This window comes from Ornithodoros turicata, chromosome 2, assembly GCF_037126465.1.
Source record: "Ornithodoros turicata isolate Travis chromosome 2, ASM3712646v1, whole genome shotgun sequence".
Classification (NCBI taxonomy): Eukaryota; Metazoa; Arthropoda; class Arachnida; order Ixodida; family Argasidae; genus Ornithodoros; species Ornithodoros turicata.
Genome location: NC_088202.1, coordinates 67,899,215 through 67,960,652, shown reverse-complemented (window position 1 = coordinate 67,960,652; position 61,438 = coordinate 67,899,215). Strand labels below are relative to the sequence as shown.

The following is a 61,438-nucleotide window of genomic DNA, read 5'->3' as shown; positions in this document are numbered from 1 at the left end:
AGATCAAAACTACCCGCGACGTTCTTCTTTTTATTTACGTCCTCCGCCACACACACTCTTAACTCCGTACCCTTTAGTAAAGGGTAAAAAATCGCAATATTTTACCCTCTATTTCAGAAGCTACCAGGTACCCTCTGAGCGACCCCTTTTATAAAAGTTACAAGGAAACCCACTAATTAGAGGTTACGGCCTTCAATCCAGCACCTGCCCGTAAAGGGTACGCCAACGCGCGGCTTTTTATACAGGATGTTCATTTTTATTCGCAACAGAGTAGCGCTCATTTGGCAGGTGGGTTATGTGAATTTTTGCTAATTAATCGGTCCGTAGTTACAGACACATGCGTCAGGAAATGTCGGAGATGTTTGTAACTACGGATGGGTTAATTTGCGAAAATTAACGTAACCCACCTGTCAAATGAGCGCTGGTGTGATGCGAATAAAAACAAACACCCCGTGCGTGGGATATGGACAGACATTTACAGAACACACCAAGGTACCAAAATGAACCCGCAGAAAAGGAGATCTTGAACATATGTATATTACAAAAACAGAAGTCTGTCGAGAGGTGACACATTGTGCACAAGTGCGATTCTGATGTGAGGAGAAACCATGGTCGCTTTACCATGTATGTGGAAAAAAGAACTATCTTCTAAGTGAGAAGCAATGCATAAAAGTGCGAGGAAGCTAGCGAGTCAAAACAACTGACCTATGTTTGCTAAGCTGAACACACCCAACGAAATGGAGAATTGCAGCAGAAAAAAATTTATTCCACATTCGTGTTGCAGAGGCGAGCGCAAATGGCAATACAGTATTACATAAAACGCACACAACCTTGAGGAATATGAGTGTACAGTAACGCAGGAGACACTACATTACTGCGTTATCAGCGTTGGAGGCGCTCTGGGACGAGTTTGTGAGGTACTGCATTGCGCTGGTGACGGTGTATGTGAACCTGCATGTGGGATCCTGGGAACAAAAGTTTGGGCAATGAGAGTAACAATTACGGAACCATTCTAATCGGTACAAAGCACAAGGTACAAAGCAGCATAAATGCAGGAAGGCGTTCACTCCGCGATTGAGTCTTAGAATATCGTAAGAATACAACGAGTAGGAAGCTGCGAATTATATATCTTGATGCATATATCCGCAGCTCGCAAAATGCACGCCGGTGTATTGACTTGGCGACCAAGTAAGAGCAGAAAAGTAGCAAGCGTAAGTGGCGTTCATATGCAGGACCGCAAAACGCTTGCCATAATCACAACAAACATGCGCTAAGAGCTCTTGCTATCAAAATAACGCACGTACCTAGCACAAAACGTACACTTACCCAGTGTATGAAGTGTGTGAATTAGGGCTGCGGTGGTGACGGTCGTTTTCGGTTATATATTCTTTGCAATCTTCGCACTCACTACACTTTCCCCTGAGAACACCGAAAATATCCTTGTTTGCTAGAGACATCTAGCTTTTCCGTTGTTCCTGACGATACTATGATAAACGCGAGGAAAACCACTGATTAAAACAGATTACACTTGTTAACGGACGGACGACGAGCGTTAAGCGTTTCAAGGCAACCGCTCTCAGTGTGGATAGACATAGACCAGGCTCGGCTACGCAGCGAAATCGGAAATCTTGGTGGTTGCGGCATTGACAATGGTTTTCCACCCTTTAGAAAGAAACATACTATCAGTATTCCAGACTGCGAGCTTATAATCTGTGTTCATACAGCATTGATAACATGTAGTCGACGTATAGATGACGCTGAAACAGATAAAAAATAACAGCGTAGATTCTCAACTGTCGTCTCGAATGGGAGGCTGAAACGCGGCATTATGCTGAAAAATAGAAGGAAAACAAACGATAAGAACATCAACGATAAGAAACTAACAAAGAAATTATCGTTGGAGATTTCGCTTAGAAGTTACAGTGCCGGAGTAGAGGGTACATTTATAAGTTACAACAAGCTGTTTTTGTTTTTTCCGAGATGTAACTTCTATTCGTGTTGTAAAGACATGACCTTGGTCGCTTTTAACCTCTAAATATACGTTACAGTGGTGTAACCTATAAGAAATCTCGAAATCTACGTCTATATAGAAGTTACATGTTTCTAAAAGTTACAATAAAAGGTACGGGTTTAAGAGTGCAGGGTTAGAATGCTGCTCCTATACTCCCACTTCCGATGGTTTGGATGTCTCTGATGTAATAAGGGCTCGCATACGACTTTCCATCTCACGTATTCGTACATCACACACTGACTTCCTCATTTAGCGTTCTACCGCTGATTACAAAACATCCCGGAGAGGGCGCAGAAGGCAGGGTTCCGCCTATACGGTTGCTGGGGGCCTATAGCAGAAGCGGAGGCGAATAGCGGCATTATGGGCCGTCTTAGGAAGTGTACGTCTTCTGAAGATCTTCGGACACGTCGCATTGCACAAGCACTGGCGAGACACGCAAAAGCTGCAGCGGTGAGGACCCCGCAGGAGACCCCGATTCGCGATAGGCGAGCTGAAATATACAGCTCTGTCTGTGTATTGTCATGAGGCAGGAAAACATATAAATATACAGGAACTACTATGAAACTACCTTAACAGCTCTATCGCTGTCGTTGATTTGATGCCACTGTAATTTGCTTCATATCTGCCTTTTTTTTTCTTTAATTAGCGACAAACCTTTTGTAAAAAAAGAAAAAAGTATGAGAGCAGCATGGGTTAAGGCCAAGCGGGAGTTATCTCGGAGAGAGTATGTGTCTGCTAAATGACTAGTTACCTAAAATTCACTAATTCCCTCCTTAATCAGGCACTTCCGGGCAAAAGCGAGAAATCAGAATGGGCCACAAGCCTCGTTCAAAGCCGTTCTATTTTTAAAATCCCGAAACAAGCACGAACGTTGAAATATCCATCGCCGAGTTTTGCTACGCAAATCACCGAAACCACGCGCCTCCGTATCGCATGATCTTCGCCGGCGGAGGCTTACCTTGATCCGGCCAACAGGTCGCCACCTACTCCAATCATCCCCATCGCTCCAAAGCACGTGGCCCTCTGATATGGAATGAGCGCCGTGCGCCCTCCGCTACCGATCGGCGCGGTTTCGGTTTCGGCTTATTTGCATAACCCACTTCGACTATGGATATATCATCGCACGAGCTCGTTTTAGATTTTTTTTATATGCAGGGTGTTTGCTCTAACGTGTCCAGAAATTTTATTTAAAGCGAGCGATAAAAGAGAAACGAGCGCTACTTTTCAGCTACTTGACTAAGAAACAGATGCTACTAGTGAACCAGTACCTGTTCCTTACTCAAGTGGCGGAAAAGTACCACTTGCTTTTCTTTTGTCGCTCGCTTTAAATATAATTTCTGAACACGTTATACCAAACACACTGTATAGAATAGGGCGTTCAACCAGGATTGTCATCCATTCTGCTGTATCTCACTTTTTGCTCGAAAACCCATAAACAAAGAGTTCATTAATAAATTTTAAGTAATTAGTCATCTAGTTGTTGCATACACTCTTCGAGAGGATGTCCGCCTGGTCGTACAACACAACCACAAAAATGGCATCCACAAATGAAAAACCACCTTGTATATACAGGTGCTCCTCGAGGAGTAGGCCCAAATTTTCCTAAATTCATGGTACATTTTCTCGTTGACTTGAGAAGGAGTGTAACGGCGAAGGAAAGACGCATAGATGCCCCATGTGAAATGGAACTCCCCAGGACGCACGCAGATTTTACATTTTTGCCTCTTTCATACTGCGCCACAGGAGCTCGACGCGGGTTCTATCTCATGCGATTTACAGACCCAGAGCTCTACTCTATGCAGGTTTCTAAGTTATACCACCAACCCATTTCTATTTACCGAAATTACTTTTCAAAGCTCATTTAAGAGTGGCTGTCCAAACAATATAACGTCTAGGTATAGGCATTATCGCAGATAAGTATACGCACTGAAATTTTAAAGAGAAAACGCAAAGCGGATTCATGAAAAGTTTTATCCTCTACCTGTGACACATCCTGTACATTTCACCTCATCGTTTGAGGACTTGGTCTCTTTCTCTCTCACTGGTAAAGTTTCGAATACTTCGACAGGCGTATCAAACAAGAATGTGCAACCTGCGCAGGATATCAGATAACATACTGAATACAACGTATCAAGACTTGCGTTTGCATGCAATGAACTATGTCAACGTTCGCTGTCGACGAAATTTTTTTGCGGTAAAGCCGAATAACACAAGGGAGAGGCCTACACCACTATCCAGATGGTGCTCATAATATACAGCTGAGTGGTGATAAAAACATCCTGTCGTAAAGTCGATTGTAAACCTGCTGCCGAGCCCCTTAATTTATGTGCCCCTTAAGCATGAGATACAAAACATTTACCCTGCGCTAATACAGGAAACTTCTAAATTTGGTAAACTCTGGCTACAGCAAAAGTCACCCGACGACCGTTTTTGGAAGGGAATTCTTCAGAGAAGTGCCCATATATTTCAATTGCCTCTAGAGCGGCAATAAACGCATCCGAAGAGAAATATCTTCGCTAGTATAGAGTTCTAACGTCCTGCTATCAAATACTATCCAAGACAGCTGTGCGGTGATTCGGCAGCTAGTACGTCACAGTGCATGTAAACGCTGTCGAATACCGAACGCTGAACATATTTGAATCCAAAGTGATTCCTAATTTCGTTCGTCACTTTCTTATTCGGCGCCTTCCACATTGATAGAAACATTCCTGCCGTGCACAGCGCGAAGTTTAATTTAGACGCAGGTTCATAGTACGTCGTCACAGGCGTATCAAAGGAAGAGCGGGACAAGTGGAACGTCCTGGAAGTGCGAGTCAACTGTGTCGGAACCTGATCCTATTTTAAACATTGGACAGCTTCAACGTCACTTATCACATGGACAGCCTTTGTCTGTTTGACATGCTTACATGGTGAGGAGTGCTAAGAGTGTAACATATCAATGCTATTCTTTCCGCCGGGCTTCGTAAAGAGAGACCGCTGGCAGGTGCTGGAGTCATTTATCCAGAAAGTCTAATTGTAGGCTAAATTAAGTTCTTTGAAAACACATGCTGCAATCATAGCTTTGGCAACACCTCCGTCTGCAGTTGGGTGTTAACTGGCTTCAATAACGACACGCCAGACATGCTAGCACTTGAGCTTGTACTATGGCACCCTGTAAAAATTTATGCAACAAATCCACTTAACCACTAAAGGAGCCCTACGAGAACACTCGCCCTCATGAAGTCAAGCAGTATCACCTGTGTTTTCCGTTCTGTCGATCACTGGTGCGGTGGGCGTAATTCCAAAACACTAACCCTGTATAACGGATCGCGCTGTGTCTAGCTTTAGCGGGCGATAGCTCATCGTCTGGCAACCTGTGTTACCATGGCAACGCTGAGACGCTACTGCATTTCCACCCATTTCAAATATCCAGGGAGCAAACTAAGGCACATATCTTTTCCAGGTTATATCTAGTCAGTGATACCTTTTCAGTCCGTAATTTCATGGCTCGACTTCCCGTTGTGTGGTATGTTGAACTGTGAGCATTGACAGTGTGTCTATTCCTTTCCAAACGAAGGTGTTTCGCAAAATGTTCTTTGGAGGAATGACCATGCAAGGTATCAACTGAAACACCGTATCAAGAGACGCAGTGCTGGCGAGTTCTGAGAATGGCGCACAATGGTCCACAACTTCTGGCTTAGAGCTTCGGAACAGATGTGGTCTCTTTGTTTATTATATTTTCGCTGTTACGTCAGTGCGAAGAACCGGCTTCCGGCTTTGGGTGTTTATAATTTTGAGACCTCTCGAAACACGGTAAAAATGAACCCAAAACCAAATTACGGCAGTGCAAGATTGAATTGACTTATAACATAATAAAATAACAGGATAACTTCTTTTTGGCCTATCTCCTAATACCTCGGAAAATATAAGCACCGAAAACCAGAAGCTCTAGCTGATTGATGTTGCATTTCTTTCTTGTTCCATTTCAATACAAAATAGATTGGGTGCTATTCTATAGGAAACTGAACATGATCGCTCACGGAATTCCAGCTTGCGGTGCTTACAAATATGCGACGCGCAGTGTGAGAGAAGTGAGCGCGTCGTAGACTTAATTATACCTGAGATATACTCAGAAACTAGTTTCTAGAGCAATACTCATACATACGTCTGCCGGACAGACTAGAGATGACAACTTCATATGGTGCACCACCCTCAACTGGAAATTAAAACTGCCACATATGTGCCCTTTGTGTGGCATGAACAACAATTGTTGCTGTGAAACACCTCATCCCATCGTCATTCGTGTAGTAGTTGTTGTTGTGATATTAAATCATTTTCAGAACTCAAGAGATTCCTTGAGATGAGAAGAGAGAGACTCCTTTGCGTTCTGATTCAGTTTTTCTGCACATGCATGGACGTTCCATTTACGCCAGGGGGTTGTCTGAATGATCACGCCTAAAACACAGAGAAAAGTATTCACGATTCCCGAAATGTTGCTATCACCTCACTCCGATGCAAATCATCACACTACAGGCACCACGAGTCTTCACAGCTGCTAGCGTCCAAAACGCACGCCAAATGTTTCTCACAGTTCAATTCAAATCAAATATCGGTGAACATGAAAAGGCACCCTTCGTCGACGGCCCATGCATGGCTTGTATCCTGCCTTAAGTGTTCAAATCATTAAAATTGCCTGACCACTCTATCCCCATACCAAGAAAAAGTATCCTTCTCATCGTGAATCACAGGTCCTGATTTAACACAATCAGTCTGCTTGGAAAGTACCACACATGCAATGTCTACAATTCAACACAGCTTCTAGAAAGTGCGGCCACATAAGTAGAAGTGTACGCTGACCAAAGATCCCTGCATTCTTTCCCCCAACGATATTTGAAACCAAGCAGATGGCCGTGGCATCTCGGCGTCGCCACGGCAACGTAAGTCGCCAGAGCATCACCTATCATCCGCTAGGTCTAGAGAAAGCGCGATCAGCTGTACTGGGTAGTGTTTTGGAATTACGTGTCCGGTGCGCTTCACTCGTCCTGCGCTTAACTCGTCTGCACAATGATTACCGTGCACAGTCAATACCCTGACAAGCACAGAATCGCACACTGTCCGACGTGAACCCAAGGACACAATGGGCAAACATAATTTATTGGTCTTAACTTGACATGAAATGTAGTGTTGTAGATACATTATAATCCTAACAAAAGCTCCAAGAACAGTCTAGGGCCTTGGGGCACCCAAACCGTCTCGCGTCGTTTGTGTAACGCGTCGTTCGCGCTATGGTCATCATCGGTGTGCGTTTTATGGCTCTGTGAGATTCAGGGGGTTCCCTTCCGCTCGATGTATGTCCCCAGATTTTCAACGTTGAAGTATTTATCTTCTATTTTCAGTTTCTGGGAATTGCTTTGAGTATTGTATTTTTGATGCATATGCATAGTGGAGTAGGGGGGGGGGGGGTCATATGTTGTGGTTCGCTGCGACCTCTCACGGGGACCGTACAATGTGGAACAAGGGAAACGATAATAGGGGGCTCATGACGTCACAAGAGTAGTTGATGTAACAACTCAAGTTTAGAGTAAGGGCGGAGCGGGAGAGTACAAGCAGACAACCAGAAGACTGAGACCGGGAGCGAGGACGGAGGCATTGCGAGTCATCGCCACAGGTAGCACGCGACAACTTGATGTCGAGCCTCTACCTACAGGTTCGTCGCCGAAGTCACGAGAACATTTGAAGTAGCAAGCCTAATTACCTGGTTAACCTAGACAGGCTAATCCCTGGCACATTTCACCTGCGCTTACGTAAGGTCAACCGAAGCGATGGCCAAGGGGAAAACGAGCCCTCTCACAGACCAAGATGAGCGGCACCCGACAACAAAGAGCGAGGAGACTGACCGAGGAGCGCGGTAACAGAAATCCTAGGCCGTAGCTTACAAATACGATACAGGGCCGGCCCTTGTACTCCATCGTCGTCGCTTCCGCTGGACTCCTGTCTTAGACAGGAAGCCTATAGTCGTGTTCGACTTAAGAAGGAAAATAAATCAATTCCGTCAGCTCTCAAAATATTACTGCGCCGCAGGTAGGATGGCTGGACACAGTGAGATCACGGTCGTTCCTCCGCCAAATGATGTAATCCATCATACTCACTCTGATTCCGTATTGGCTGTTTAGGCTGTCCACATGACACTACGCTGCATGGTGGCGCTGCAGTATTTCTCCTGGCGCGCTATTGCATCCTCGAACATCGGTGCCGACTATGCTGTCTGTTGTTTTTCCTGGGTTTTCCTGTGTGTGTGTGCGGGGGGGAGGGGGATCGGCTGTTAGAATGTGTTTGTGCTGTTCCCATAAGTCGGCTCAGGGCGCACATTCGCTCTCCCCGCAGAGTGTTAGGCGCCAACCGCATGGAGCGTATTTGCCAGCCGAATTCAAGCGGAGCGGGTGCCGAGCGTGCAACCGAACGACAGAACAACAATAGGCGCACAGCCGAAACGCTCATATCTGGCGGGATATAAATTTCGGCAGTGACGACCGGAGCGGAATCAGGCCAGCCAATCAGCAGTGAGAGGAAAGTGCACGTGACCGCCTTCCCTCCAGCACGGCGAGCACGGCACATAAACAGACAACAGGGCTGCCCGATTCGTGGTGTACGATATTGAACGCTTAGAACATGAAGATGGACGAGTACAAAGACGTAACGAATCATTTATTCTGGATAGAACTCGCGGACGAACTCGTAAGTGTATTTACGCGTTTAAGCAAATGTATTTATACTTATCGAAGAGCGGGGAGGATTGGCGCCGTTTCCGTCGATGGCGTAATCGACAATGAACATTTTAGCGAGTTTTTAAACAATGTATATGTGAGTCAATAAACTTTTTTGACAGTAGGCTTCGTGGGTGTGTCGCCTTTCTTCATGACGTCATGCGCTTACGATGACTGATTACCTGAGTCCCGGTTTGACGTCTTGGGTATTTGTATGTGACCGAAACTGGAATGTGACTGAAGTTGGCTGTTATGTTTTATCGCTGCTGCTTCCAGCACATGATCGCCACTGTCATGTATACTTAGTCTGATTATGTTGCCGTGATTACTTAATATCGCAAAGCAAAGCAAGCGACTGGCAGCATGACCAGAAATAATTAACATGACCAGCTGGGACCAGGCGAAGCCAGAAGCGCCTCGGGGACGCGCGGGTGCACAAAAGAGGACGCACATCTTTACTGCTCGAAGTTTTACGAAAGTAGAAACAGATGACATTGTGTGTTTTCATCAGCATAGCTACAATGCAAGTAGTATGTATGTAGCTACCGCGTCCACAGCAGGCAGCCGATGCATCACCATACCAACCACGCTCGCCGAGAATCCGTCACATGCGGTTGGAAGAGCTCTACTCACGTTCCGCGCGGTTCGGCAGAGAGAACACTGGCCCATTTCGGCTGTAAAATACGCTCCATGCGGTTGGCGCCTTAGTGGTGACGTTACCTACCTATGTGAGGTCGACAACGGCGAGCTCTCCCACTGGCAGCACCACCGGGATACGAAGCTGGCATAGAAGCCTATAGCGGAAAACTCACATGACCTCCACTGATGGACCAATGACTGAGGACTAGCCACCCTTTGTGTGTGTGTGTGTGCTGATGTGTCCATGTCGTAAAATGACGTACACGCGTTTCTCGCGCTCTACTTTCCTCCTTTCTGCCCTGCTTGTCGTCTTTTGTTGTTGTTTGTGTTTCTGCACACCATCGGACTTCGATCGTTATTGTGAAGGGGCTCGTTATTTTATTCCCCACATTCCCAACAGCAATGGGGTAGAGTATCACCTGTGGCTATGAACCTCCCCACTCTCCAAAGGCAAAATAAAGTTGTTGTTGTTGTTGTTTCTTGTTTCTTTCTTTGGTTGTTTTGTGGTTCGCATTTGTTGGAGTGCAGTGGGAGTTGCAGAAAAACGACGTAGCCTTGGCTGGTTTTGTCACTTTAAGTATTCTATTGTGCGGTATACGTTTATGCAAGCGACACGTACACAACATGTTCGCAGTAACGAAAACTACATCACATTAATATTGCCCCGGAATTTGCTTGAAGAAGCTTGACGACGTTGGACTGCCTCGGGCAAGGACTGTAAGGCTGCTACGGGGGGCTGGAGCTCAGAGGCTGCAAGATTAAAATTAGGTTAAGGTATACAGCTATGCATGGCGAAACTTGCATCATGTAAGTGTGCAATGTAAACACATACAAAAGCTGGTATTCGATGCAAGAAAAGGAACGATTATGGACAATTGTGAGGAGCTCGCAGCTATGGGGTGTGATGAGTGACCTAAGTACAAGAAATATATTTTATTTACCTCACAAGGATATTATCCAGGCTTAATACCTAGACAAACTCGGCCTTGGAGCTACAGGACAGCTACTAAGTTAACAACATCGAATAAAACTTATTGAGGTAAATCACCTACAATCACAGACTTACCGTAGTGTCATGTCTTTAGACATTACGACGCGGGCGGTCATTTATTCATAACACGAAAATACTGTTTTACGCATTGAAATGTAATCTGCCACCGTAATTTCAAAGCTACGTGGTCGGTCACAGCGTAGTCGGGGAGGGATTTACAGTGATTGATGTGCTACTTATCTACGAAACACCAAGTGAATGCGGTGTTGTAAGGCAACAAGCAATAGAAAATGACGTACCTCTCGACTGTCGGTGACCGGGTATAGAACCGCGCGTTCGTACTCTCGAATCTTTTCTCGTTTCTACACCAAGAAGCAGACCAGAAATCTTGCGCATGCACCTCCCTGGCGGCTGTGACATTTCGAAGACACTGAAATAGTCCGGCCAGCATTTTAAAACAGGAAACATCTGAATTCATTGGGCAACCGCTATACACGCAATGAGCCACAGAATGTTACAGAAAGGTTAAAAGGCTGGTGAACATTTTTCGGCTTTTCCTCAATGGCTCTTCGTATATTAACCAGCCCACCACTTATCGGCCCATCTTGGCCACCATCATAAGCTTAAGACGACATTTGGCATGACAGACTATTTTTATAATTCCCCCCTTCAGACAGGCATCCGTGATTGGAATTCTTTGCCTGAAGATGTTGTCATGAATAGTAATATTGATATCTTTACTAGGGCATGTGAGAGATTGTACTTAGAGTAGGTAATTGCTGTATGGTTGTGTTTTCTTGTGATTGTCGTGCTTTTGATATGTATCCTTTTCCTATTGTTCCCCCCCCCCCCTTATGTAATGCCATAGCTATGGCACTTAAAGTATATATAAAAAAAAGAAGACGGACGCCGGTTCCAGCCGGCTCTGCCGACGCGTTGTCGCTTGTTTGAGCGCTCGCGCACAAATTTGAAAACGGCCAATCATCGCCCATAATACAAATTCATCGCCGTGGAACCAATCAGTAAGCACTAGCCACCGTATGCCATCGTCACGTTAAATTTGTGGCGTTTTCTGACGTCCGATGACGTGAAACGCATGAAACGCCTCACTTTATCCTACAAAGGAACTCGCGAGTTTCGGGACACTGACGCCACCACCACCATAAGATTTGTTTTCCTTGTTAAGGTGCTCAACCAAGGGTTAGAGCCGGAGAAGCTGGGTTGTACGGCGACGTTGAGGTCATCTATCTCGTTCACGAAGTAGAAGGCAAGTTAATAAATGTGCAGTATGTGTATACAGGGCGCTCTAGCAAGATATTTTACTGAAACATCATGCTACGAAAAATATGCAATCAACGAGCGGGCAGGCTTGGGTAGGTATAGGTACACTTTGTCCTCCGTCAACCCAGGTGACGTGTGCAGTGAAGAGCAGTGACACATTAGTACGGTTTCACCAACGCGAGTTGACACCGGAACCGAGATGGTGTGAACTCACTCTGGTGAACTCACATTGGTGAACCCGGGCTAATGTATCACCGGCTCCCTCTTGCAGTGTGACGTCACCCGCTACTGGGGTTGACGGAGCACAAAATAAACACAAGAAAAAGGACGTACACACGTTGGCACCTGTAGAGGGGAGTAGGAACCAGACAAGCACATTCTCCTCAAATTAACTAACATATTGTAATATACAAACAATCTAAAAGTAGTATTGATTGACAATCAAGTGATAACACTGAAGAACGCTCCAATATATGGAAACGCGTCAATCGACCAAAAAACACATTTAGAGTGCAACACAGGCGCACTCTAACAGCGGTTCCAATGTGAACTGGCGTTGGTGAAACCTGTTATGCTGCATTTTTATAGCGCGAGAACAGTGACGCTGAGCCTGCCGGTACACATGACAACAGCCGTGTAACGCTCCGAGGTTGTATGTCTGTTCTTCAAAGCTGGCTTTGAGCGCAAAGGTGCGATCCACTCCACTGGGCCCCTTGAATACGTGATGATGATACTCGTGGATTTGAAGCTTCCCTTCCCTCTTGTGGTCTTCCTGCTGCTCTGCATCCGTCGTTTTTATATTTCCAATATTTTTATGAGCTAGGCAATGGTGCTGTTCCATTCTGGTAATAGACAGCAAATGCACTCGATATACCACTCCAACATGTGCGTTTTCCTTTTTTTATAGAGCTATTTTCAGAGTGTGTAAAACCTGGAGAAGCTCCGTGTTTTTTTTTTTTTTTACTCTTTAACCGAGATGTGCAAAAAAGTTTAATTCCCTCGCCACCTTGTTCGTGGTGAGAGGGTGTGAGCCAAACGAAGGAATCCGCAAGAGAGGCAGCTCTTCCTATTCTTTTCCCTTGTATATCCGCAGCTATACACACAGGGAAGGCTAACGGGAATGATGACGGTAATGGTAACGGAAACACGGTATATTACCGATATTGGAGATGGTAACTGTCATATATTATCTGTACTATTATGTCACTGTATTACCCACGTCCATACAACCCGCCCCGATTGTTGTGCTGGCAACCGGGGGATTCTCAAGATGGCGGAATAAAGAGTATACCGTGAATCTGACGGTGCGTGCTTCTCATCATATACCAAGCAACGCAACAACTGGCGACGAGTGCGAACTCCTTCGGGCACATTCGAGCGATGCGCGCAACTCTTCGTACAGCACAGATGTCACCAAGCCACTGACTCCTGAGGCGCTACCGAGAACACAAGAGGTGAGCAACGAGCATTCAACATGGCGGTCGTACCCGCTACCTTACCGGCATTTCCTCAGTTTGACCTTTCTTCGGATCACACTACTATTGGGGACCGTTGGCAGCGCTGGATAAATCGATTTGAAAATCTACTCGTTGGTCTCAATATCACAAGTCCAGCCCAAAAGAAAGCACTGCTTCTACATTACATTGGGGATGACGGATATGACGTATACACCTCGCTGGAGCCGCACCCAGGTACAGCCATAACTCAATCCTCCGAAGCAGAAACACGACCTGATGCAGCCTCCACGGCAGATGTTTACGCTACAGCTAAGAAAAAGCTCCACGATCACTTCACGCCTAAGGTAAACAAAGACTACGAGATCTTTCAGTTACGACGGACAACGCAACAAGATGAGAGCATAGATTCCTTCTATACGCGTTTGCGCACAATGGCTCGAAATTGCTCGTTTGCAAACACTGAAGCAGAAATCAAATCTCAAATTGTTCTCGGCACAACGTCCACCAAACTCCGACGCTTCGCACTACAGACGGATGCAACACTTGACCAGCTGCTGACACAAGGCCGCACTTACGAAATTACAACTCGACAAGTGAACGATATTGAGGCATCCATGTCCACAGATGTGCATCGTCTTACACGCAAGAAGTAGCAACGTAGCAACGCATCTACTGACACGGGAACGTCAACGAGCACGCGTCAAGACAAGCAGTGTTTCAACTGTGGTGGTGCTTGGCCTCACAAAGGCGGAAAACAGCCTTGTCCAGCACGAAATGCAACATGCAATGCGTGCCGGAAACGTGGCCATTTTGCAGTCGTGTGCCGCAGTAAAAACAACACAAGCGAAGACCCAAATGTCGTTCATGAAGTTACAAACCAGAGTGCAGACAGCGAGTCCGGTGATGAAGCCTTTGCACTGTTCCCGAAGAATTCTAAAGCCCCGAGGGTGATGCTCACTGTCTTCAACAAGGAGTTAGAATTCATCATAGACACAGGCGCTACGGTGAAGATAATTAGCCTTGACACGTACAATAGCATCCCGCAACGACCCCAACTTGTCAAGCCCGTGCCAAAGGTCTTTGCATATGGATCGAAGAATGAGCTTCCGTTACTAGGAAAGTTCCGGGCACCATTCTCTTACAAGACTTCAGTGGTGAAAGACACCGTCCTTGTCACAGCAACACCTAGTGAGTCATTGCTTTGTTTTCGGTTGGCTGAAGCACTTGGGCTCATATCCATTGCTTACAACGTGGCGACAAGCAAAGAAAACATTCTAAGCAAGTACCCCAAAATTGTTCACTGGCCTTGGAAGGTTAAGGGGATTTGAAGTTCAGCTCCACATCGACCCTACGGTTCCACCAGTCACACAGAAAGCACGTCCTCTTCCATTTCACATTCGTGAAGCAGTAGAAAAGGAGATCGAGAGGCTGATACAGCTAGATGTTATTGAAAAAGCCACGGGTCCAACAACTTGGGTGTCCCCCATAGTCGTGGTTCCAAAGCCACATGCGCCTGACCAAGTGCGTCAGTGCGTCGATATGCGCCGCGCTAACCAAGCTATTATACGAGAACGCCATACATCACCTACACTAGAAGACCTCGTTACCTGCCTAAACGGTGCAATGATGTCCTCTAAACTAGATCTAAACGACGGCTATCATCAGCTGCTACTTAAAGAAGACTGTCGTCATATCACAACGTTCGCAACTCACATGGGACTTTACAGGTACAAGCGTTTGAACTTCGGAATAAACGCAGCCGCAGAACTTTTTCAAAATACGGTTCGTCAAGTACTTGCGGGCATTCCCGGCGTGATAAACATCAGCGACGACATCCTGGTGTACGGCAAGACGGAAAGAGAACACAACGACTCCCTTGACGCTACCCTGAAACGTCTAGCCGACTGTGGAATCACACTGAGTCCCAAAAAATGCTTTTTTTTCCAGCGTGAGCTAACATTCTTCGGACATATCATCTCAGAGAAAGGCATCAAACCAGATCCTGCTAAGGTACAAGGCTTCCTAAATATGCCACCTCCAAGAGATGTGTCTGAGGTGAGAAGCCTTCTTGGAATGATCACTTACTGCGGCAGGTTCATTCCTAACCTAGCACAGCTAACAGCGCCTTTACGCTCCCTGACAAAGACGGAAACACCATGGAACTGGACAACAGAGCATCAAAAAGCACTGGACCAGCTAAAAGATGTGTTCACTCATAGCAGCAACCTGGCCTACTTCGACCAGAACAAAACCACCCATCTCACAGTTGATGCAAGTCCAAAGGGATTAGGAGCCATCCTCGCGCAGGATGGTGGTGACAGAACTCGTGTAGTGGCATATGCCAGCCGTAGCCTTACAGAGGCAGAAGAACATTACTCGCAAATCGAGAAAGAGACTCTTGCTGCGGTCTGGGCCATAGAGCACTTCAATATCTACCTCTGCGGAACCTGTTTTGTGCTACACAATGACCACAAACCGCTTGTGAATATTCTGACAAATCCAAGTTCGCGACCATCTGCGAGGATTGAACGACTGTGTCTACGAATTCAGCAGTACAGCTTCACTGTACAACACCAGAAAGGATCAGAAAATCCTTCAGATTACATGTCCCGACATCCTGTAGGGCAAACCAACCCCAGGTTTCGAACCAGCAAGGTACCTGACGAGTATGTCTTATTCCTGTCAAGAATCGCAGTACCTCGTGCAATAAACACCGAGGAAGTCATTAAGGCAACATTGGCCGATGTCACGTGTCAAGAACTCACACAAGCAATTCAAGCATGCCCCTCTATGAGGCACGATCTGTGGAATAAGCCGCACGTCAAACCCTACAAGCCTCTAGAGAGTGAACTGTCTGTGACGCCACAAGGGCTCATACTGCGAGGCACAAGGTTACTGCTCCCTTCAGGTCTTCAGGAACGTGCAGTTCAGCTTGCCCACAAAGGGCACATGGGCATGGTGAAGACTAAACAACTGCTCCGCGAGTCCGTTTGGTTTCCCAAAATGGATACCCTCGTAGAAAAGGCAGTGCGCAATTGCATTCCATGCCAAGCTGTCACACATGGACCAAAACGTGATCCTCTAAAGCCAACTCCACTGCCTGACGGGGAAAAACCTTGCGATGGACTTTGCAGGCCCATTTCCGAATGGAAAGTCTCTTCTGGTAGTTGTAGATGAATATTCTGTCACAATTCGGCATCCCGAAACAAATAAAAACTGACAACGGACCTGCTTTCAACTCCTCAGAGTTTAAGCTCTTCGTACAGGAACTCGGTTTCCGACATCACAGAGTTACTCCGTTGTGACCTGAAGCGAATGGAGAGGCAGAACGCTTCGTCCAAACACTCATGAAGGCGATCAAAGCGTGCCATGTGGAAGAGCAGAACTGGATGCAGAAAATACATGACTTTCTGCTCTGCTACCGCGCTACTGCGCACACCACTACAAAGCTTTCGCAATATGAGCTTCTCTTTGGAAGGAAAATGTTGACCACCTTGCCGAGTTCGGTACATCGTGAGACCACGGACAAACGCGACGCTACTCTCTCGAACGATACAAGAGCAAAATAAATATCGAAAGCACGAGCAGACGAAAAACGACATACTAGGGAACACACTCTTCAAAAAGGAGATGCCGTTTTGGTCAAGCAAAAGAAGATCAGTAAGTTGACGTCGACATTTGACCCGGTGCCTTATATTGTCGTAGAAGTCATAGGCAGTCAAATTTCAGCAAAAAGAAATAATCATATCATCACACGGAATGCAAGCTTCTTCAAAAAACTTGGAGCGGACACAAGCACACACCTAACGTAGAAAACAGCGGCGAAGACGACGAACTGCTTGATGACACCAGACGCGACGACCCACAAAACCAAACCAGTAACCATCCACTAGATGATGATGGACACCACGACGGTGTTTCCGCACAGGACTCTGGTTCTCCCAACCGGTACCCCATCAGAAGTTCAAGAGGTGTGCCACCAGAGAGGCTCAACTATACCTAGAGCTGCAAGAGGGAGAGCTGTGACTTTTGAACCTTTTGTTATCTCGCGTTATCCATTTGTGTTTTCACCTATATTTTTTTCCAGAAATCGTTTCTACATATAAGGTGGAGGGGGAATGTCATATATCACCTGTACTATTATGTCACTGTATTATCCACGCCCATACAACCTGCCCCGATTGTTGTGCTGGCAACCGGGGGATTCTCAAGATGGCGGAATAAAGAGTATACCGTGAATCTGACGGTGCGTGCTTCTCATCATATACCAAGCAACACAACAGTAACGATAACGGAAACGCATACCACGGTCCTCCATTACCGGAAACAGAAACGGAAACGAAACCGGGTAATGGCTATTCCTGTTGTAGATTGACATTTGAGTGACTTTTCATTTTATTTTTGCATTTTGATGACACCATTTCCTGTAATGCTATAAATACTACACGTGAGCATGGACACAAAGCTCAATATGGGATCTCGAGGGTGCACGAGCACGAGGATGACCACGAGGATGACAGCCTATGATTTTTAGTTATTTATTTTTTTTTACTTATTTTCATTTCACCATGGCTACGGCACTATCATTTACTTGTGAGAGCATCCGCTTATGAATGCGACATTGGATGAAGGCTACTCCCACCTTGAGTTGCAGTACTCAGTGAGTGAAGATTGAAGACATGTTCCTACACTTTGTTAAAAAAAAAGTACTTGCAAGATGTGCGCATCACAACGACGCTGTAATTAGTTGTGTATTGTGTACGCATGACACCGAAACCGCACTTGGGCAAAACAGGGTGCGGACAGAGCCGGACTGGCTGTCCTCCCGCTGCTCTGTAACAGCCTCTCCATTACCGGAAACGGTAACGGAAACGTAATTCGGAGTCTGGTATCAGAAACGGATAACGGATACGAAAATATAGCAGTAACCAAAATCTAAACGGTAACGAAGATTGGTCCGTTACCCCATGCTGCGTACGCCGCATAGCAACCGATCATGTGAGCGGTTATTCGAGACACACACACCTGCCCGAAACACTCGAGGCCGGACGCTGTCAAGTGAACTTTGTTCTCCCGCACTCAAGTGTAAACGTAAGACGAACGCTAAGACGCAGTCTCCTTCGAACTATCTGCCGGTACACACGTACCTTATGTATTCTCTAAAGTAATAAACTGGACCTCCATGTAACACTGGCGACGAGGACGGGATCTGGATCTACGTGACATTCACCGTACATATTCTTGGTGGTAGCGCTCGATACGTCATGCCCAAGACGGAAGGAACCGGCCCTGCTCCTACCTTCGGCCATCGTAAAAGTACCGGAGTTCATTGAGCTCGAGGAAACATGGGACCAGTACAAGGAACGACTGGACGCCTTTTATGATGCCAGCTGCATTACGGACGAGAAGAAAAAGAGATCAATTTTCATCTCTTCGGGGGGTGCACCGACACACAGCAGACTGCGTGGACTTCTCGCCCCAAGGAAACCAATGGGAGTGCCTTATACCGAAATCATGACAACTCTAACAAGCCATTTCAGTCTAGAGCCATCGGAAATAGCGGAAACATTTCGATTTCACAACCGCACGCAAGGTGAGGGGGAAACCGTTACTGTTTTTGTTTTGCCGAACTCCGTGCAATCGCTGACCGCTGTGCCTTTGGTGCTGCGCTTGAACGCAACTTGCGCGACAGATTTGTCACCGGAATTAAGGATAAGAGCGTCCAGAAAGTTTTGCTGACGAAGCCCAAGACCTTGACACTCGCACAAAGTGTTGAGATTGCTACGGCAGCGGAGCTTGCAGCTCAGAGCTCTAAGGAACTTGAGCCGAGTGCGGCATCCGCGTCAGGTGTCAATGGAGCCGTCAACGCGATTCGCAAGCAAAGCAAGCAAGAACGACAGCCGAAAGACTCACAGAAGTCGTTTTCGTGTATCAGGTGTGGAAGCAAAGAGCACAACCCTCCAAACTGCCCGTTCAAAGACAAAGAGAGCTTCCGATGCAAGAAGCACGGACACCTCGCTAGTCAGTGTAAGACGGGACTGCAAAAGATATCTTCAAAGCACCAATCCAACTCCTTGGAACTGGTAGAAGACAAAGGCAACCACGCTGAGACATCTTCTAAGGAAGAATGCTTCAACCTGTACACGCTAAAGGGACCATCTTCAAGTAAGATGAAGCCAATCATGCTCAAATTGAAGTGGGCTGGAGTTGTGTTAGATATGGAGCTCGACACAGGATCTCCAGTTTGCGTGATCAGTGAAGACGTCTACAAGAGGCATGCCACGGCATGGCCGCCTATTTCGCCATGCGACATTAAACCGTCGTGCTACCTTGGAACTTTGCCTGTTCTCGGTGTTCTCAGACTACCAGTTGAACACCTGGGTAGAGGTTGACGGACAGCTATATGTGGTCGGCTGCTCCGGACCAGCCTTGGTAGGAAGGGACCTTATAGACGCCTTGAGTATTCTGGATCACAACATCAACGTCCTGCGAAAACCGCATGATGCCACGATCGGAAACCTCACAAGTGAGTTCAGCGACTTATTTGAGCCTGGCCTATAGGGGTGATGAAAGGAAACCTGTACATCTTCACCTGCGTCCCGAAACCACGCCAAAGTACTTCAAAGAACGATCTCTGCCTTACGCATTGCGTGATAAAGTAGCAGAAGAGCTAGACAGACTGTCAAATGAAGGGATCATCACACCTGTCAGCCACTCGCTCTGGGCGACGCCAGTTGTACCTGTGCAGAAGAAGGACGGTTCAGTGCGTATTTGTTGTGATTTTAAGGTTACATTTAATCCGGCATGCATAACTGAACTGTACCCGCTGCCAAAGGTGGATGACTTATTCGCTTCACTGGGAGGAGGCTTTTGGTTTTCAAAACTCGACCTCCGCGATGCATACTTGCAAGTTCCCCTTGACGAAGAGTCACGTAAAAATTGCAGTTATAAGCACGCACAAGGGACTGTACCGTTACAACAGATTACCCTTTGGCATTGCATCGGCGCCCGCCTTGTTTCAAAGGAAAATGGAGTCTATGCTACGCGGCATACCAGGATGTCAAGTATACCTGGATGATGTCCTAATTTCTGAGAAGAAGGACGAATTCGGTCAGACTCTAAAGAAGGTATTCCAAGTATTCAGGGAGTACAGTGTCCGTCTGAAACGTGAGAAATGCGAGTTCGGCAAAGAACAGGTGACGTACATGGGTCACACAATCGACAGTAATGGACTGCATCCGTCAGAACTAAAAGTTGATGCAATTTCCAGGGCTATGCCACCGAGGAATGTGACGGAAGTACGTTCCTTCCTGGGACTGTTGACATATTACCAAAGTTTCCTGCCTAACATGTCAACGCTACTAGCACCCCTGTACGCATTGCTGGTACAAAATACCCGCTGGCGCTGGGGAAGAGAAGAAGCTAAGGCTTTCGACAATGCCAAGAAAACACTCGTAGAAGCGGAGTTCCTCGTACACTTTGATCCGTCGAGGGACGTCATCCTCGAATGTGATGCATCACCGTACGGCTTGGGAGCAGTACTTTCCCACAATATTGATGGCGTCGACAGGCCCATCGCGTTCAGATCAAGAACACTAAGTGATGCAGAGAAGAACTATTCTCACCTGGAAAAAGAAGCACTGGCTATCATTTTCGGCATCACAAAATTCAGCGACTACCTACTGGGAAGAAAATTCGTCCTGAAAACTGACCATCAGCCACTGGTGGGACTTCTTGGTGAAAACAAGCCTGTACCGACGGTAGCTGCAGCAAGGATACAGCGTTGGGCTCTGATACTGGCTGGCTACCAATATACACTGAAGTACAAGGCTGGGACAAACAATGGAAACGCTGACGCTCTTAGCCGGCTTCCAGTTCAGTATAACGTGCACCCCGATGGAATAAGTGACACAGCAATCAATGCTCTCGACATGTTCGACGCGAGCCCAATATCGGGGAAGCAGCTTGTGGACATCACACTCAAGGACCCAATTATGCAAAAGCTGAAAGCTAGGATCGTGAAGGGCTGGCCTGCAAAACTGGACGACCCGGATCTAGAACCATACTGGCCGAGACGTCATGAACTATCTGTTGAAAAAGACGCGATACTGCGTGGACAGCGCATAGTGATACCAGAACGAGCAAGAAACGCTCTGCTCGCAGAGCTTCACGGCACACACCAGGGAATTAATGCAACCAAAGCATTCATCAGAACCCTGATTTGGTGGCCAGGTATCGACCGAGACGTGGAACAACGAGTACGTTCGTGCCCGATATGCCAGCAGGCGGCATCATCACCACCATCTCAAGAGCTGCCATGGCCATCGTCCGCCGAACCGTGGACTCGCATACACATGGACTATGCGGGCCCCATTGAAGGGAAAATGATATTAGTCGTTGTGGATAGTCATTCTGGCTGGATAGAGGCTATCCCGGTAAAATCTGCAACTGCAGAAGTGACCGTTGTTCATCTCCGAGACATTTGTGCCCGCTTCGGAATACCAACGTGCATTGTAACTGACAACGACACCACATTCACAGGTGCGGCCTTCCAAGAATTCGTAAAGAGAAATGGGATTCGCCACATGCGAACAGCTCCTTGTCATCCGCAGTCAAACGGACTTGCAGAACGGGCTGTTAGAAGCGTAAAAGAAGCTCTTAAGAAGCTGACGGACGGACCCCTGGAAATCCGGCTCCAACGCTGGCTACATAACCACAGAAGGACACCATCAGCTGCCCATGGGGGAAAGGCTCCTGCGGAAATGTTATTCAATTTTCTGCCACGTAGTCGCTTGGATATAATCAAGGCCGATGTGCTCAAAAACCAAAAGACAACCCAGCAAGACGTGGACAGTCGTTTGAAACCTGGAGCACCTGTCTACGTGCGCAAACAATGCGATCGACCGGGATGGATGCCGGGTATCGTACTTGAGGGCCTAGGAAGTCACATGGCTAAAGTGCAAACGGCCCAGGGTATTGTCACACGCCACCTTGACCAGATGCGAACCCGCTACGGCGCAGATACCGCGGTTTCCGAAAGTGATACAGCTCACGCATCCGACCCATCCAACGCGGCCCATGACGCCACAGATGACACATCGGAGTCGACAGAAACCGTAGGACATCGATATTCGCTCCGACCGCGACACAGGTCACACCACTGACCACTTTCATGGGTGGGAAAGAGTGCTGCGTACGCCGCATAGCAACCGATCATGTGAGCGGTTATTCGAGACACACACACCTGCCCGAAACACTCGAGGCCGGACGCTGTCAAGTGAACTTTGTTCTCCCGCACTCAAGTGTAAACGTAAGACGAACGCTAAGACGCAGTCTCCTTCGAACTATCTGCCGGTACACACGGACCTTATGTATTCTCTAAAGTAATAAACTGGACCTCCATGTAACACCCCAGCTAACTGCGAAATTATTTTTGAAATATATATATATATACTCATGGAACGATGCGACAGCACCAGAGGGCACGTGTTTCGCCGTGTTTGCAGCTCGCCTGCTCTGGGTAGCTGCGCATCTGCGTGCAGCCATAGAAGCCATCTTAATCTGTAATTTTGAAGTAGGAGGGCACCAGCAAACTCTTAAGGCAATGCCCTAATTAACTTTTAATAATGTGATATACAGGTAACTCTCGTGACCAATTGAAGATACTTTACTGTAGCAAACAGGTCAACGGCGGAGGGTAACTTTGCGGGGGAGAGCGGTCTGCCTGCATTGACTGGCAGCAGGTTCCTCGACTGAAAAGGGAAGTTAGGGGGTGCGTGAAGGGTTAGGAAAGGCCTTCTATTGAAGACCGCTTATTTGCAGCATGCTCTAATAACTGCCCTTGTGCTTTGCTGAACTTTTTGAGGGTCGTCGACCTTCAAAAGTTCAGCAGAGCTCTTTCGATGACCTCGACGATTTTTGACTTTTTGGATGAGCTTCCGATGATAGACTATCTCGTCGAGCTGGGGTTCAGGTGTGTCGGTGAGGCTGCACAGCTTGTTGAAGCCTGCGTCTTGCATCAGATGTGGCTGGGGAGCTCATTACGGCACGTCTTAAAGTCAGTGGGGGTTGATCATGCGCACACAGTTACAAAGCTTTTCCTCTTTTCCCGTTTTCTTTGGTCGCCTTGTAGTGTTGTAGACACGCAATTTTCTTTATCGAAATTTCGTCCAACACTAATATATTGGATGCTGTTGAAAGTACCAAGCAGCAAAATGCAGGGTCTTTTCCTGTACACTTTGTTTATATACTAAAAGAACTAGGCCTTCAGTATTGCTGTCGTTGAACACAGCTGTGCGGCTGTGGACAAGAGCAAGGAACATACGAGCTCGATCTTCGGCCAGGCGGATTGCTTCACCGTTCGTGTCGGCTGCAGTTTTCTCATGTTGGGTTATGATGAGGATTACATCAGGAGCTTTTCCCGAGTGCGAAGCCCACACGAACAGGGTGCCGTCGGGGCAAACACAGCTGGCAGTGAAGGCACATAACCCAGAAGGAAAGAAATCTGTTGGATAGGGAGAAACGATACACAGAAAAATACACAGCGACCAATCTTGGCATTGGTAGATGTGCAATCGATTTACTACTTGGAAATATGATAGTTTGGTGGAATACGGATTATGGACTTTGCGGGATGGGCAATCTACGGCAACAACATGGAATAGTCGCCTGGTCGACCAATATAGGCTTATCGAGACGTATCATTTACAGGTCTGCAAAAAAAAAAAAGAAAGTTCAGTAGAAGTTATACAGCTGGCGTTTACGAACCACATGATATTGCATGGCGTAATCCATGCCTGAAGGCTGTTGACCGGAAAAGGTCGTACTGGTGACGATCAAGATTTCCCACGTTTTTGTCACACGCATAAGATAAATATAAATTCTTCTTTGTAACGTACCGAATGCAACGATGCTACATATATTCTACATGACTTTTTTGTCCCCTTTAGTTAAAACGCCTAATTCAAGGCAGGGCTCTTCCTCCAGAAAGATCGTACTTGATCGTACTTCTTCACAAACTCTTCTCGTTAACATTAAAGGGGTTGCTACAGGTCATCCCAGGAGTAAAGGTCGTTCTTTTCTTCTCTGTTTAAACCCCGCGGCTTCACAGTTGTTGGTGATGATGACGGTTGAGTTGCAGGTACTCGACAGCAAACTATCTTCAATAGTCGATAAGAGGTTTATTTACAGCAATAGATCTTATGTGGACAAAATTTACATGTTATGGCAAAGTCGCTGGTCCTCCGAGCAAGTCCGTTTGCTACGAAGTCCGCACGTCAAGTCCTCCTATATTTCCCCCAAACTCCCCCGCTCTCTGCTTTGTTTTCTGTCTCCCCGATGCCCTCCTTTCACGGGACTCATGTTACACACTCAGAAAAGTAGAATAAAACAACACCCCTCGCACAACAGTTAGCTTGTCAGCTCACCAAACGTCCTCGACACTCAAAATTTATCACCCGATGTCGTCAGCCACGGACACGTGCGAAGCACTGCTCACAGAAACGCGACCCTCCGTGTTTTGGCGCCAGAATCCGATGACTGCTTCCAGACCACATGTGTGGGAGAACAACAACAACAACAGATATATCTGTCATCAGAATATATGCATTCTGATGATGAAGTGGGGAGGTTTTCCGCTCTAGGAGTGGAACGCTACCCCATAGCTAGGGGGTCTAATAGGAGTGGTGACAATGATGAGTGATGACGATGATGAGCGATAACGGGAATGATCGGAGCGGCGATGGTGACCCTGATCGTGACCGTGATGGTGGGAATGTCCGAGAGTGCTGTTGGGCTCACAATGAGTCCTTTAGGCCTGTCGCCTCAAAAAAGCCAACATGATGTAAGGGTGGGAGAACAAACACTCCAAGTGGCCAGTCATTTCTGCGAAAGCGTGGGGACACATAGAAGTAAAACACAAAATAACGGGCCCTTCTGTCGCACAGCAGGTTTCCACTTTACATCAGGTTATCACATATAAACGTAAAAACAGTGCCTTGCACCAATCTCACCCTGCATTGAAAGTTTCACAGCGAAGAGGGCAATAGAAACGGAGCAAATGGGCACCGTGGATACCGGAACGCATGCATCTCTGATATCACAGACCTCACCTCAATGCGAGGCATTGCGCGAGAAGTCACGTAGTTATGAAAATTACTGTTGCCTTTCTGTTTATAGTCAACAGACAAAAGCCCACAGAACCTACAGGCTTACTATAGACTAACTGTTGATCTTATGTTGACATAGCTAGTTTAATTCTTGTTGACTTATGGCCCATTACTTTCTGTAGACATTTGTCTGCAGAAATTTTGTGTATTTTTCTGTGGACTGTGTCACTATACTAGTTTATTTCCTGTTGACTTATGACACAAAACTTTCTGCAGACAAGTATAAACACGATCCAGGGTCTTCCTTTTGACATGCGCGAATGGAACAAGAAACGTTATACTTTTCCTTTCCTGCATGTTTGACTAGTAACTGATAAAATGGAACAGATGCCAGTTAGCTGGCGGAGAAACTCTATACTGAAGAAGCATCAGCCTCGTCACACAAACCTGCACAACAAATTTGTGATATGTCACTTTTTTTTCGCGCGGCACAGAATAGTTAAGACAGGAAGGATATTGCTGCCTCTGCGAATGAAAAATATTAGCGTTCCTTGCGATGCCTCCACGTTTCAATCGAATAACATACGGGTACAATGAAATTCTATGCCTGAGTGCTGCAGGTTTCTGGCTTGTATTTCTTGCCAGTGCGCGCTGACGGTAACTCGTAAAGCATTACATTTTTGGTAAGTACAGAACCGAACTCGAAACGTCTTTCCTGCGACATGGGTACGGAATGGCTGAGCTCTGCATACATCTCCACCCTGGAAAATGCACTCACTCTTCCACTCCGGAACACATTAACCGTTACCACATTATGTAACCGAATTTCTCCAATGTATAAAGCCATGGCGTTTTGTGCACGCTATTTCTTTACCCGAGGTACCAGAAGGTACCTCGGGGCGGCATCTGTCGCACATGGTTAACGAATCGCAGAGCGTGCATGTCCGCTTACCACGTTCACCCAGTACCGGTGTCAAGGTCACGAACATTCCATAGCAAGCGCCAGCAAGAAAATGATACACTAACAGCTGAGTCAGACGTTTTCGCAGCGTTACCCGTCCTTGAAAAGCCAACGTTTAAATTCCAAAACACACCACGCTATTCTGGGATCCCATTCTATAACAAACGAACAGCCGTGCAGCTGCAGCCTGAAAACACATTGGCAGTCGCTGGGTCATTGGACGTTTGTTTACGCCGGGAGGTTTTTTACGCCTTCACAAATACTTCCAGACAGACCGCAGACAGCCGACTGCCGAACGCTCACAACCGAGAGCGACACTAAGAGCTGTAGGAGAAACTGGAATGCTCGATGGAACAAGAAAAGTGAAGTCGGCAGAGCAGGCGGAAAGGGGAAGAGTAGAGATGATTCACAATGTGAAAACAACTCGTAGCACGTTGTAGCTGTCTGCAGAATAAGAGGGCGGAGAAGGCGTTGCCTCATGTCTGCCCTTTGGGGTATTAAAGGTCGCTATATAGGCGAAGAAACGTGGCGTCTATGCTCTCGGTGTTACCCGACGTCTGTACAGGTGTCGCAATGTACGCACGCGACACTCGAATGAGACAGCCATCTCCTTTTGGCCGCACTCATTAAGCCATTCAGCTGTGCTTGCATGATATATTGACGGCGGACAACCGTTTTCTGCAGTCATATGCTGAATAGATGACCTTAGCCCCTCCGTCATCGATTACGTTTCGCCGCCTGCCAAAGCATGCTAGTGGGCATTATCAGTTTTATCAGCCTATCATCCTAGGCACTTTCCTCGCTTCTTGCCCACCACAGCAAAATATAACCTCGAACCCGTTTTCTCGTGTCGTCACATGTTTGTGAACAGAGGGTCGTCTATAGTGTCAGATTCTTTCTCTTTTCTCCCTCTCTCTCTCTCTCTCATTTTAATGATTAGCAAGTCAGTAGGTGCCAGTATTGCCATGGCCCCGAAAGACTGAAACTTCAAAGTAGCGTAAAAAATTGTTTGCGCAAACAGGAGTCGCAACTTCGTCTGCAGTGTTGGTCATCATTACAGACGATACATTGATGCTTTCGTTTAATTGTCAGAGCCGCGAAGCAACTGTGGCTATGAGCGGTGTACACACGCGGGCAGATGGCGAGAGGACAGCAGGAAGTCGAACATAGTAGTATCGGTTTTATAGATGCATTGCCGGGTGCGACCGTAACTTTCATGGATGCCTAGGTGTGGTGTCGCGCAGAGCCGATAGCGCGCGGGTGTAAGAAGCACCATGATGATCGCTATCAATAAAGGATTCTGGAATGGGATGTCTGGCTGAGCGGACACAACACTAGGTTCATGTCCTCTTTCAGAACCGAGACCTACAACGGTGTTGTTCCAGTTTCATTTGCAAAATCGGTTCGAACATATTTGAAATGCTGTCGAAAAAAAAGCAGTATTCAGTGTTGAAATGATGCGCTTCACACTGTTAGTGCGCGTAGTAACAGAAGCTACCCGGAAGAATAAAATAGCCTCGAGATCGCACACACTGTTGCCACTATGCGGCTGCTCCGTGAACTGCCCCTAGTGAGGATGCACAGCTTGAGCCAGTCTTTCGGTGTGGTCATCGTGCTCGAAAACGTGTTTGGAAGGCTCAGTTTCTGGACATTTGAGCTTCTTAAAGTCCTCAAAATGAGTGAAAATTACTTTGTGGATAACTTTTTTGAGTTTATATAGCTCCATGCACCAGCGTGCTTAGCTGGGAAGATGACTACTGAACGTGCGTATGTTCGAGTAGGTGAATCCCATTCGGCATTTGTTATATTTGTCACTGCGGTTCTGTGTGTCAAACGAAATGTACAATCACAAATGTACAAAGTTTTGTATTTTTTTGTACTTTTATTTTGTAACAGCTTTTTTATCATAAGTATAACGACGTCACAGTTATTTATATAATGGCTATTTTATAAGCGCTAGCAGTTCGAAGCTACTTCATCATGGTCAGTTGCGAAATTCTACTCGCGCTAAACACAGGTTGCAAAGAATGTATGGATACATAGAAAGCGTGGAATATATGCAGGAATATACGTATGACATGGGTGTTTTTGAATGAGTAAATTTCAAGCATTCACCTGATTTTATGTGACCGTATGACGGATCTGACTTTTATCTTTCACATACGTGATCGTTGGAACACACGCATACAATAAAATGATATCACAAATCTATCATAATAATGCATTTGTCTGAACATTAATGTACAGGCAAATAGATTATTTTATTTTTATTTTTTCACGTTAGGTGAAACACCGTGTTAATGCTCTGAAATTCTCTTGCGCTCATTCTCCTTGTTCATCCGCACAAAGGTTCAACAGCCAGTATACCTGTAGGCTGATACGAGTAACGGGTAGGAAAAATTCCTGAGAAATTAGGATACGAACACGATTAGGAGTTTAGGAGCGTGCCGCTTTATAATTCTGTAGTGAGTTTGTTCAATTTCCGTGCCACGCGTTCTAGCCGCATTGCGGAGAAGTCGTCTCGCAAGTCAAAAATAAGATCATTTGCTTGTAATAGGAATATATTTCACAAATGTATTAACTTAAGCCAGATGGTGTAGCTCGCTGCAACACATCTTAAACACAACTTCGCCCTGTGGAGCAGGGAAAGGGGCACCTTAGCGCAGGGGCGGATCCAGGCCCTAGGTTTGGGGGGTGGGGAGCGGTTTTTTTGTTGAAGCGCGTACTGGAGGAGGGGAGAGGGGGAAATCTAATATATAAACTGACGTTTTGACGTTTGACCCCCCCCCCCCCCCCTCCCGGGTCCGCCACTGCCTTAGCGGCACTTGGGAGAAATAACGGAAGATACGGTTTCGAGCATCCCACTCGTGTTTGAGCATTGAACGGGCCAAATTCTCCGGGCACGACAGTGCCCAGGTCTTCCTATTTTTATGCGGCCCGAACGGTGGACCTACTGGACCAATGTCAACGCGGGGGGCAACACAAAGAATAGTCCTAGATTTCATGAAGGAGAGTAACCTCCTAGGTACTCTCTGACAGCAAAGAAGAAATAGACAACGCTGTGAACTGAGTGACCAACAACCTGTGATCAACTGTGAACTGGACCAACTGTGAACAACGAACCTTTGACCAACTAATGTGACCTGCTGTAACAAATGTGACAAACTGAAAGGTATTATGGTGAACTGTATGGTGTGAATCGAAGGTGACCACGAGATGACACAGCCACCGAACTTTGCACTGAACGTATCATCGCTGTGTGTCGTGTGCCTAGTTGCTGCGTCCCGTTTTTTCGTGTTTGCCTTTCTTTCTTGTCTTTTTTTTTTGTCTCTCCCTCTCTGTGGGAACTTGCCGCCCGTCTCGGCAGGCAGACCGCCCTCTCTTCCTTATTTTTTTTTCTTTCTTTGGATGAACGAACCCCCCCCCCCCCCCTGAACGGTAGCCCTTTCAGTACACATAGGGCCCGGTAACACATCTTTCTAGGGCTAATCAAATAAATTTACCTTTTCACCGCCTCCTTGTTGGTTTTCGCAGAGAGAACTCAACCTTAATAAGCATTTGCTTTGACACAATTCATTTATAGCCATAAAACTCACCCGCGTACCATCTCTTCTCAGCTCGCATTCCGGCTATAACGATTTAGCGTTTAGTCAGTGCTTATCTCAGTCGGTAAAACATTATTGTTTAGACAACACAGCAGCATACTCAGTGGTCTTAACTGTAGCATAGCCGTAACGTCCTAACCATAGCTGTGGCAGTGCCATGTAAAAGTGTTTTCTCCAGAAGACTCCCATATCGCTAAATACATATTTTCCGCCCGTAAGCAGTGCGTTGAAATGCCTGCCCTCTTATGAATTTTACAAAAGGTAACCAGTAGTCCCATAACAGCATAACGGTGTAGAACCCAACAAGTTACATGTTTCCGTTCGCGACGGTGCGTAATTATGGAAGTAAGCCGCTGCAAATGTTGCGAGGAGCTATAACCGTTGCGAGATAACTATACGGAGCAGTTCGTAGTTGCGCTGTGGTTTCTAACTAAGCATACAAAAGGGTCCGGTTGTTACATGACTGGAAAAAACGTAGCGACGACGGAGGTAAGCAGATACACAAAACGCGGTGAACGTCAAACTTGCAACCTTTGTTTCGAATGGCCAGAAAAGGTAAACCAACACAAGATCAACAGCGCCCTCTAGCACACGTGAGATAACACAACACCTTATAAGCGATACCGTTTGCCGTTGTCGACGAACATATTTGTGCGAGAGCATCGCAGTGGGTGTGGTAACACCCCAAGCAGCACGCCAATACTGGTCCAATATTGGACCCATATTTGCTGCCAAGATTGCCAATATTGGTCCAATATGGACTGCCAATATTGGACCAATATGGGCTGCCCATATTGGCAAGCCCATTTTGCGCCAATATTGCCAATATTGCTGTGATTACGCCAACGGGTAGTTCGTGTAATAATTAAGCATTATCCAGTTTCATATGCACCACTGATATTACTTCTCTCTTCTTTTTCATTTTGGCAGATCTCATTGATCCACGTTGCATACAATTACAAAAACAACACTACGTCGCCCCAAAAACGAAGAACGGATGCTACGCCCGTCTTGCTGAAGGACACAGGCAGTCGTATTGCCAACTGTAGAATGGGACAAACGAAAGCTTGCCCACATCACATTTCAAAAATAGTACTGCTCTCGCCCTAGAAACGAAGAGAAGGATCAACTAGTGCTAGGCAGGCAGTCCCACGGAACTGCCAATGCCAAACATCCCTCAGAAGCCTTCATTGGGATCGCAACAGTCTATGAACCAAAATTTTCCAACCCGCTCCGAGAGTACAAACGAGCGAAACACTCCCGTGAGGGTGATGGACATACGCCTCAGCAACTCACTGCTTGCAGTAACTTGAAAGCACCTCACTTTACAGAAGAGCCATCCCTTCCTATCAAACATTGTGTTTTTTACTTGACCTGCCGCAATTCCGTTATCATTAGAGGAACCAGCGACATTGTAGCCCGTATGAGACGTCCGATTCGACTGTCGCGCATGCGCATTAGTTGTAGGACGCGTGATTTTGCTCAAACGAAAACGCTCGCTCTCAGTCGGTTCGACTGATTGTCATTGGCATCGCGAAGCAAGATGGCGACTGCTTGCAGAACACAGGGGTGACACAAACCCGTCATTGTTGTAACTACCCTCAAGCGGGTGGTTTCGGCAAAACTGCCATCTTATCCTAGTCGCACGTCATAGAAAACGTGATTTTGAGGTCATCTGACTTTGTTAACATGTCGTTTTGCCGCTTACCGACATATTTTCACCGTCAAAACACCAAGAGATGACCGTATTTTGTCAGCGAAAACTATGCGGTGCTTATTCCGCAACATGATAGCCCATTTCACCTTAGTTTAAGTACATCGCATCGGCTCGGTAAGTCTTAACGCGCGGTCGTCATCACATCTTTGGAAGTTGTCAACAATGCGACGCTTTATGTGTAAAACTTCGCGTTTTACTGCGAGCTTATCGGATAAAAATAATTACCGTGATCGAAAAACTTCGAAAACGTCGTCCAGAAACAATAACCGCATTGTTTATAAACAATGCGGTTATTGTTTCTGGACGACGTTTTCAATTGAAGTGCCAGGTACAAACGGTTTGGCCGCCGATCACGGGCGCCGCCATCTTTAAGATCACGTGTGCCTTGACGTTTGCTGTGACGTGCGACCAGGACCTGTCCAGGATGCATTGCGTTCGCCCAGCACGCTTTCGTCAACGGAGCAATACATTGGGTGCCACCCCTGTGTTCCAGAAAGTGGAAAGTTGAGTTGTTGAGTTCTAGTGAACAATAGGACTGCCACGTACGTTGGCTGTTTCGAACAATGTGTATCATGTGCGGGAAGTTGTTGGATGTAACGACGTATAACGCGCATGCGGCGGTTAAGTGGCGTCGGCCGCGCATGAGGAGCAGTGGAAGCAGCAGCATCATGTTACAAGCAGAAGGGATTCTCCACAACACTGTGATTGGCCGAGGCCTCTACCATCATCGCAAAGTTTGCCTCCATTGACATAGGAACTTTCTCGTTAGGGACAGTCAATAAGTTCCCGCTGCTCTACAAAATGGCAGTACATCTTGTGTTGCCACTTTCGACAACGTATGCATGTGAATATATCTTCAAGACTTACATATCTAAAAAGCAAGTACAGAAATCGCCTGTGTGTCAGTGCAGATATGCATGCGTCTAAGTTGGATTGCACCACATATGAATGCACTTTCAAAAATGATATAGTCCAGCCTTTGTTTCCAGATTTTTTTTCTCGCACACAATGAATGATCTCGTTTCGCACTCACAATTTGTTGCATTCGTATATCCCACAAATTCATATACCCCCCACGCACGCGCTGAAGGTATCCCCCATCAATTCCCCAAGCGCACAAGGGATCGGTCCCCGACAAATGTATGGCTGAGAAGCCCTTATCTAGTTTATTGAGGGCGTTCTTCGATGTCTGCCGACTAGAGTCGAAGCGTCTGCAGGTGAAGAGTATGTACTCTTTGTCGTCCAGGCTTCCGCATATAGAACATTTCGGCAAACGAACGAACACCTATTTTATGCAGGAATGCTGCTCAGCTGTAAACGGGACAATGCGTCGCAGACAATGTTCACGGACCCTAACGGCCCTGACATCTTAGATAGGAGGCGATAGGTACATTCTTAAAAATGAACTTCACCGCATAGCACCCTCCTAGCCAACCATCATCTCGAATGATATCGTTATCTGCATTGATTTGTTGAGAACAGGAGGCGTACGCCTTTTTTGTGACACTTATGCTGTTCATAATTGTCACAGAAAAAGGCGTACGCCTCCCGTTTTCAACAAATCAGGGCATATAACGATATCATTCGAGATTATGGTTGGCTAGGGGCGTGCTATGCGGTGAAGTTCATTTCTAGGAGTGTACAGTTTGGGTCGATTACTGCGAGCAACGAGTGTTGCACGTTGTCCCATAGTCCCACGTTCTTAGAGATCCGATCCGCAATGCGGTGAGCAAATAGCTTTCGTTAAAGTAGCAGTGAAAGACCCGTCCTTAATTTCTCCGTTTTTGACTACGCCGGGTTCGATGAGAAACGAGCGTTTTTGCAGGAGAGCATATGATCCTCTTTGAATCGTAGCGCTCAAGAAGCCCCTGGACTCTTTCAAGGAGCCTGTAAGAGAATGAGTGAGGTTGGCGTCACCCAATGACGCGGAGGAATTGGAATCACGATCGTGGAGCTCGCTCACGGCTGCTCGTTGCGCTGCTCCTGCGTCATACTGTGCTTTCTACGTCATGGCAGCAGCTCGGGCTGCGCCTTCCAGATTATGCCCCTCCTATAAAATACTCATTTTCCGATGCGTTCTTGTGAATTCAATTGACCAACGTTAAAGCGCCGTTTTGGGGCAAGTATTTTGCATGGCCGCTGCTGGTTGACTTAAGCTTGATTAATTAAGGAGGCTCTTGAGGAATTCTAAATGTCATTTTAATCCTTCCTTAAACGACATGTTCTTTTCCAGCGTCCTGTTTCCAGTCTGCGTCCAGTCAGCGTCTCGTTTCATGAATATTATTTATCCATAAAGGTCACACATCAGCTCATTCTAGAAGCTGCATCTCATGATGCCATCCTCGAGATGTCATCAATGTTTATGTGACAGTCGTTTCACCCTGCGACAAAACAATGTGCGGTAAAACGTTTGACACGTAGGACGTGAGCGGACGCAGACACCAAGACATAACTCACCTTTTCTGTCATGAAGACAGCGTAAAGTAATCCACTAGAAACTCAACTTGTGTAGCTATGCCAAACACGTATAACAATGGTAAAAGTGCTAGCGCGCAAGTGCAGGCGAGCTGGTAGATTGTAAAACGACGAAAAGCCTGAGACAAGGAGCAAAGAGAAACACACACAACACGTTCTCAAAACATGTTGTGTGTGTTCCTTTTTGCTCCTTTTCTCAAGTCTTTCGTCGTTTTGCGTATAACAATGCTGTTTCAGGATAATGCACGAGTTATGGTGCGGTCTGACATATTGACACCCTATTAAAGCCTGGCTGCTGACTCAAAGCATCACACACATGAGTCCCTCGAGTTGTCTTACAATATATTACGTGCCTGCGTGACGGTAACATAAACAAGAATCACATGCGAAGTTATGGTACGTGAGAGTGAACAAGTATGGGACGACGCGCATTTATGAACTGGTCTGATAGCTGGTGATTTTGTTTGACAGCCTGTACGGACACATATAGTTTATAGAAGGCGTTAATTTTCATTCTTTGGAGACTTTTGATAAATCAAAGCTGCGAGACCAGCATGGATGTGGTTCTTGCAGTTCAGTTACACGAATTGCCACCCATTTTTCTATCTCGCTTTCGCCCGAAATTCTCCAATTAAGAAGTTAATTAATTTTGGGTAATTGGACATCTTGTAGTTACATACTCTCTTGGAGAGGATGTCCAACAGGCGGTAGAACCCACGTGCAAAAACGACTTCTATGCTGCCCTCATAGCTGTTTTATGTAGAAAATATCGATAACGGATACAAGTGAACACCTTGTGTAACCGCAATATCGAAGATCCATTATTTTTACCTTGCCGTTATCAAACAAGACTGCTGATAAACGTGTGTAGCCTCACATGAGAGCGCATTGCAACACCAGGCAATTATGGTGAACTCTGCTCCATAGTGAGTCGACGTGTAGTAGTTGCAAGCTAAAATGTAAACCTGTGTTGCGAGCGTTAGTCGGGCTGTGTTGGGCGAATTCCAGTCCCGAATACGTCTAGTGCGTACTGGTCGTAGCGAAAGCCAGAATCCAGAGAGCAGACGCATGTAAATCACTGCTGTTTCACTGCAGGTTTCCCAGCGTTTATGCTCTGGCGTGAATGATACGAACTACATGCTAGCAATTGTCTTATTCTTATTTCATAGAAATAATTTGCTATTGCGGTTTCGGTTAGCGCAACACGGCTCTCAGCACGGTGACTTATGGCGCAGATATAGTCCGACCTAACTGTGCTGCGCGTACGCGCGCTGCACAGTTGCACTACGCCTCACACCCTCTATATTCTAGTCACACTAAATCACACCCTCTATAGTCTAGTGGCTAGCGCGGCCGGCGGCATTCAACGCGCTAGGACGTCGCCCGCGCAGAATAGAACATGTTCTATTTTTCACCGACGGCGCTCGCGCAGTCAGATCAGCGTAGTCGCAGTCGCGCTGCTGCAGTCAGAGCAACTTTGCGCATGCGCAACGGTCGCAGGCCACTGCTGACGCGCGTCTGACTACAAACGCATATTTCCCGGATCGCTTCGCTTGGCGTGTCTGACTTCGGCTGTCGCTGACTGCGACGCCAAAAACGTTAGACTATATCTGCGCCTTTACTGTTGTCCGCAACGCAGGTGCAACGACGCCAGACAATTAGTTATCCCACGGCCACTTGCGCACCTCGTCGCTTCTCCGACGGAGAAGCGACGACGCGCGCGCAAGTGGCCGTGGTTATCCTGACGTGTGGTGATTTGGATTCTAAAACTTGAGACACATTAATTGCTGTTAATTGTCATTCATAAAAAAGGAAAAAGAAACATGCTCGTGTACCGTGAAATGCTTTAAAAGGGCAAATGTACCAGTACTTGCTTCAGAGACAATGCAAATAGGGCACAATACGTTAAGTGATACGCTCGTTAGCAGAGGAGAAGCAATTTCTTTCCGAAATCTTTTTTCGTCGCAGTATAGGGATTTCATTGAAAACTACGAGAAACAGATTTCCTTCTGTCCGTCTGCGGTTAGACGACGCTATAAATCCTGGGGGGAAATAAAACGCCCTGGAAGCAAGCAATAAACCTGTCTGGTGTCGCGGATCTTGCAATGAGTCCTTTGGGCAAATACATGCCATGTAAAGGCCGAGGTAGGGGTAGTGAAAGAAAGCGGGTAAAAGCGTCCAGGTGACAAGTGATATTTCTTTTTCCGGTTTTTGTCACCTGTGCTTTGTGTTAGCCAGACAATATGACAGGTACGGCTGAAGTAGTGTAGCTGTCAGTGGAAAGCTACGTATCATTGACAGAGTTTCCCGTCGTATAATCCAAATAAAGTCCTTTGTCTCTTCTCTATACGGAACTGCGCAACGTTGCGGTCAAATTGACCGACAGAAGACGCATGAAGATAAGACATTCTTTTCCGAGTTTAGTCTTTTTTTTTGGGGGGGGGGATACCACATGATGCGCATTTGTGTCTGCGAGGCGCATTCGTTGTGGCTTAATTTACGAGACAAAAGGAAATAGTAATAGTAGCCGACTTATCGTGTGTGATGCGATCTTGTAGCGTCTACCAAATAGCCCACATGGTTGGCCTGTGCCACTTGGTAAGATTGTTTGCGCTAGCCTGAATGCCTTGGGAACACTCTTTCACTGTGCATTAACTGTTTTTCCTTGTATTTTTTTATATAAACTTTCATATCCCCCGCAGCATGGTTTGGCACGTGGGTTATTTCACCCGCGGCGGCTTGACACCTGGAACATCAACAGATGATTATGGGCCTAATAAGATCAAACCAGTCGTTACATTCACCATATACCACGTAAGCCCCGGCCCGGTTTCTGAAGTTGTTAAAGGGGTTGTGAATCCAATCCCGAATATTACACGGAATCATGGTTCAAATGTTGGTTTGTAGCTGCTAAACAACTCCGTCGAAACCCCTTCACGCTGCACTCCCGCGTCCCGGAGTTATGGCACTGTGAATATGAGAGGATCCTTTCGCTCTTGGCTCGCCTCTTCCTCGTCCGATCTCAGTATGACCCAGCGCGCAACGGAAGTGCCTGGTTTCCCGTCCTCATGACGTCGCCTGTAAACAGGAACGAGCGCTGGGACGCGGCGCGGTGAAGTGCTCGGAACTGAAGCATAAAGAGTGGAAGCGCTATGAGGTTGAGCCAACGCCATTTAGATACAGAAGACCTGCTTGTTGCCTCCTCTCCCTCCTTCGCTACGTCGACACATAAAGTCAGAATTCGTCTGCTACTGCGAATCGTCGTTCTGCGAATTCAAGAACTCGCAAATGATTGCAGCTAACTTAGAACCTGTACACCTGAATATGTAGACAAAAAGTGCAACACGCTTTCCACAAAATCAGTTTTAAGAAAGATATGGGACCGTTTTGCGCTTTATTTTCAAGTTTTCCCATTCAGTACGCGGGGACTTTCAATCACTACTCGCAGCCACGACCGCTGACAGCACGTTCGTGATTGGCCACCGCCGTTGAAAATACGATCCTGATTGGCTGACTATTAGTTGTTCCGTCACGTCGACGAGTAAGCAGACTTTAGCTATCTAGGCAGTGTTGTGGTAGAGCCGGTCAAACCGGTCAAAACGTCACTTCCCGCGTATTTCATCGAGTTGCTCGGCAAAGCTTGGCGCCATGGTCGGCGGGGGCCTCGAAAATGGGAGATTTTTGAGATTCGGTAGCATAAAAGATAATAGGATGTGGGAGGTGGGACTTCGCGTAGGAAGTGCGTGGAGTGAAGCGTACAGACGCTGCTAGAGACAAAGTTCTATCCCTGTGGTTTCTCAACCCCTTTAAGACTTCAGGCCCAATACACGTATCTCTCTACATGAGGACAGTATTTCGAGAGAACGTTTGATAAAGACTACAGGAACGTGTATCTTTTGACATCTACAAAACGACATGTACAATACAAAATAAAGTATATTTACTAGAATTTGTATATTTTTGTTAACTCTCACTGTACTGTAGACGCAAGTATTCAGCCTTCAAATGCGTGTTATGATGTCTTAGTACCTCATAAAATAGCACAAAACGCAGGCTATCTGGTGGACGAAATCCATGGTGAAACAAGCTTGAGCAATGGGCGACACGAATTGTCTAATTTCGCCTAATTCGTGTTGCCCATGGCTTAGGCTTGTTTCATCGTGGACTTAGTAGCTCCGGTTATTCAGTCGTTTGACCTAAATGAGAAAAGAACACGGAGGAGGAGGTATGTAGAAAAGATATACGAAACAGCCTCAACACACTTTCAAGGCCATGGCAAGAAGCGTTGAAATTTTTGCGACGAAGTTTTGAGGACCTTGTCAAATTTAGCTATTTACCCACTACATCAGTGGTTCCCAATATTTTGGTTTCATGCACCCCTTTTCCGTTCATCAAAGCCTTACCACGTCTCCATAGCTCCCCGTCTTCGCGGCCCTAAAAAATGTTTTCAAGTTATAACCACGTACTATTCCTGCGTCAGGCATCATATAGCCGATACCCATTGGCCAAAGGACATTGCACGCTCCGCGATTAGTTGACAAAGTTTCGAAATAGCACTCTTTCGCAGACATCCTGCTGGATGTCGGCCGAAGACGCACATTCCCCAAGGGCGGCAGTCGTGACGTTGCCCACCTCTGTGAGGCCGACAACGGCGAGCCTTTTCACCAGCACCACCACCACCATCCTGGCGGACACCTGCAAGCCCACTGGCAGCGTCTCGGCGATGTCTGTTGACAGCACGCAGCACCCTCAAAATATGTTCTGAAAACAACTACGGTATCAGGTGACCGAAGAGACCAGATTTTCTCATTGGGACAACTTCATATATTTTACAATTAAAAAGTTAATTATTGAAAGTTAACTAGGACATTGCCTTAGGAGTTTGTTGGTGTCCTCTTAAGGAGTGCCCTTCAGCGTATGATATATTGCAACTGACTTCATCTTGGAAAAGTGATATATATGTTTAAAAAAAATCTGTTCGCATTTAGCTGGGACACCTGTATGAAACTAAAATATGATCAGAATCGAAGGAAACGGCAATCAGAAGAAAGGGCGGCCCGAAGGAAACCCAAACAGCCCCTAAAGTCCAGCACCGAGCGATCGAGAGGAGCCGCCTTCGCGTGTCATTCGAGGCGAACGAGTTTGGCCACGCGTACAGTTTCTTTCACTAAAATCCCGCAAAGGAGCAAAAGAGTCGGAGATCGTGAAGTTTTCATGTAAAACACTGCGGCCTGGACACGACTCAGCCCGGCCCAATTTTTTTGTAGTGTAAGTACAACTACTACCTACCTCTTGAAATTGTCTTTAACTACTATAGTGTAACTACATCACAGCACCGATAGCTAAAACTACTTTTTAACTATACTGCGACGTAGTTTAACTACATTTTAAGAACCTGGGTGTTTTGTGCGCGTTGTTACACAGGGTGTCCAGCCGAAAGTACACTTACGGTATAAACAGAACGATGCGCTCTATGTGAAGCACAGCTGAATGGATAGTATTCAGAACCCTGTGTTTTAGTCGCCTTTTCTTTTCAGAAAACACCCATAGAAAATTAAGTACTACACAGTGGAGTAGAGTGCTGTTGCCAACACAGCCCAATATCATAGAAAATACATATAGTCGAGAGGAAGAAAGGACCTCGACGTCCAGAGCAGCAGTGTACACACAAACTTCATTTAAACTAGGTAGCGAAATATTTGTACCGTATTGAATTGTATTGTATTTATTTTGATGTCGCATAGAAATGAAGGGTCAGGTGCTAAAGGGAAGGAAATCCCTGACAAGGCATCTGACCCTTTACAGTAGTTCAGTAGAAGCATGATTGTACCAATTGAATAGTGTAGTACAATATGACTTATAATCACTACATTATACTAGTAACACTTCTAATGACACTTATATCGATTCAAACAACTCTTTCGTCAAAATTTTTCTATATGTACATAAATTTGTATGTGTTCCAAATAAAAGACTCCATGAACTGATAAATATGACATTACAGACATACAAAACTGGTAGAACTATGCTGTTACATATAATTATTACCTTTTAGCAAGTCCATGCAGAGTGGCACTGCAAACAGAGAGCATTGTAGTACAGGTTGAGAAAAAGGTTTACGAGACACGCGAGCGGCGTACTTTTTCCTCGGTGCGACACCCTAGCGGCCGCCGGAACCGTGTGAGTTCACCGTTGCGGAGGGGTAGAAGAGTGCGCTGTAAGCGGCATACAGCGGTAGCTTCCCTCCCAGGCACACCCGAGGGACACCGGCACTACAACTGTGTGTTGCTAAGATCGAACCCTTCCACCACTCCGAAACCGTTAACTCACCCGCTCCCGGCAGCCGCGAGGCTGTCGCACCGAAGAAAAAGTACGTCGCTCGCGTGTTCCGTAAACTTTTGTCCCAACCTGTACCTTCTGAATATAGCCCAGAGGCCGCGAGTAGCCATCTTTAATAATTCTAACAAATCGGGTAACAACATGTACATGAACATATATGAACGGAGGATGGGGCCCGCATGGGACTGGAAACGTCAAGTTTTATTGTTCATGTACATGTTATTATCCGATGCGTTAGAATTATTAAAGATTGTGGTACGCGGTATTGAAGTGTTATCTATGATCCCCGTACCGCGCATATTCTTCAAACGTCTCTCTGAAGACAACTTGCTCGTCATGTCGCCTTCTTCAGAAACAGAAAAATGTCTGCAGAACTAGGTTCAACGGAACCATGGCTGTAGATTAGAAAACATAACGTGATACAGCTGAGAGTACCTTCCATTTTCGCCACGTGTAAGGACAACCGATGTCCCCTCATAGAATTATTCGTCTGACTCGTTGAAGTTCTGGCGCGAGCGAAAGCTGCGAAGAAGCAATATCGAAATTCGGTCAAATGATGCTAGGACCAGCCACACTATCAACGACAACTATGCGCAGGGATATCATACAAAAAATCCACCCGCCCGTTACGTCCAAACTTACAACGCAATACACAGAAAGTGATTCCACAGTGATTCACCAAAAATTGTGAACGTTCTGACACATGGATGAAGGAAACACAGAAGCGGCCGTTTAGCACAGATGTGCGTGGGACCCCTCTTGCGGTTGCTCCAGTCAAAGCCGCCATTACCTGCTGTCCACCGTGTGGTCCTGGCTTAAGTTTCGGCTTAACATTCCTTGTTGCTCGCGCTGCTCTCCGTGCTTTTCCGAAGTCATTTACTGTTAAAATGTGAGCACAATCGCGGAAACAACGTTATGGTAACGTGTTCCTTTCCCGGCAGCGGATCCCATTCAACGGAAACCAGCTTTGTCACTGGAATAACGTTTCATTCGTATGTACGTACTTGATCGTTTTGATCGTCCGTACTTGATGGTTTGGTACCCTGCGTGTGTTTGACGCATCTTGAATCGTTGTTTTGTGGTCCGGCACTGTGCCGCAGATCCATTTGATTTCCTCCATTGTCGTACAAGTTTGATTAATGGTATTCGTTACCACATGAGGAACAAACACAAACTTAGTCACCGGTGCCACGCGTGATGTTTCTAGTCCTAGGTACCGTAATTTCACGCGTATAAGCCTAACCACAGATAAGCCGCAGGAAGAGTTTTTAGGGACGTTTTGAAAATTTTCTGGCAGATAAGCCGCACCCGCAGATAAGCCGCGGGCAATACTAGACGACTGATCTGTGCGACAAAGGAGACCATATAGAAGGCCATAAAGCGTGTGGTCCATACTCCGGGATCGGCATAGTGTACAACAGAGGAGGTCAGCTCTAGAGTTCTACCAAGATCGGATTGTGCCCTTGTTGGGAGTTTTTCATGGACTGGTGGGTTAGTGGTCTTCCAGAAGACGTGAATCACTGTCACCACTTTCGTTAAAGCTGCTTGGGGGAAGGCACCAGGAAGTTCAATCTACTCGAATGTGGACCCGTCCCTGTTACGAACTGTTTTTGCATCGGCAGGGCAGTGCTGTTCCAGAGACGCTATCGGCCCTTTCGTTAAGATCGGCGTATGGGGAAAATACGAGGAAAAAATAGTCATCAGATAAGCCGCACCGGTGGATAAGCCGCAGAGCTACCGCGCGAAAAAAAAATCGCGCATAAGCCGCGGCTAATACGCGTGAAATTACGGTACTCGTCCTGCGAGACACTCACTGGTCTTGTATAGAAAAGTAAACCTCCGAACACAGAGGAATAAAAGTGCACGCGCGCGTTCTTCACAATACTGATACTTAAACGGTTGGGGCAACCGCAACTCGCGTCGTAGGGTTTGGGAGCTGTCATGCTTTTGGGGTCACGTGGTAGTTAGGAGCATCCCAGAATGCATTGCGAAGGCAGGCACACCCGTCCCAATGGGAAACTGTCGGAAGGTCTGCTCCTGTATTTCCTTCCTCCATGTTCTGACACTTCCGCAGATGATGTGGAAAGCGGAGACCTTAAAAGACAGGTAACGCACACCGTGAGACGATTTAGCCCATGCGAAAGGCAAAATATGTTGAAAATGAAGACACATAAAAAAGTATCGCTGCTGATTGCCTGTATCATCGTGGGTGGCTGGTCATTCTGGAGAGTATTCATTTCCAATCAGTCATATCACTTAAAAGTGTCACAAACTTAAAAAAGGGTACAACCCTGGACATACCTACACTGGTGCTTCGAAACATCAGCCAAGCAGTTCTGGTTCGTTCTGCCTCGCCGCCATGACGGAGACGTTGGAGTCCAAATTTCAAAGGGTTTCGGACCCCCTTTTCTGACTGCGCGACGACGACGCTATCGGCACGCGAAGTTCAGAACGGGAGTATCTGGGACATGCCCTGCGGTAGCCAGAAGGATATCCCCAGAAGCGCCTCCAGGGGACATCGCCTGGAGGCTTACATTTGTCTGTGGATGTTTCCCAGGCAGCATTGGCCAAACATCGGTGCGCCGCCGTTGACTGACGATGGACAGGCATACGGTTTGCAACAGAACCGTTTATGTTTCCAAGGGTTGGGACAGCTATTGTTGCAGCGAGCGATAATGAGGTGGAAAGGAGGCCACGAGGGTGGAGCAAAGTGGCTGGAAATTTCAGGGCGAGCGCGGCCTTTTATTCGCTCTTTGAGCCTTGGAGACGACTTCCTCCCTGTTGCTATGGAAAGGACGCTGGCTTCCCAAGCATCGTTCCGCGTAGAAATGGCGCGATCCATTCGATCGCGCGCCACGTGGGCGTACACGAAGTTGCACGGCCGCATAGGTGACTCCCAAATACCGCGTACAACAGTAAAATGATAACGCACCTTGCCATGCAAGGTTGCCAGTGTTGAGGATAAGAACAGACAAAAATAGACTGAAGTAAGAAATCCAATGCATCTGAATTTTGGGCATGTTTTTGTCATTTGATTAATAATAGCTTCAACTTGGAACTTCAACTTTCAGCATATGAACCTTCAAAAAGGCTCATTCGATTTTAAATATAAAAAATGTTTAGTTCCACATCACCACACTTCACGTGATACCCAAGGTCGCATCACACCGCTTGCGTGACTCACCGCGCCGCGATATCTGCGACGAACAGCGTATACACGCTAGATGCTGAACTCCGCGTAAACCAGTCGCTGTAAAATGAACGGAGACGTTGGAATGGGTTGGCTGCTCCATGACTGTTAGTGCGTGAGGGCACTGAGTGTCGAGCAGTGAGCTCGCCTTAAAAGATTACTTCAGCCATTATGCAGAGCAAGTTGCGATGTCCTCCGGTGCGCATACAAGAAACTGAGCAACAGCTCTCTTAACATTAAAGGACCTATGAACTGTACCAAGCGTGCCCGCCGACGGTGTCGGCTCCAAACGGCGATTTCAACGTGTTGTCTGTGACACCTTTTGTATAGGTGAATTTGATAGGTGCGTATCTTCAGCATATAGCACGCTCCTAGCCAACCATCTTCCCGAATGACAACGTTCTCGCCCATGATTTGTTGATAACGATAGGCGGTGCCTATTATGTATGTATTATGCCCACTTCAGTGCGGCCAACAACGGAAAGCTACCTCGACCGCCCCCCCCCCCCCCCATGTATCTATTATGCACGGCTACAAAATGGGCCACGCGTCCCGTTTTCAACAAATCACAGACGAGAACGTTGTCATTCGGGATGATGGTTGGCTAGGAGCGTGCCATGTAGTAAAGTTCATCTTGAAGAGGGTAAAGCAGAACGTTATGTGTACCTCCGCGTTAGCGTCTGATTGGGTGCTACAATTCTTCAGATGACGTAACGATGGATAGAGGTATCTGGACGGTGGTGCGTCTACTCGCCTGAATACGAAAGAGAGTGCGTTTTGTTATTAACTCTGCACAAGTTATGAAGGAGAGGAATTGAACAATAAATTGTAAATAGAATTACGAAGCGTAGAAGAACAATATTATATCTATTAAACCCGTAACTAAATACATGCAGATAGGAGTTCTTACCTCCTTTAAGAAAGCCATCACATTTGAGCGAGTTAGCCATCGGCAAGATGTTCTATTTCACACTCCCATCTCGTTCCTCCAGACTCTCGAGCAGCATTCCTCTGTTTAGAAGCAAAATAACGTTCTTTCTGTACCCTGAGTGTCTAACGTGTTGTAACACATTATTTTCGATAGAAATGAATTACTACGTCCCTGGGAAATTGAACATGAACGAAAAGTATTATGAACATTTTACTGCTCATGACTTGGTTGGTTGGTGGGGTGATATTGCCGCCGAGTGATCTAAAAGTCAAGCTTTTGGCGCACGCTCCTCAAGTGGAAGTGTCTAAGTGCTCGTCTACGGCAAAAATTATTTAATTCCACAGATTAAGGGTCCACGCACACACACACACCGCACACACACATACATACATTTATTCATACATACATACATGCATGCATGCATAAATACAACATACATACATACATGCATGCATACATACATACATTCATACAACAAACAAACAAACAAACAAACAGACAATGATGAGATGGGACTGATGCTGGCCAGCAGGCAGGGTGCTGCCCCAGTGTCAACTGTTGAGATTGAAAGGTGATACAAATCCAAAAAGCCTATTTCTTCAACGTGATTTGGCAGCAGACTGCAACAGCTATTAGCGAGTCATCTGTGATGTAGTAATTGATCAGAAATGGCTAGGATAATACATACTAATGCTTCCTATAACCACTTCATTTAAATGCACGTTTGAATTGTTTTCGTAAAAATCCCAAACACTTTTTAAAAGCAGTGCAGTCTGATTCTTTTGGTTCAATTTTACAATTTTTCTTTACGTTGCTGCTCCTTCATCACTTCCTACTCTTTGTCGGCTCGTCGCATAGCATTGCTACGCTTCTAAAACTCCGAGAAATCGGGAGATTTAAATTCTTCATTAATCATTCCCTGTCACAGTGCCCATTCGTACGAGACAACCACATTATTCCTTCGCTTGACGGGCTCAGTGATATTTCATTGGGAAATGCCTCAGACGGCGGGCATCGAAAATCGATTGACGCAGGTGTGCCGATAAGATTTTTTGCAAAATCGAAACTCAACATGTGAATATATGACGCTATGCCACACGATGTTGGCAACAGGCGTATTCTGACTCAATTTCCGTCTGCAGTAAAAGTAGTACGTGCACTGCTCGAAAAAAAAAGTGCTTTGCAGAACGCCACATCGAGTTATCAAGCTCCGCACGCTCGCTAAGGTTTAGTCCTCGTGTTGAGTTGGTGCGACAACTTCTATCGCACAAAAGCTTCCTTCTCTAAATTGAATTCACTTTTAGCCCCGTTTAAGCAAACCTACAGGTCACACATGTGTGTATTCAAAGCGACACGTGGTCTCGAGAGAGGAGACAGGCGCGAAGAGACGAATGTAGTATGAACAAGCTATCAGTCGCCATGCGTGTCCATGTGCAGTTATAGCTTCTCGTTATTTTATCCTTTATTTACTGACGATGACCCAATACCAGTCGTTGAGCAACAACAGATCAATCGTGAATGGTTCCCTGGTGAGCAGGGATTGTTGGACTCCGTTTGTTGCGAGAAACGCTTGCTGATTTTGAGTTTGGTCACGGCGAAACACGGATTTTGCATGTTGTTACGAAAATTCAAATATATATATATGCATGTTTTGTACGATGAAAGACGTGAAATTTGTTCCTCCTCCATAGCCCCACTTCGCCGTGACTCTTAGAACTTTTCTTCGCTACAGCGTCTGCCGGACTGTTGCAGCCAATCGTGATCTCAAAGAGAACAACAGCATGTTCTCCGAATATTTGCAAGACCGGTTAATAAATAAAGTGAAAAATTTCCTCACTCATTGTGACCACATGTATGTGCTGCTCTTCACAAGGAAAACAACCCGTACACTCTTGGGCGATCCTCGTTAAGAAAAAAAGAAGAGAAAAGAAAAGAAACTCGCGCGCGCTTCCAAATCGAGATATTCATTCCTGAAGTCCCAGATTTCGTTTCGTCTTACATAGAGCGGAGATTCAGCAAATTAAGAAACACGTTCTTCTCTCAAAGCGAGCGTCTTAAGGTGCAAAGTGCATCCGAGTTCATATAGCTCTACTTTAACAATGTTGGTTTGCACAGAAATTACATTACAAAGTATAACACGAGAGTGAAACATTTTTCTGCTTCGTCGGGATGTTTTCCACTTCGTGGCGGAAGTCACGGGGTATGCGGAGCTTGAAAATACATAATCAGACCAGATCGGAACCATAATTTGCTGGAAGAAACGTGCCTAATAGTCCCATGTGACCAGCACTCTATCCTCTGCAAGTTTTGTCGTAGAAACACGAAGAGTTTGTAATATTTTAGCACGGAAGTCGGATATTGTTGCCGCAGAAAGCTAGGACTCCTGCTCAGAGCCGTCACGAGGCGAGTTTGTGCCCCACGGCAGGGTAAAAAAATATCAGTTAAAAATAATCGTTCAAAAATCTCTGTTGAAACATAAACGTTCAGAAAAATACTGCCAAAAATATACCTTCAAAAATGTTTCAAAATCGCTCATCGGGGATTTGCGCCTCGGTAAGGTAGGGTAAATGGTATAGGCAAAGCCAAAATTCGCTACCCTCGTCTGTGGTTTTTCCTGGGTTTTCCTCAGACGCTCTCAGACATATGTCGAAACATTTCCCTTAGAAGTTGGCCCAGGACGCACATTCCCCCAGGGCGGCAGTCGTGACGTTGCCCTCCTCTGTGAGGCCGCGCACCGTGTCTTGACAACCGTGTCAACCGTGTGTTGTCAGTGTTTCTTGCGCTCTCGGTTCAGATGTCTCAATACCAACTAGCCCAATCCTCAACCCTTCTCAAGTTGATTATAGTAGGCGCTAACCTGTTGGTCAGATATACCTTATCCGACTCAGAAAAGGCGAAGGTCGCGTCGTTTCTACTCTCTAAAAGCGTGTAGTTTTGGTTTCGACTCATTTGCATAGCGAAATTTGAACATTTATATCTCAAAGTACGTTCGCTTCGCATAGTGGTTAATAAGTACTGCGGATTTGAATGACTGGCTCTAATTGTACTAATTCGCATTCCTCAGAAAATATCTGATTAATCAGATAATTAATGAATTTTATCTAATTAGTCGTCCAGTAATTGCACACGCTGTCCTATCAGGATGTTCGTCTGGCCGCATAACCCATCTGCTAAAACGGCATCTATTTCGCTCTACTAGTTTTTATAAAAAATATGTAACGAATTTAAAAAACACCCTGACTGAATTAAGTTACGTTACGTCACATTTCGCCAGAGACAAACAAACTTCGTGTCGTCGACGGTGTGCGACATCTTTATCGCGATTGTGCATGTGTGATTTTTGTCGGTGACGGAATATAATGCTGCATTATAGTTTAAACATTATACCAATTAGAACCAGACAAAGGTAGGACACACACGAAGGTTCCACTGGCTTGTTTACAGTGCAAATTAGCTGTGTCGCCGATGGGTTTAAAAAATAGATAAATAAAAGTCGGGACTGCCCGTTCCATATTTCTTGGTGAGCTGACGCTGCAAACAAAGGATTGAAAGAATAGATAAATGGGAAAGCGAGCAGATCGTATAGATACATAACTTAGAAGGCCGATACTGGGGGACTTGTCTAGTCATTTTTTGCTTCCAGTCTCGGGTTATGGGAACACACGCACGCGTTATCCGTTGCGTAGGCATACACTGACACGTGTTCATCCATTGGATACTTTGAAAACGTTTATTTTTAGTGATATATTTTCGAGCGATATACTTTTAATAGCAGCTTTATGAGCGATATATTTTAAAACTCCGTTTATAAGCGGATATTGGGTTCGGTTATTTTTACGCGAGTTATTTGTGAAAATATATCTTAAAACGTATATTTTTGAACAATATATTTTAACGTGTTCTAGAAGCCCCCACCCATTCTGAATTTATTTTGCAACGATTATGCGCTACATAATCTTTCTCTTCAAGTTTAAATAAACAAAACACAATAGGAGGGCGATAGCATGTGATTCGCAGGCGCATAACGCCCATAATTGGCGTAAAAGCAATTTGTTTTGGAAGACTAGATTTTGTGTAACAAAAATGAAGGATATCGGTATGTGAATCTACGGGTTAATGTAATACCGGTTGTACGCGCATATCCCCTCGGCAATAAAATACAGAAAAACGGCACTCGTTCAGCGATAAAATCTAATGAACAGCCCAAACAAACCCTTGCCTCGTTGCGGCATCTGTGCAAACACAGCGCACACTGCAAAATAGCTAGGACTGTGCTGACCTGTGTAGAGCAGTCAGTTCCGTCCGCACCATTATCATTAAAAAAGTGCACATCGTGCAACAGAGTCGTTTCTAAGCTGCTTGCAAACTACATACTGATAGTAACTTTATTTGTAAAAAAAACTCTGTACTAAGTTCAGTACGCCTTAGAGGCAAATTTCCTTGACATTTCCTGCGCCTTTTCACACTTTGCGAACATTTCGATATGTGGTTATGCTGTTCGCCATTGTCGATGCTCCTACGACATATCCGCGTTGTACGTGCAAGGTCTACGCAGACATCAGTATGCACTCATTAGTCAACTCAGCGGGTAGTAATCGTTCGTGTATGACGTGATCACACGATGGGAGGGGAGCAACTTTAATTAGGGAAGTGCATCTGGAAACGATTAGTCCAGAACAGTACGCACCTTGCGAACCGAAAATGGTCGGCAATGGTCGGTTGTGTAGGATAACTCCTCAACTGTGTCAGTTACAAGCAGCCCTAGCTGTCTTGTTCGACATGAAGGTATCCAGGCAGATTTCAGTCGCACGTTCGTTGAGACAACAACGACAACAGTTACGTGATGACGATTCCATGAGGCGTTTCGCCCCTGGAGTCGAGGTAGGTACCCTATGTGCTTACACGTGGGTTATCAGGTATATGAGATGGGAATTAAATGGGTGGAGCATTCGCACGCGCACACATGACAGACACGGCATATACTCAACGCATACACCACCCAGCAAGTTGAAAACGTGCTACGTACCTTATTACACGTATGTTCAGGTTATCCATGCGAAAGTGAGGTCCGCATCATTGCGTTCAAACGCGTCCGTCCGTCGGCGTTTGCATGTGACGCCAATATCCGTTTCGCATTTTCGTCCGCGCGTTTGCGACACCGGCTTCATGGAAATGCTTCTGAGCCCAATGGCAGCTGGGTAAGACCAGCCACAAGGTAGACAGGTAGCGAAACCCTTATAGGCCTCTGCGTCTTCAGATGACGCCGTGATAGAGAGACTGTCTGCGCCATCCATCCGTTGCGCGGACGACTACTTTTGTAAATAAATGACGTCAGATATGACGTCAGAAGCATGAATAATAACCAGTGCATAATTAGCCATGGCGCGTTTGCATTCGCATACTTCGTTTGCGTTGTATTTCCTTCCCCTTTTCCTGACCGAACCATACTAATCACCCAGGGCAGCAATACCAGACGAGAACAGAGAAAAATAAATCATATTAGGTTTAATGACACATATAGAAATACTAAAGTTATCACAGGTTTTGAGGAAGGGTACGTGATAACCACAAATAAACAGGAAATTCCACTTAAAGAAGCATGGTGAGTAGAAGTGAGTGAGTCACTCACTCCGGTCGTAGAAGCCCGCACGGAACCTTTCTTCCCTCCGGGCTGTTGACCCACAATTCGCAGGAACCTTTAAACACGTCACACCTAACCCTTTAAATACCATGACGGTGCCCAGAAAAAGAACAGTCTCTGTTCGAAATATCGGCGGCTTCTGTCCTGAGGCAACTCCCTTCCTACGGAGAAGTCATGATGATCGACGACCTCACTGGTCACTGCGCCGCGTCTTCATGAGTATGCATTTGTAACCAAGAAGAAACACTATATTTCAATCCGAATGTTCGTTCACACTTGGCAGCATCACTTACCAGCCTGCGGTACATTCGTGTGGCGAAATCGAAGCTGGCGGGGGGGGGGGGGGGTTAAGGTGGCTTGCCGTTGTTGGCCCCACTCAAGTGGGCATCGTCACGACTATAGCCAAAGGAAAGTGGGAGTGGGGAAGTGGGAGTGGGGAAGCTGGCGGAGCTTAGGCTCCAACTCCATAAAACGTTTCGTCAAGAAGAGCAGATGTGTCGCCTAAAGAGTGTTCAGTTCATCACCTGTCCTTTCCACGACGCCCGATGAACAACAACGCTTCCTGCTCGGTCGGCTTGCCGGCGGCGCAACGCCGGAGAAATCGCAAAAAAAAAAAAAAGAAGGAAAAAGACTGCGCGGCCATATGACGTCAGCGGCTGGCAGCTGAGTGAGGGGGCATTTCTGCCGCGAGATTCAAAGCTGCCTCGCGCGCCAGGATTGCGTGCTACGCTCAAACTTTTTGTGCGAATATGTATCACAGGGCTCAGAATCGTAATTTCTACTTCTCCCGTGATATTTTATTCCGATCATTTCCATGCTCCTTTAATGTCCATTCCTCACCTATAGACCTAAACGTACACGTATATAGTGATTAGCCGTTTGTATCTCTTCAGTGCATCGTCATAATGGGTCCGTTGTAAAAAAAAAAAAAAAACATGGCATCGTTAGTGCACAGCTGATTCTCTAACACTCACGCTATCATGGCCGGTCTTGCCATGACGAAAGCTTTTTTTTCGCGGGCCCAGCAACACGGGATGCATAGCGCTCTTCTGTTCACACGTGTTAACATTGGTCTACATACAGCTTCGAGATATGAACGTCGCGAGATATGAACAAGATATGATGTCACACCGTGGACGCTGCGGCGCGAGCAGTTGTCGGCGGAGGAACTTCTCCAGTTCAAGTGTGCACTCTTAACTCGGTAGCCCATTATGGTAACTTTTAGCGACGTGTAACCTCTATATAGACGTAGATTTCAACATATCCTAGAGATTACACGCACGATACCTCTATTTGGGGGTTAAAAACGCCTTACAACCTGACATTGTAGGAGCAATATAAGTTACCTCTTAGTTCAACCCAAGTCCAATCGTCGGAACTTATAAATGTGCCTTTTATGCAGGGACTTTGTAGCGTCTAAACGAATTCCGCGTCTGCAGTTCCTTCGTTTTGTTTTTTGTTTGCCACGTAACCTTTATAAAAGGTATTGCCCGAACGTTAAGTGTTATTGTTCTAGCCGCACATTTAATAGGAGAGTTTCGTACCGGTGTACGTTACGTCCTTACGTCCTTAACGTGCTGTGTCTCAATGCATAATACAGATATAGCGACTGACCCGGTACTGGCCAAGTGCAAGGTCCTCGCCCTCTCGGAAACCTGGACCAACCTACAGCGACATATGGAAGGCTTGTGATGCGTTTCTCATGGCAAGACAGAAGACAACTGAAGTGCGGGTGCCGCCATCTGCTCAAGAAATTACCAAACTATCTGAGCGCTCAATATAGTTACTATCAATGTAGACAAGGCAGAACACGCCCAAGCCGCTGCAGATGAAGTTGGTGACATACACGTCGTAGAGAGGGAAAGGTGGAGGATGTTTGGGGAAAGTGCGGTCTGCCTGCTGGGTGGCGTCAGTCCGGACCACTCGGGGTAGGGGAAGAGGGAATGGTGAAAGACACAGGGGAAAGGTGATTGCAGTACAGGGGACGGGTAGCGGTGTGCAGTCCCTCTTGCTCTGGGAATCGGGTAGTCGCGGAGAACAACCTACTACAGTAAACATAGGAGCATCCTTCAGTAGCCTTCATTGTATACCACGGTAACCGCCAGGATGATTGGCGTAGTTACCCGACCTATGCGTCGTAGAAGTGAACTACAAAGATGTCCTTTTCCTCATCGCGCTGGTATACCGTACACCGTAATCCTCCAAACGCCAAGATCAAGGGGTTCCTTCTAGAGAAACGCTTCAATTACTCTGTGTGCAGCACCATCGTAGAAAACTTGAACGAACACAACGTTCCTGACTAGTTCCATCTCAAATCGAACAATCCGGTACACTTGACGTCTCGAATGAAGGGGAAAAAATATATGTTGAAGGCCATCGGAGAAATAAACGCTGTCGGAATTCTCTGCGCTGCGCGATTCGGGAAATAGGAGAGGAGGAAAAAACTGCCTCTCAGAAGACGATGTCGTCGCGCGCAAGTTTGAGCGTTCCCTACAAAGCTATTTCTTCTCGCATAGTAGTAATTTCTTGATCTGGCTTTAGACCACCTAGAGCACAATAGGCTCCTGGGTTGGCAGTGCTGTGGCGGTTTTTGCTTGTCTGCCACATACGTGAGGCCGACAACGACAAGCCCTTTCACCATCACCACCACCACCACCTTTGCTTGTCTGCAAAAAAAAATGTCAAAGTTGACTCAAAGCGCCGAAAAGCACCATATTCACTGCAACTTTGCGGGCGATGTAAGAAACGGATAAGATGGAGCTTTATGCCGTTTAATTTGTCATTCATGTGGCTATCGAATTATATATAATTTGTTACTCTACTCTGTCAGGAACGTAAGCGATACCTCGTTAAGTAGCACCATACCACCGAAAAATGACGAATTTCGGAAGGCTTTATCTAAAAAAACCTACCAAAAATTTGCCTCGAAAATTTTATATGTGGTAGGTAGTCCCTTAGACTATGCACAGAAGAAAAATCAAAATTCAGACTTGATCGGTAGGCGCACTGTGAATTTTTTGCCACCCCTATACGCGGAGCGCATTCAAGCGGTGGCACCGTGTCACGCGTGTTGCAAAATCTAATTTTCCACAGGGACTTTCAACTTCTGTCTTCACATGAAAGTAATTTTGAAGCCGTTCTGAGCGTTTATGTTCATAACAGTGTTGTAATGGCTGAAGGTAGATTGTGGAGCAACCAGATGTACTAACACTTTTTTGCGGGATGTCACACATGCATTGCAAGTGCTGGGAGCCCGTGAAGAACAGAATACTTCTACATCTTTGTAAGAAGTATATCTGTTCAGGATGATTATAAACAAGCGTATTTACCAGTGATGGCCAGTAGTTAACTACATGTAGTTAAACTACTAGTTAAACTACCTGATTGTAGTTAAAAAGTAGTTATCAACTACTTGCAGAAATGTAGTCACAACTACTAGTTAAACTACTATTTTATGTAGTTAACTACAGTAGTTAGGTTACTGAAGGCGCCAACTACTTCCGATTTTGCCGCAAGCTTTACGGCACCGTTGTGCTTCCGACTTTTACCTTGAGCTACTTGTTTGATGAGAACGGAGGTGCAGAGCAATTGTGTCGTGCATGTGTACTAAATCTTCACTTTTAATGCTTGTCTAGTGAAGCCTGATTTGATTTGCTGTGAAATAATTCTGCAACTTAGTTTATCGCGTAGGCACAGAAAGAATCCCGCCGCAAGCTTTGTATTTGACGATCGTAGCAATGGCTTGAGCCAAAGTTTATTATTGCTTGTGATTCATATTCAGGTGTCCAAGAACAATACAAGGGATTGGTGTTGGTGGACAACGTTAAGTAGTTATAGATGTAGTTAAACTACATTGCAGTAGTTAAAAAAGTAGTTTTAACTACTCCCCCGAAAAGTAGTTGAACTACTAGTTAAACTACTCAATAACAAAGTAGTTAGTAGTTATAGTTAAACTATTGTAGAAGTAGTTAGTGGCCATCACTGGTATTTACTGTACACATTATGTAAGGAGAGACGCAGTGACTTCCATCATTCTTTTAGACATTTCCTTTCCTACGGCTCCATGACCTCAGACGGCGGAAATCGCATAGAGGAAAGTGTCGTTGTGTAGTGGTCTTACGCACACATTCAAAGCTAATTCATGGTGTCTTTTTTGAACCTTGCCTAAACAGCCCGACTGGCGCCGTTGTCCAATTCCAATATGTTCGTCGGTTCGACATGCTGCGACCATCGGAAGGTCCTAGTCGGATTAACTCTCGGAAGACACCTTGCGCAAAGTTTCGCATCATCCTCGACTACAGAAGTGCACGGAGCGCCCTTATACAGAGTATGTGAAGACATCTGCATAACTGTACTGTGTTGACCTGGCATCACACCTACCTCAATGGCCTATTCGTTGCACAGCGCTGACCGTGTGTATTGCGCTGATTACTGCCTCATACACAGGAAAAAAGTGCTTCGGACAAAGAACTTTGGCTTTGCTTCGAAGATCGGCGTAGCTGCCATAAAGAATGTGGTTCCAGCGGATGAAACCGAAGGCGTAAGAGAAATGGCCTAGCCGTGCAGAAGCTGCTTCAAGTACTTCACAGCAAAGCTGGCTGAATCACAGCATGCAGCCATGTCGCCCACATTTGAAGGAAGCTCACAGGGTGAGCCGTTTGTGCCAGCCCGACGTGGTCGAAGAAATCATTGAGTATATATCATCTGAAGCCATTAACGTCACCCCGCTTAAGTAAAGAGGAAGTTGGTGGAGGCATATGCACAGCGGAAACAGTCCCAAATACGTGAAGAAATGGGCAGAAAGACAGGCCGTAAACTGGAGACCGCCTTCGGTGTTGCCTTGCCAGGAATATACAGGGGCAACTGCCAGGATTGCAGCGAGTTAGCATGTAACGTGAGAAGAGCCTATCAAGAAAATCTGACAAGAACCTGCCATTAAAAGTAACACTAACGAAAGTGGCTCCTACAACAGCCAAAAGCAGTTCATGACACGAGCACTCTCATCCACCCAGGATGCTCTGCATAACTTACGTTCGCTTCTTACCTTCGTTACCTTGTCTTTTTCGCTGTCAAGTTGTTTTTATTCTGAATACTGTAAATATGCTTCGATATGATCACCGTGGACAAATATACCTCTTATAAAGACGCAAAAGTATTCTAAAGCATTCTGTTCTTCACGGGCTCACAGCACTTGCAATGCATGTGTGACATCCCGCAAAAAATGCGAGCACATCTGGTTGCTCCCCAATCTACATTCAGCGATTACAACACTGTTATGAACGCAAACGCTCAAAACGGCTTCAAACGCTAGCAATTACTTTTCATGTGAAGAGAGAAGTTCAAAGTCCCTTTTGATTTTATCCCGATTTTACAACATGCGGGACACAGTGCCACCGCTTGAATGCGCTCCGCGTATAGGGGTGGCAAAAAATAAATTCACAGTGCGCCTACTGATCAAGTCCGATTTTTTATTTTTCTTCTGTGCATAGTCCAAGGGACTACCTACAACATTTAAAATTTTCGAGGCAAGTTTTTGATGGGGTTTTTTAGATAAAGGCTCCCAAACTTCGTCATTTTTCGGTGGTATGGTGCTGCTTAAAGAGGTATCGCTTACGTTCCTGACAGAATAGAGTAACAAATTTTATATAATTAGCCATATGAACGACAATTTAAACGGCATAAAGCTCCATCTTATCCGTTTTTACATCGCCCGCAAAGTTGCAGTGAATATGGTGCTTTTCGGCGCAAAAAAATATCGAAGTTGACTCAACAGCTTCCATATTTTTTTGCAAACAAACAAAAACTGCCACAGCACTGCCAACCCAGGAGCCTGTTGTGCCCTAGGTGGTCTAAAGTGAGACCAGAAATTACTACAATGCGACAATAAATAGCCTTGTAGGGAAAGCTCAAACCTGCGCGCGACGACATCGTCTTCTGAGAGGCAGTTTTTTCCTCCTCTCATATTTCCCGAACCGCGTAGCGCAGAGAATTCCGAAAGCGTTTATTTCACCAAACTCACCGATTGCTTCAACATATATTTTTTTCCCATTCATTCGAGACATCAAGTGTACCGGATTGTTCGATTTGAGATGGAACTAGCCTCCTATGATTGTCATGGGAGACTTCAATACGCACATTAAGGCGCCCTAAAAAAAACTGGTTCGCGGACTTTATGAAATAAATCTTCGATTTGCATCTAGCAGTGACGATACAATTTCCACAACCCTTACGGGAAATGTTGTAGATTGTGTCTTCGTCAGGGGCACAGACAAGCTAGTGATTGCCAACTACGTCAGCTGCTTCATTGTCCACAGGCTTCTACTGTCCACCGTCGGGGAATGTCCGCGACGAGCTTACAAATGCTATCGCATTTCAATGACAATCGGTGCAGCGATTTCTGTCGTAATTTTATAATTTTAACAAACCGGAAAGAGGCAATGACCAGTGCTAGATGGGTCATTCCACAAGAACCGTCCCAAAATCGTGGCCTGACCCCCACGGACTTTGACAATTTTTTTTCACTACTTCGTATCATTGAATTATGAATGTCAGAAAAATATTTCAGCCGAATTCCGCGCGGCTTTCACGCGAGGCGGCGCCAAAGTATGCGGGAGGGCCAAAAAGTAGGGTGCGTTTAATGGCTTCTCCGCAGGGAACGGCTCAACCTATTTGAGATTTGCCACTTCCAGACTCACCAGAAAAAATTCGGATGACAACGTGTATTTAAGGCGCGCCACAGGCTATAACTGTTGCGTTTTTGTCGCATGTTTGGCATTTTTTCCCCGTTCAGTGGAAGCACGCACAAGTATGAAGTTTGGTGTCCTGATAGTTGTGGACATGGTTAACACGTAGAAAATATTTCAATCCTCCAGTTAAAGGAAAAGGCCGCGAAATATGGCGGGAAATATGCAAATTTTCGAAAATTGCCAATATTGGAAGGAATAAAAGGTGAAGTTGCCATCGTGATACAGACATGCCGTCAACGCTAAAATGAAGCTCAGCCTGTCCACTTCAAAATATAAAAAAATCTTCAGGGTACTTTTTTATTTTTTTTAACAATTTTTCAAATCTCAGTCCTAGATGCAAGCGGGCGCACGCTCCGCGCGCCCACCCTCTTCAGCTTCAAACGCTACCGGCGCTTTTTTTTTTTTTTTTTTGTCCGAGACGCGCAGATTTTGAGATTGTCTGAGCGTGTGGGTAGAAATTCTTAACACGACTGGGAAATTGTCTTCTTGTAATAAAGCTGGGAAGGGGTAATTCAATTAGGCGCTTTGCTGGTGACGTGTCCGGCGGATGTATCTGTGGGTGTTCCGATACAATGCAGGGAGTAGTAAAAATTATCATGGCTACATCGGTCTACACTCAGTTGATTACTGGCTGCAAGGTTTCCGCTTGACGCCGCCACAGGAGGCTTGTCGCTATAGGTTAGACACTGCGGTAGTGTCATTATATGTGAAAGGAAACAAGCTTCGGTCGCCACTGTCTTCGTCCATGGAGTCAGCCTCAGTAACTCGGCTGACATAAACGACATTGACTTCAACTCGTCGAAATTTCTATGTGCATGTGCCCCGTCCGGCCACTGTGTTGTGAAGGTAGCCATGGAGCATCCATCTACTTCAGTGATTGTGAGTGACATTCCAATTTGTTCATTTGGTCCCAATGGAGCAATGCAGCGATGAGTGCACTTCCCCTCCAACAAAGTTCACTGAACTAAGTCAAGAGGATCAGTACCTTATTTCTGCCCGAGGAAAGCGCGCCTCTTCCTCAATCACTGCCGTTTGCAAGAACCACCATGCCCTCTTCGTGCGAAAATACACCTTAAGGATGCCATCCAAATGTTGCGTCGACCCCCTTGGACAGCACAGGAAGAGAGTGCGCGGAACTAAAATAATATCGTCAACTCTAGCAAAGAACACAGCAAGGCTTGGGCTAGTTCCTGGGGACAGATTGTGCCCCAAATGTTACATGCTCTGCATGAAACACCAGTCTGATACTTCTAGTGAGACGGAGCCACTGTCCAGCTCAGCTCGTGACCTGGCGATCGCAGATCAGGACACACTGCAGTCGTTCAAGGAGTCACTGGAAACTCCTTGGTGAAACTCCGTTGAGACGGAAAAGAGCTCTACCCCAGAGACAGAAGTATGCACGAGAAGCTCCGTAGGAGAGAGTGCAAAGCCAGGAAAGCCCTGGAAACTTCGTTGGGCATACCGATGGCATCCACTACAGGAGAGTCATGTCCTATAATCGCGGAAGATTATGAATCCCTGCTTCAGGAGCTGAGGAAGAAATATTCGGCTGAACAGAGCCAGTCAAAAAAGGTCATGATTCTAATGTTGACCCCATCGTCGTGGTCGAGGCAACAAACAATGCAGTTTTTTGGAGCTTCGGAACGTCTTGTTCGCCGAGCACGAGAAATTAAAAACACGATGGGCGTCCTGAACGAGCCATCTTCAGCGAGAGGAAGGGCTCCGTTGTCTCTTGTGACCAACGAATCAATTGAGAAGTTTTACCAAGATGACCTCATATCCTACTGCATGCCAGGACAAAAGGATGTTCTCAAAGGTCATCAGAAGAGGCTCATGCTTACGGGCTCGAAGGAAGCCTTTCTCATATGGAAGGCAAACAACCCAACTCTAGAAGCTGGATTTTCTACATTTGCATCCTTGAGGCCTCCCTGGTGCGTGCTTGCTGGAGACACAGGAACGCATTCAGTATGTGTGTGCTCTTACCGTCAAAACGTGAAGACCATGCTTCATGCCGCGGGAATCCAGGAAAACTACAAAGGCTTTTTGCGGGTAATGGTCTGTGCCATCGACAAGGAAGAGTGCATGCTAGGACGATGCACCCAGTGCCCGGGGTTGGAACCTCTACGCGCCAGACTCACTGATAAGCTCGGTCATGCTGATGAGTTTCAGGACACCATCACATTTCAGCAGTGGGTACCTGGCGATAGAGCATCACTTCAAACAGTGCTTCTTCCCATAGAGGAATTTTCCGAGAAGCTGATTCTTGAACTAAATTCACTAAAGAGACAGCACTTCGTCAGCTCGTCCCAGTCGGCTTACTTGTGACAGCTCAAGGCTGACCTTCCCCTCAGTGAAGTGATTGTTCAACTGGATTATTCAGGAAACTACTCCTTTCTGGCACAAAATTCACCACAGTCGTTCTACTGGAATACTTTCCAAGCAAGTGTCCATCCCATAGTGGTGTATTTTCGCTGCCAATCTGACCCAACCCTGCAGCATTTGTCTTACGTTATTATTTCCGAATCCCTGACTCACGACAACGCTTCTGTACACTTGTACCAAAAGAAGTTCCTCTAGCATTTTCTACCCGCTCACGCACACATCAAACAGTTGCACTATTTCTCGGACGGCGCTGCTTCTCAATATAAGAACAAAAAGAATTTTGTGAACCTTTGCTTTCGTGAAGAGGATTTTGGAATATCGGCAACATGGAACTTTTTTGGTACGTCATACGGGAAAGGTGTGCGCGATGAGATTGGTGGAACTGTTAAGCGGCTGGCGGCAAAGGCGAGTCTGCAGAGGCCTTTTGATCGTCAGATATTAAATCCACGGGATTTATTCCTTTGGGCTGAAGAAAGCCTTCAGAACATATTGCCCATATGGGTGTCCCTTGGAGGTGTATCAGCGGAGCAGGCTGCGTTGCAGGATCGGTATGAAATGGCTCGAGCCATTCCCGGAACACGAGAACTTCATTACTTTGAAGCCGTCTCAACTAACACAGTGAAGGTACGTGTGATATCAGCATCCACCGAAGAGAACCTTCACACTTCACTACTCCAAGTACAAGCCAGCGCACCTTAGTATGTCAGGAAAGACTATATCACACGTGCTGGTTGACCATTAACTGTGTATATGCAAATATCAATGTTTTCCGTGTACCTTGTGTGTGACATAACACTGTATGTGTTCTGTGTCCCATATTATATCAAGATTACTTCGAATCTATCACAGTTTGCGTGCTTATTCTGATATAGAGAGAGAGAGGCAGCGTAAAAGCGCACCTGATTTATTACCCTTTTGCTGCTTTATTGCGGAGAGGCAATTTCCGTGTCGCGTTAAGAATTTCTACCCACATGCTCAGACAATATCAAAATCAGCGCGTATCGAACAAATAAAAAACACCGGTAGCGTTTCAAGTCTTACAAGTTGAAGAGGGTGGGCGCGCGGAGTGGGCGCCCGCTCGCATCTGGGACAGAGATTTGAAAAATTATTTTTAAAAATTAAAAAAGTACCCTGGAGATTTTTTATATTTTGAAGTCGACAGGCTGAGCTTCATTTTATCATTAACGGCATGTCGGTATCACGATGGCAACTTCACCTTCTATTCCTTCGAATATTGGCAATTTTCGAAAGTTTGCATATTGCCCGCCATATTTCGCAGCCTTCTCCCTTAACTGAAGGAATGAAATTTTTGCTACGTATTAACCATGTCCACATCTATCAGGACACCAAATTTCATAGTTGTGCGTGCTTACAGTGAACGGGAAAAAAATGCCAAACATGCGACAAAAACGCAACAGTTATAGCCTGTGGCACGCCTTAAATACACGTTGTCATCCGAATTTTTTCACTTACAACTAAGGGGCAGTGCTTCCTGATCAGTCTGGAAGTGTCAAATCTCAAATAGCTTGAGCCGTTCCCTGCGGAGAAGCCATTAAACGCACCCCACTTTTTGGCCCTCCCGCAGACTTTGGCGCCGCCTCGCGTGAAGGCCGCGTGGAATTCGGCTGAAATATTTTTCTGACATTCATAATTCAATGATACGAAGTAGTGAAAAAAAAAATTGTCAAATGCCGTGGAGGTCGGGCCACGATTTTGGGACGGTTCTTGTGGAATGTCCCAGATACCACACTGGTCATTTCTATAAATTCGTTTATTCAGTGTGATAATAACGCCAGTTGTTAGAGGCAGTTGTCACGTGTATGTTTTCCATATTTATGTTAGCTCTGTCGTGAAATGTTCAAGGTAGTGGTCCTAGAATGTCGATATAGATCTTACTAAATAGGCAGAAAACTTGCCCAGGGCGAAACTGTGTGCCAGTGTATTTCGCTCGTCTGGCCTGGCACGCAAGAACGGACCAAACGACCGCAATCTGGCAGCGCGGAGATCCTTGGGCGAAAACGAAGGGAAGTTGCACGAAGGGAATACGCTACGACAGTTCGTATCTGCGCATGAGAGAAAGACAGGGTTGGAGGAAGCACGTGACAAAGCGTCTGGGCACCCACTCAGAAAGCAGCAATAAGAGGGCATTGGCAGACGGGCCAGAGCACTATGGTGAAAAGGATGAAGCAACGTGGACCTCACGTGTAGTTCTTGTGGTACTA

The 61,438-nt window shown here is 46.1% G+C and overlaps 1 protein-coding gene across 1 annotated transcript; it reads left to right on the top strand.

Moving 5' to 3' along the window:
- Window positions 1-20,018: 20,018 nt before the first annotated feature.
- LOC135384742 (uncharacterized protein K02A2.6-like) lies at window positions 20,019-22,286 on the top strand. The gene has a single exon (XM_064613931.1). It carries the CDS (start codon window positions 20,019-20,021, stop codon window positions 22,284-22,286), a length of 2,268 nt encoding a protein of 755 aa, XP_064470001.1.
- Window positions 22,287-61,438: the final 39,152 nt, after the last annotated feature.

What these genes read in the sequence shown, in the direction of transcription:
- LOC135384742 (XM_064613931.1), top strand. Translation starts at nt 20,019, where the DNA reads ATGCATACTTGCAAGTTCCCCTTGACGAAGAGTCACGTAAAAATTGCA.